Source organism: Echiichthys vipera (genome assembly GCF_963691815.1).
Source record: "Echiichthys vipera genome assembly, chromosome: 8".
NCBI lineage: Eukaryota > Metazoa > Chordata > Actinopteri > Perciformes > Trachinidae > Echiichthys > Echiichthys vipera.
The window spans coordinates 16,700,253-16,759,525 of record NC_139833.1 but is presented as its reverse complement, the minus strand read 5'-3'; the positions used below and the strand labels follow the sequence as shown (position 1 = coordinate 16,759,525).

Here is a 59,273-nt window from a genome sequence, read left to right as displayed (position 1 = left end):
CTGCCGCCCTGAAGTAACAGATTAGCCTGTGTCACCTCTTTACTGCAATTCAATGTGATAGTGGAGTCACAATGGAGTACAAAAGAGGTATAGACTTTTTTCTTTACTGCATATGTGAATATATCAACAGTTTCTCATTCATTTCTTATTTGCGTGACAGCATCATGGACACAGATGACAGATGGGCCAAAAATATTGTATAAACATGGAGAAAGACAGGATGACAGCCAGGCAAACATGCACAGGTACAATACAAAACTGTGCGGAAAACAAATATAGCAGAAGACGTGCTGCAGTGCAGACAGAGATCATAAAAGAGTGAGTGTGAAAAAACTGGAAGGAAAAAAAAAGAGAACAAGAAGGAGGGGAGGCCATGTCATGAGAAAGAGTGGGTGAGCGAGAGACTGAAACAGAATTCAGACAATTGAATAAGGAAGTAGTGATGGTGAGTAAATGGGTGTGGTTGGTTAGCCCGTTAGCCCCATCAGCCTTTGTGACATACAGAGGGAAGCACCGTGGATGTATATCTGGACTCGGGGCTCCTCACAGGATGGATACTAAGGTAAGCATAATAGCCTGCATGGAAGACTAAATATCAGAGGGCTGAGGGGGCCATTCTGGTGAGGTGGACCGAAAGGAGATTGATGGAGGATGACAGACAAACGGATGAACAGACAGACGGGGAGTGAGTGAGAGTGCTAGATGTGACAAACAGGCAGGCAGGTCAGGCTAGGGGAAGGGAAAGACGCCTGTACAGCCCAGGGGAAACAGGCCTCATCTTGACATATGCTCTGGAGTGAAATGAAGATTGGCATGACCTGCTAATCTGAGCTGTCACAGCTCATGACGGCCACGGACGCTCACCTGTCACACTGTTCCAAGCCCCTGGAGGACGAGCTGCCACCAGGATAGGTCAAAGATCGAGATTAATTTTCTGGTAGGGGGTTGGCTACAAACCGAGCCACCGGCCTAGACTTCCATCCGTCACTCTACCTACCTCTCCTCTGCCTGCTTGGCAGCTGTTGTTCTCAGCATTGCTATAAAATGATGCAAGGCAGACAGCTTTTTTTTTTTGCCCACTTCTGTTTTTCTGTAGCATTTTGTGGGGGGGGTAATATGTTGTGAGGGGGAGGAAAGGGTACATGTTTTTCCACTTATTCAGACAATGCTGCTCACCAGTGCAGGATTTCCATTATGTAAAAAAGAGTTGTTTTGACACATCCTCCAATGCCATTATTTTAATTGGTGACAGCAGCAAACTTAGGAAATGCGATGAAGTTTGATCAATAGTGCTGCAAAGTTCAACACAGAAACACACGTGGGAGGATCGCAGACACAATGTGCTGCCTCGATCACTCATGACAAATGAATAAAAAAATAATGGAGGTTATGGTATGTGTATCTTATAAAGTTTGACATTTAGAATAAGAATCGGTTGTTTATTTGTCATGCTGCGTGAGAAGTGTGGGAGATGTTGCCTGTGTTCTTTAGGAGGAAGGAGAAGTGGCCTTGTGTTGCTAAAACCTCAAAGACAGAAACTTCCTGTCTGAGAGATTGGCGCTGTACAAAATGTATCGTTTAGTGTATGTTCACCGCGTGTTCATTCCCTGGTTAAACACCGTCTTTTAATGAACACACATTGTTGTGTATCTGCTCCAGTCCTCCGCAACTGATCCAGGGTCTGCATTTGTATGATCTATCTTGATTTATGGAGTCAGATGTAATATCATAGGGGCATATTCGATAAAGTGGTACTGTAAACACAGTTTGTGATAAAACTGCACAAGTTTAAGTATAATTTAAGACAACAGTTGAGATTCACCTTGGTTCATACTTCATCTCCTCTCCATTTTTTTCTTTCAGATTTTTTTGACTTCCTTGACTCTCTTCCTGTTTGTCATGTTAAAAGGTAAGTGAATTGAGTTTATAGTCTATTGAAGCATTCACATGCTCCTTGGATTCGGGATGACGTTCTTCCAACTTCGGTGTGTTCAGCTTTAGTCGTAATGTAGAAACAACATGAATACTAGAAAACAGTGCGTTTTAATTTATTGCCCAGATCCTTTAAAGTTATACTCCATAGGATTTCCTTCTATTTTATTGCCTTTTAAGTTAATATCTATCAAATAGTGAGTTTAAACATCGGTGACTGATCATATGACCCACTAATGTAAGTACTTCTACTTGCCTTTTTTGCTGAGTATTCCAATATCCGTGTCTGTGGAGACATTTGGGGCTAGATGTAAACAAGCCGCCATGTTAGTGACACTGCTGACAGCGGTTGGTCTGCTGGCCCAGATCGTCACCGAACGGTTATGTTGCGTTCAGTTGAAATCGGAAAGTCCAACTTTTGAGTCAGTCTTGTAGTAAGGGTAGAAGTGTAATAGGAACATGTGTGTGTGTATGGATTTAGGATAACATATAGGGGATGGACCGGAAGTAGAGAGGTGAATGTGTTTCAATAAAGTTTACAAAAAAATAAATAAATACAACTGTATAGATACATAGTGACCTTGAACGTGACAAGATGGAGGCTCTGAAAGAACAGGCTCGTCTGCAATTAAATCTTACCGCCACAGAGGCCGCTAGAAACAATGTATCTCAAATGTTATGGAGTAACTTTAAACAATACATAGCTGTTTCCAGTATTTATTTCTAGTATGAAGCTGTTATATCATCCTAGACTTGTTGTTGCACCAGTACATTCCCTAAAACCACTAAAATATTGCTTCACCTGACTTGTTGTCAGGGTTAATGATAATAAGTTACTTATCTAACTAGATCACTCTACGTGGACTGCAACTAACAGTTACAATCTATTACTATTTTACAAATTGCACATGAGCAAAAAAATGGTACGGAATACAAGATTATTACTAAAACATTTCTTACCATCAACTCAACATTTAACTTTGTCCAACATGTTTCTGTGTAGTAGTAGTGTGACGTCAACTCGGCAAGTCCTGTACCAAAACTTTCCATGTTGTTGTTCCGACTTAAGGGGGTGTTCACATGCATTTCCCCCTGTCTGGAACAAAATTTTCAGATTATTCTGCCACCACCCGAATGCAGCATACTGTATGTATCTTTTGTTAAACAGTAGCTGCTTTGGTACAAATCACAACAATGGATTAATGCTATGCTAAAATGTATAGGGTTAAGTGTAGCTTTATAGTAGTATGGGTAAGAAAGTGTCATAGAGTCAGAAACAGACTCACTAATGTCAGTTATCTATCTGAAGTTTTCCAAAATAGGTTACTAGTCATACCAGATGAGGTGAAGCCCCTGGGTGTATTGAACTGGGCAAGGGTGTGTGTTATTGCTCATGAATTCAACAGACTGTATGCATAAGAGGAGAATGTGTCATTTCTTCTTTCAGTCGTGTCACTTTAAGCTGCAGCTTACTAATGAGCAACTTAAAGGGATACACCAGCGACGTATATGACCTCCATAAAATTGGGGGACTTGTAAGACTGATTTCGAAAAAGAATTGATGCAGCAGAGGCAGATATATTTTTGATTGTCTGTCCCTCCTAAAAGACCTGTAGAGCATACCTGCTGGGTAAATTTTCATTTGCATGATGTCATCAGGGTAATTTTCTCAGAGTACTCCTGGTTATGAGTAAACTCACCATCATGTGTAAAATAGGTGAAGTCCCCCTATAAACGCTAAAGAATTCACACAAAGTCCTGTCACTCTTATTCAACTGTAAGATAATGTAATAACTTCTAATAATACTGAGTATATGTTATAATGTAATGTGTGCTTGTAAGACTGAAGGTCCATCTCGATCCCAGATAAGGGATAAGCTCACACTAAATATCTTGGAACTGTAGACAACTGAAATTTAAAAGATTTACCACACACACAATTAACACACACAGGGCCTCATGCAAGAAGCCATATCCAAACTAATTTCTGTTTATATGGTATGAGATTTTCCACGCCAACAGCTGCTTCTTGTAATTGTTGTGCACATGACAATAAATGACTTAATTATCATATAATTACAATTTTGATTATTATATAGCATAGAATATTATATTGATAGATCATTTATTTTATTTTGATGTATTAATATATATTTTTGATTTTCCTGCTCTATTTTTTTTACTATTATTATTTTAGCCTTCTACAATGCCATATGCTAATAAACAATTACGATTAAGTGGGATTCATCCTTCAGCACGGCTAAGAGCAGATTTAGGTTACATTTGGTGAATCTGGAGCTGACCTCTCTTATTAGTTCTCCTAAAAGAAAATTAAGAGAACATTTAAGAGACATTTAAAAGAATGCTGCTGCATGAGTCCCAATAATATATCTGGCACATTAAAACTTAGGGACAGAAATAAATTGTAACACCCTTCGTCAAGTTCCCTGCATATGGGTTCATTAAAGTAGCTGGAATCACAGCATTAGTTGAAGAAAGTAGCGGTTTAGTCGAGCTTCAGCACTAATTGGAAGGTGCTGAGTAAGTAAACAGACAACGGCCTCACTGTACCGCAGTCTTGCACAACAATCCAGCTCTGTTGTAGCCAGAGGTTCTGTGAGAGCTACTTCTTTGTAACTGTGCCGCACTGCTCCACTCACAAGACTATTACTGTGACATACTCTCAGTGCATCTGCAGGCCTTTCTCCCCTGCATGGCCATTCTCAAAGTCTAGCCTCTGCGAGGAATACATCACAGCATTGTTTGAGAAAGTCACTGGGGTAAACAACACAGCTCTTTGTTCTTCCTGTTAAGTTTACTGTATCGAGGCCTTGCTGTGAGGCTTCATCTCTCTTGTGTTTTTGGTGATTAAAATGTGTCTTCTTTTCTCCGCAGTGTCAAGGGCTCAGACTCCCACAACCGCGGATCAAATGCAGTCTGTGAGCAACAAAATGGCAAACTCTACAACAATGCCTGCTCTTCCCACTCCCAATGGTGTGGTACTTGTGGTTATCTTGAGAAATGCCACTTTGTAGCCTATCTATCTGTCTGTATATCTGTCTGTTTTTCTCATTGTCCTTACATTATTTTATGATAAAATGTCAGCTTTTTTTTAATCATGTAATTAATTTGCTTTCTAAATGTAACAGGAAGAAGAGTCACCAGAGATGCTGACTTCTCCTCGGAAACTTCCCCTGTTGAACAAACCACAATCCAGCACATAATCATCAGAAACTCAGGGAATGTCAACACCACCGCACCAGAAATGAAGTCTTCAACAGGTAGTCTGGTGTGGTGTTAGTGCTGTATATGAGACAACCGTTATTTCAGTTCAACCTGATGTGATTTTTGTGTTTCTGTCCCTTTAGCCTCCAATGAGGGAACTACAAAACTGCAAACAAGGTCAACCCCTCCTCCAGGTAACAATCTGTACCCTAACTGGTTTGAACACCCAGTCTTTGGAGCCATTGAGTTTAAGCTGTTGGAGCACTCCAGTAGGCTATAACATCCCCTCACACCAGTAGCAAAGGCTTACACTAAGCTTTTCTTCCCCATAAACTAATTATGAGGTAATTAGAACATGTTTAAATTCCCTGTCCTTGTTGAGATATGAAGAGTATTTCTGCTGCATTTTACAGCACAGAGGAAAGGGAGAGAACTAGTGAGAGCGACAGATATACTTTAAAAAGTGTCTGCCTAAATTTCCTTAGAGAGCCATTCCACTGAAATATTCAGAAATTCAATTAAAAACGGAGTTAAACACAGGAATGAACGTAGAATTTAATAAGAAGTCATTATGTATGGACTCGTATGGCAAAGATAAGAGTCAATATGTTCCAGAGAAAATATGGTCCGATATGGATTCATGCAATTGCATTATGAACCTGTGTATTTTACTTATTAGACCTATATATATATATATATTAAATACATAGGGGAAAAAGAGATCCATCTTTTTTTTTTAAGTCAAGGAAACTAATGTTTTTACTGTCTTTTTTTTCACAGTGACGTCCTCCAAATCCATAATTGAGAAAACGACCAAAAACGGGGCCCATGATGCTGTTGCCTGGGGTAACAAAAAATGTTACTACTCCGTAGTTAAATGAAATGTCACGGGCGTTGAAGTTTTATTGTTATCTCATGGCAGACTGACAGTATCACAATTCCCTGCCTTCCAAACAAAACCCATAGCGGATTGATAGAATAAAGTACCTCACTTCCCCTCTTGCCAACACATTAATGCTCGATTCTACCTTAGAAGAGATAAGATTTGTGTCCTCGTGCTGTGCTGGCTTACCATAGACAGGGGTTTGATACACCATCAGCAGCATGTCAGCGGGGCCAGTAGATCAGTCATGCTATCTGACTGTTTCCCCAGTGATTCTCTCTCTCTCTCCCTCTCTCTCTTCAATTCAATACTTCCCTCTCTGCTTTTACTTCTTACAGATCCAAAGTGGGACAAAGATTTCAACTATGGTAAGAAGCTACATTTGGCTGTGTTTTTTATACCTGTTGTTTCTGTGGTTGAGTTTTTTTAATTGTTTTTTATGTGTCCAGATTATGAGTCCCTGCGTTATATTGGACTGTCCATTGCAGGAGTACTTTTCATCTTGGGCATCATGGTCATTGGCTGTAAGTATGACTCTAAAGTCTGTTACTACTCCGACATTACCACTGTAATTATATTCAACTGCAACAGTCAGTAAGCAGGGTCAGGGGTGGTGTGCGGGGGAGATCTTCAGCAATGTTCTGGGGTCCTCAGAGTCCCTATCGAAGGGCCCCTAAATAATTGTTTGATAATTTTTTTGAACGTTTTTTCCCCACCCAAATTAAAATATGTCTCCTGATAATATGTTTGACTAGCCTATTATTAATGTACATTTTTAAAGATAAAAAATAATAAAATAAAAAATATACACTGTTGCCCATACACTTTAAATTATTTTGTGTTCACATTCCTCTTTCAATTGTATTTATATGTGGTTTACTTTTCACTGTGATATGTTATGGAAGTGATTTATCAATATAGTTTTGAGAAGATATCCACTTTATCTATCAAGAATAAATCACACTGTCACATTCATTTCATGAGAATAGGTAAAAAAGTATTTTATTCCAACTTTAAGGGCAACAATTTGTAAGTGTGTGTGTGTGTGTGTGTGTATAAACATGTCAGTAATTATTATTTTAATAGCTTAATTTTGTATGCACCATTAAACAGTTATGTGTATAGGCTTTAGGCTGCCCTACATCTTATTGTAGGCCGAGTTTAATATGCAGCTAAATTGTATTCATGTAGTGTACTAGGGGTCCCTGCTCCATCTTCCTTTCAACTAAGGGGTCCTTGTCCTAAAATTGATGAAGATCCCTGTTCTAAACTGTAAAGGCTATTGTCACTGTTTCATGGGATGTCGCAACTATAGGGCATGTCTGCAAAAGGTAGTAACTCACCCAAAACATTTTAATCATGCTACAGTAGTTATTCTGTCCGTAAATTGGCCAATGCCACCAAAATAAAGTTATTTTGTCCTTGTGTGAGCTGTACGGGTCAAAATGTTTAGATAATGATGGGCAGGTAGCCTCTGCCATGAATGTATGGATGAATTTACCAAGTAGTATAAAAAGCTCCTTGAGTGGTCAGAAGATTACAAGGGCAAAATACAAGTCCATTTTCCAGTTTCCATTTATCATGTATTTCTCACCATGGCAGTCAACCCTGGAAATGTTTTTTAGATACGAAGATTCCAGTTTTGTCTAGCTGAATGCTTTTGTGTATCGCACATGAGCTTTGTAGATTCCAATTTCAACAGTAGATAAAAGTTTACTGGGAAAATCAGATACTGCACAATACCATAGTACATAGAAAAAGAATATGTACATTAGTATAAATACACTAAAGGTATCTGTGTTGCAATGTGTCATATGTACTGTAAACACAAAATTCAACTTTGATCTTTCAAGTAAAGTCATGTGCAGTGAAGAGAAAATGTGCCACATCCTGCAGCAGTGAAAAACTGCAGTAGTTCGGTAAAAGGCAATAAGTTGTACCTCCTCACAGTACGTAGTTCAAATCTGTTTGGTTGGTTGAATGTGATTCCTAGTTCATTACTGTCACTTGACAGATAATTTGCCAGGCAAGCAGACATCACAAACATTTCACGTTATAGATATATCATGGAATATGCATGTATATTTGATAGTTGAATGAATAATTTTGTATGTGATGACTCAAATGATGAAAGAATGTTTAGAAGTTTTGAAGAGTTTGATCATTTCACTGAGAATCAGCACATCACTTTTGATCAGAAATCCATGTGCAAATTGTTGATAACTGTACCTTTTTTTTTGCACACAAGCCAAAACAATTTGCTCGAATTAATTAATTAATTACGAACATATTGTTCAGAGATTTAAACTTGTTCTTTTGAAAAAAAATATCCTCAATCAAGAACTGAGCCAAAGCATCCCTCTTGACCCCCCTAACTAGACTGTCTTTCAGAGGCTGTAGTGGGCTTCGTTTTTAAAGCTCTAGTGAAGATACAGGTATCAAATAGAAATTACCAACCTTATAAATCCATTGAAACTATGTTGGGTAGCTTGAGTCTGTGAGAGGGCTAAATAAGAAAGTTAGACTATGTTTTTGTGAGGGGAAAAACAAACATTTTCAAAAGGGTTCATTGACTTCAACTGCCCTTCTCTGCTTCTGCTTATCTCTTACTAGGTGGCAGGGTCTGTCGACTGCCCAGCTGTCGCAAGAAGTCATCTAAGTAAGAACCTACAGCTTTTTATTACATTAATTCTTGTGAATTTTCAAACGTTGCGTTTTTTCAGTGTTTGAGGGTTGGATGGTTAGAAGCACAAGTGCTGAATAATTTAAGGCAATAAAATCTGACAGGCAAAAGTGATGTTTGACTTAATTACAGTGCATAAAGGATAGCCGTGCCTATATCACGCTGTTGGGAAACTGCAGTTGAATGAGTTAAGTAATTTATATCTAAGGCTACTGTGAGTTTGATATATGACAAACAATCTGTCAGTTCTGACGAATAATAGCTCAACAGAATGCTGACTAAAATCTCTTTGGTGATTAATAAATCAAAAAGATTATGAATAAGCTATTTGTTGGGCGGAACCATAACAGACCAAGTGCAACAACTGCAAAGAATATTGCTTATTTTCCTTACTGTGGATTATTTGTGTTTGATAAATACAATTGATTTCTTAAGTAGTGCTGGATACTTTAAATGTTCCGTGTTTATTTTCCAGATCATATCGAGTGGTCCAAGGATAAGAGAGCATGTGTACACTGATAAAAGTACAGAGCTGCCAGAAAGGAACCAGGTGTCCACTAGGAGAAAAAAACTCCCAAAACCTGGCAGCATGTGTGTGAATGTGGGCTCACTGCCTGCATGCTGCTTGGTAACAATATCATAGAAAAACACTGAATGAAGGAAACGTAAATCATGCTGACAAGTGGGAAAAAGTGTAACCATCACCTGCATAATCTTTGTCAAATGTCCTTTCTATACTTGGCAAAAATTCCCCAATTAAAGTAAAGTGAATATTTATCTGAAATAATGAAGAGCTGATTCATATTATAATCACGGCCATGAAGCAGTCTGCTCTCTAAGGGCCTTTTTATCTTATACTGTTAACACAGCTTTAAGCAGTGTCTCACAGCCAGGGTTATTATTAGGTTGTGAAGAATAACCCCACATTTGAAAATCTCACACTTGTGTTCCGCCATGATCTGAAACTGAGGCTGGCTCACTTCATCTTCTTGATAAATACTGTATGCTTTTCACACTTTCAAGCTCAACAAAAACATGATGTTTAGTAAGGGGTGTCTAAGCCTCTTAGGGGCTCTATGCTTGTGAGTAAAGCCCTAGATTAAACAAGATCCACTGGTGCATTATCTTTGTATCCATATGGCATCAAAATGATGCAGACAACAAACTGGGAGACAGCACATGTTATAACAGATTTAATGTCAAAATCAACAGAGTTCAGCATACCTACATATCCCCAAAGCAATTTTAGTCAAAAGCAACTGGACTTTTCACCTCTCATCCAAGAGGCTTCATCAGTTCATGTACGCAACTGACCAGTCTGGGACTGGTCCATTTATCTGGTGTGAGATCCAGGTATTTAACCTCTCACAAGGCCGATGATGTCACTGGAACCCTTTGTGCTCCAAGTGCCAACGACCGTCGTTAGAGTGACAGTAGTTGGTGGGAAGTAGGTTTCGACTTTGTTAGTTAGACAGTGGTTGGAGTCACAGGAGGCCATTTGGGAACAGTTGTTCTTACATGAACTGATGAAGCCTCTTGGATGAGAGGTGAAACGTCTTCCTAGACAAATAACCAAGTCCAGTTGCTTTTGACTGAAATTGCTTTGGGGATAACGATGACCTGGACAAATGAGAACATTCCCAGGCTCATACCTACATAATATACAGCAGTATTCACTGTCCTAATTGCTACTAGAATGAAATCAAGGGGAGCAGATGTGCAAACAGAATTGATTCATGATATTCAATCACTGACTGCAATTGTTTTCTTGCAAGATAAATGCATTATATACTTTGTAAATGATATGATGAAAATCCAATGTGAATGCCCTTGGCACAAATAATACAGTATATGATTATGTGGCTACACCAGTACATATGAACATGTTAATTAAACATTAAGTCCAAATTTAAACTTTCTTTTGTTACAAAATGACACAGAAATATATTTATTTTACATAAAATGTTTTTTGGCCAAAAAACCTGACTCTCACCCGCCAACACACAATTTATAAATGAACAGAAGAGAGAAGGAATCACCCCTTAACAAAATGTATATAAAAAGACCATTTAGCCAGATAAAATATTTTTCCATTAAGAGGTACAATGCAAATAGGTCAATAAATCTGTAAATACATACAATATATTATATATTAAAAAGCTAGAATAATTGCATATGGTCAGACAATGCCTTTAGTACAGTGGCCCTGCAGAGAGATCATCACACTGCAACTTTAGAAAACACTATATGCTATAAATGCTGTGGTGTGTGGCTTTGGTTTATGCTACATGCACATTTAGAAGGAAAAAAGCAATACAAGGTAAGAATACAACCAAATTCAGAAAGAGACTGAAAAAACAATGATATATAGGAATGCTGCAAGTCACACAGAACTTGCATGGATTTCCAGCAAGTTTCTGTATTTGGTTCCATTGTGTATTTGGTTTTCTGTATTTGCACCAAGCTGCTTGTGTTGTCACATTGATGTAGACATAGATATTTTCTCCATTTGTATGCGTTTAGTCTATTTGTGTTTTCTTAAAAGTCGAATGACTCATTTTCAAAATTCATAAAGACTATGCCTATGATCTAAGACCAAAAATATTAGTGAGCATGAACAACTCTCCCAAATCCAAAAACTGCAGTGCTAAAACTCAAATTTGTGATGTCATTAAATATGAAGTGTGGAGCTGCTCCATAGACATTGAATTGAAAAAGATGTTATATGACCCTGAGCGCACCCAGGGGAATGTTCTGAGTATATGGGTACATTTTCTGTTCAGGACTGACAACACTACAATAGAATAAAACTCATTTGGGTATTAAAATAGGGAAACAAACATTGTGTTGATTCACAAAATCAGTCTTCCATTCATTGCCTATATAGCAGCTCCTGACTTGATGACAAGATGATGATACAAGTTGTAGACTTACTTTTCTGATTTCTGGCTTTGAGAGAGAGTTGCTCATATTCCCAAATATTAATTGAACTTTCCTAGGCCGTGGAAAAAGTATATTAGCATTCTTAAATTGGGCGTTGTGTCCTTTTAAGCTGTGGAGCATTGAGCTTTTAGGGACACCGTACACCTCTGGCCTGCACCGAAAAAGAATCAGCCAGTTTGACAAAGAAAAAACAACATACATCCACAGAAAGAAAGAAACAAGCTCAACATCTACATTTGTTACATTTACATGGGTAGTGTCACAGCAGAGAGGCGTTACGGGAAGAAATCATTGAGTAAAGTTTGGTCACATTAGAAGCAGGCTGGACCAAATATTTCTATTTGGGCTTTTGCACAAGTGTATTTGCTTTCTTCGTTTTGAAAAACCCTGCTCAAACATGTTTCACCGTGGTTTGTTTGTCCTGCAAAAATAGTGACTATGAGTAAATATGACTACAAAGACATAAAAAACTGAAATGTTCTCTACTGCAATTTTTGTCCAATTGTCCTCCCTTTGAAATGCTGACAGATACTGAAAGCTAATTGGGCAAAGCTACGTGTTTGAGAAATAACACATACTGTACACACAGTGCTCAAAACTGTAAAACAAATGCGAAAACAATCACATCTGCCAATTTTTGTGTTCAATAAACTGGGATGCATCATTTTTAAGACAACGCTTCAGCACAGACCTATAGTCGCCGTATATCCTGAAAAGGACGTGATTGCACAATTGTTTTTGCTCTCAAGTCTGGCTGGACTGGAGCCAAGCCCCGTCCTGTCCCCAGTGGCGAGATTAGTTGCAAGATTTAGTGGAAGGGCAAAGTGAGATCCTGCTTTAACAAATCCAGTGTTTAACCCTATTTAGCCATTCCCATTGCCACAAATGAAATACTGTCATGTCGAACAGGAGCATGTCCCATTCCCCTTTAACCCTTTCCACAGAAAGTTCCCTTTTCTATATTGGAACAAATGAGGCAACCAGTGCCTTGAGTTCTTGGATTGAAAGCTTTTTTTCACAGGGCATGATTGATTTCCATTTAAATAAAAACAGAGAAGTCATCATGCTCCCTATGAATGAAACAAAGGCATTGTTGGTATTTTCCCCAATCATCCCCAGCACTATTAAATTCTAGAGATTTTATCCTCATACCAGGCTTCTTCCTACCAGTGTGAGACATTAATCTAACTCTCTACAGCATTCAGAGAGCTACTGTTTTTACAATCAGGACTAAAGTGAAAGCCCTTCAAAAAGAACCAGAGTGGGAGAGAAAGAAAACATCATTCATGACGGCCGATTAATTTGATGCCTTGCAAGGAGATGTTCACACTGGCCATTTCCCCTTGTTTTTTCTTCTTTTTTTTTTTACTGAGGTTGAGGAAAGGGGGACAGGTTTTTATCTCCCAACTGCACTGCCTCCTGTCATTCCTAATGGGCCAAGAACAGAAGGTGTCAGACAAGTGAATAGGAGAATGAAGCGAGCACTGGGCTGGCTTAGTATGGATTAGAAAGGTTCGTCTCACTCATCGACCATTTCACACACACAGGTCTGTTCCACATGAAATCAAACGCAAATACAGTTTCACTGCATAGCTGGTGGTAATAATTTCTTTTCAGGTAGTAAAAAAAAAAGGGCGCTCTGGCTGTGCTAAATTATGCCTTTTAACAAAAGAAGCTTTAAGCCATGCTCACTGGCTTTGATTTTGATTCCTCAAATAGAATCCAATTAGAAGGTTTGAATGTGTTCCAAATGTCCCGGGCTAAATTGCGTGTATGTGGGGTATAAATGGCTGGGACAAAGACAAATGTCTAACATTAAAAAAACCAAACACATATTGCATAAGTAATGAAAGGAGTTTGTGTAGGAGCGGAGGCTGATGTGCTTCTAACTGTCCTGAGCAGGAGATGACATAGCCAGGTGCATTGCTCCCCTTGTCTTGTGTTGTTTGTTATAGGACTGCTACTCCACCAGGAACTAGACGGCCCCTTTCTGGTCCTGCTCTGTAGGCACGGAGTAGATCCTGAAGAGAGAGAGAGGGAGTCAGAGGTAGAGAATACAGGGAAATGTTTTTTTTTTTTTTTTTTTTTTTGGGGGGGGTATTTTTAGCTTATTTTTTCCGTTTGTTAGCAGAAAGAGACAAGAAACATCCCTGCATGTCAGAATTTAGGAAACGACACGTCTGCCTCATGTTGCAGGGATCTGACAGGTGCATGGTGTCTGCACCACATCAAAACACAGCTCAACCCCAGGTGGAACTTATAAACCTGGTGAGGCACTGTTGATCCAACAAGCCAGAGGTTGCTGTGTGATTAAGCTTCTTTTCAGCAGTGCGATCAGTCAGCGCCAAACACTGCCAGAGCTGACTGCAGCCCCGGGGAGGCAGCCAGTAATCCTGCAGAGGAATTTAACCCTTACAGATTGTCTTGAGTGTCTGCTCCACAAAGGCAGTTCACCTTCTGCTTGGAGATCCCTAGGGACTAACTTGAACTCCACAACCTCTTCAACCCCACCTGGAAATGATGCATTACTGCACCCCGGAACAAATGAACTGATTAGTCTGCAGAAAGCCTTCGTAGAGTCAACAGCGGTTAAATGAGTAAGGTGTAAAAAGGAGGCAAAAAAGTGAAGAGAGAGCGTCTCTCTGCATAACTGGTTTAGGTTGTTCTGTTGAGTGCTTTTGGCAGATTGTTGTCATGACGCCAGGATCATGTTTACTTGATTGTTTTATTTCTGAGCAGTCAACTCGGGCCTCAGTTCATGAGGTAAGCTTTAGGACAGGCTAGGGCCTGTTCTATTTGGTCATACAGACCGAGCAGCGCTGTCTTAAGGCTATTGTTTGATGGTTAACATGGGAAGGGTTGGAGGTGGGGATGCAGGACCTGAGGCTGTGACACTAATTGTTCTACAAGTCCAGACAGGCTCAGATGGGTGGATGCTGGTTACGTTAGGTGTTTTTCTCTGGTGTTGATGCTCACGAGTTGGATGAAGTAGGGTTCATTGGCGAGGCAGCAGAAAGACTGTTACCCACCAGACTGGTTCTGTCACCTGCAGGCTGACTTAGCGTAAAGTGGAACATGCATCTCTCAAATATCAACTTTGAGAGTGGAGAAATTTGACCTTACCCTTGCTGCCGATTGTGTGCGTGGCGTCTTACTAAGATTATGGCTGTAAAAAAGAAAAATGGAAAAAGGTCACGGTTGCGCAAGAGAAAAGTTCATATTTGCTTAGGAATTAACAGCTTTACAAGGCACACAGGGACTACAGATATCCCGGCCAAGCACCAATAGACTTTACAGGGGTGCAACTGTGGGAATGAAACAGGCACTATTCCACATTTCACTACATTATGTCTCAGCCAAAAAACAGAATACTTACTGACTAATGCAGCAACTGAAAGAGTCAACGCAACCACAGCTACAATGATGACAATCAGGGTGAACTGATCTAAAATGAGAAAAAACAGAAAGTTGGCCATAAGTATATCAAAAAAGCAGTGTTAAGTAAGCTAAGCTTATATGTTTATTTTAATACTTCATTTACTGTATATTGTTAATTATACTTCATATACTTCTCGCACCTGGCGTTCCTTTTACACCTGTAGTTTTATCTGCAGCTGTGTCTAGAGGATCTGAACTCTCTGTAAGTGACAAAGAGAAGACAAGAATATGAGTTCTGCTGATTTCAGGTAGAGTACATTTCAACCACCCACATAACACTTCATTAAACAGTACTTCTACTGTGTACAAAAGGCAACAATCGACCAAAAGTTATATGGAATTAAGTAAGTGTACATGAGCTTGTGCCTACAGAGGAATCACAGCTCTTTGCAGAAAGGCTGCATCTCAAAGAGCCAGGCTGCCCTGTTCTAAACACATCTGTAATTCTATCAAATGTCCATCAAAGCGAAGATGAGGAGTGACGGAGAGAGGCGCAGAGAGAGAATGAGAATGCCAATGTTGATTAGCTGACCAGCAGGATGGCAGATATGTCGACGTGATCATTGGACTTTGGGCAGAATCCACAGGGTCCGTCTAGGGAGCTAATTGATTCCATTCAGAGCTTAATGGTTAGGAGGAGGGAAAGCCAACAGGGGCCACAGCCCCATATATTTTACTGGACTAGAGCACCCTATGCACAATGCTGAGTTCATAACCTGCACATACTCTCCTCTGGACAGTTGCCGTTACAGTGTTTGTGGGTGTGATGCAGTAGAAACTAGAAAATCCTACTGCCCTCCAATCCAATCTTGGAAAATGAGGCAATAAACTCACTTTTCTGCTGATAATAATCCTCATCGTCGTCATCCAGACCTGTGAAGTGAGGAAAAAGCAGATGCTTGTACAAACAGTACAGAAGTTCATATTTCTCAGTGTGAACACTTTCAAATAATAACAGTTATTCTACTGTACAATAGTCCGGATATAGACAGCCCCTTTAATCTTTTCGCAACGCTATTGATTGAGGGTTTTATGAGGTCGGTTTAGGACCAAAAGGTCTGAGAGCAAAAAAAAAAAAGAAAACTATAAAACAAGAATCAATAATGTACACAGAAAACCAAAACCCAACTGAATTGTAGGCAATAACAAAGCTGAAAACAAGAAACCACATCCACAAACAAGTAGGGCTGGGTATGGTTTTGAAAATAATGATACAAGTACCAATACCACTGACTTTAAGTAATTCATAGCCATTTTTCTACTCAATACCATTGTGAATGAAAGCATTCAGTTGCATAAAATGCCACCACCACTCCTCCCCATCCAAATTATTTTTACACAAATACATTTTAAAAGTGTTAAAATTATATTATATATATATTAATATATTCATTAAATAATTGTACCAAACTTTATAATGAACTATTATTTGGGCTCGACTTCACTACAGACCGTATGCGTTGTAGCTGCTGTGGTAGTGGGCCAATTGCACGTTGTAATGAATCGAGTAATGTTTGCGTTGATCGGCTGTGACCAAAACCATACAAATAGTCCTTTTTTCTAATTGAAAATGAGGAAGAAAAACCTGTAGTCTTGCCCAGCACGCTGCTTTGTGAATCTACATTATGTTTTTAAATGATTCAGTCACGCCATCAAACTCTTGACATCTGTTAATTATTTCATACATGCCCTAAACAACACATTAATTTTACCAAAAGTCAAAACAAGGACGAAATATAACATTCAAAACAAATTAACAAAGTATGTTCTTTGCTGTTGAGTATTGATGTGATCAGTTGATTTATCTACATCAAAATGTATCTATATGTGTACTACGTGAACCTTTCTCTTTATTACTTGTTGGAAAGCACTATGACAACTGACAAAGTGCTGCCTTTTTTTCTTTATTGTACAAATAAAAGATGCATTACATACCTCCATCAGCTGATCCTTCACTCTCTTCTGAAACAGCTGCAAAAAAATAAATATATATTTTTACAGTAGAGTTTTTAAAGATTAATATTCATCACAATCCAGAATGCTGATAATTCAGAGGACTTTAGAGCACAAAAAGTATTTTGGGCTAGAGTAAGTTTACTTGTATTATTCGGTGGAGTCTATCTGCTGGTCTTTTACAACACTTGGAATATTGCTGCTAATTTCACTGTGCATGAATTCTGATGTTACACAGTAGCAACTTTTCTTTCAGGTAGGTGTATAATTCAAAAGGTGAGTACATGAATTAATCTGCACAGACACATACGTAGGTAGGTGTGGAAAACATGCCGGCACAGAGATGCACAGACCCTGATTAGATGTGTATCACCTGTGAGCGTCACAGAGATATGAACATACCAGTAGCAGCTGGCAGCAGCAGGAGCAGAGACAGGAACAGCAATCGCATCATCTTCAAATGCTGCAGGGGGGGAAAGAAACCGAGTTAAAAATATCTGCTATTAATATTCAGCCATTGATGTGCGCGGAATCTTGGTGTTTTGGTTTAGAGATGGGGTGAGATGGAAAGCAGCAATGCTGTCTATTATTGGGGCTTGTGTGGCACTTTGAGTTTCAGGATCACACACTGCTAGTCAGTGGAAAAATACAGTTTCCAAACCAACAAGTCCTTGTGCAATTTTAACTGGTTTAAAGTCTGCATGCAAATCTAGATTGCAATCTGAGGTGGGCGGGTGTTTAGTGGGTCAGTGAATGACAACCTCATTTACCATAGTGCTCAGCAGAAAAGCTGCCCTGAGAATTCTGTCACAGTCAGCTGTCAACAAGTGTCTATTCTACATTTTCCCCTCCCTATGCAAAGCCCAGGTAGGTGTTGAGCGACAGAAAAAAAGAGAGTCAAATGACATTCACTGACAAAACAAAAATGAGTAAATCTTCTTGTTTATTGTGTCCTGCTAAGCACTCTACCACGCTAACTGGGAAATATCTTGTCATAGAAATTAAGTGATTCACTAACACTGGCTGCGATTTGTTTTTTGTGTATTGTTAAAGTTGTTGTACTCGAAATACTGATATAGACAAGACACTCACATGCACATGCGGCCTGACCAGCTATCAAAACAGAGAAACTAGTTTCTACTATTACAAAACACACAGGGAGAGTGACTTCATGCTCTGCCATCACTCCACTATATCTTTGCATAGCATTTTTTGTCGTTGCTGCTATATGAATGCTTTGTATGTTGAGTGCAGCTCCTTCAAAAAGAAATCTCACAACTTCCTCATGGCACAGGTCCTAAAACAAACCCTACCTCCGCTCCCCATCGCAACCACATAGATGTGAAACACAGATGTTCTTGGCCTGCCAAACAAAGCACCAGCTGTATCAAACACAATATGAATGGTGATATTTATAAAAATGGGGAAAACATGGGGATGACTTCTTGTCCAGTTGTAGTCCCGGATGAAGCCGCATTGGTCAGATTTAGCCATCGAGGTCAGCATGGGATCAGGAACCAATGGTCATACAATATTTGATACTAAGTGAACTCTCCCATTGACCTTTGAGCCATATGTTGCCTCTTCATTGTTAGCCATGCCCATTGTGTCCTTGCTTCCTTCATAGTTAATGACTATGTGGAAAGAACTGAAGTGACCCGTATTGTTAAGGTACAGGGCTCTGAGGGACAACACACAGCCACCCTACACTGTATTTACTTACTGTTTCCTACTCATTACTACAATTTCAGGAAGTGGATTATGCTCATCATATGGCAGGTAGATTCTAGTTACCATATTTGATGAATGGAAGTGAAAAGCAAAGAGGCAAGGGCACTAAGACTGAAGACAAGTCAAAATCAGTTAAATCTTTCCATACGGTTTTATCAAAGACCTAGGCATCAGGATTCTGGCCATAAAGTGTAATCTCATCTATTAATGCTGCCATAGTTGGTTTCTAGAAACTTTCATTTGAGACAAATATCCACCCCGTAGGGCTGCATTAAATGCTCACATTAGAAGCAGAGTACAGTCCAGTCCACAACAGGATTACCTTCATGCTAAATTAGCATAACAGCATTAAGAACTATTCTGGTTGACTGTATGAAAAAGATGTTAATCACAAGCTGAGGCTGATTGGAGAGGGAGTGTAGTGTGGGCTGTTCTGGCCTCTTGAATAGCTGCAGTAAATCTCAAAATGCAAACAACCTAAGAAGCTGAAAATAAAATCCGCTTCTGTATCCAATTTGCTTTTCAGAGTCACTTTGGGTAAAATAATAAGCTGATCCAATTTGGAAATATTTATCAATCCAGTCCACTGGCTCTATATCAAAATGGCTCCTGAAGCCTGTATTATTTTTCAAATTGGGTAATATATTCTTGTACATCTGAATGCTGATTGAATTTTCTCTTTAATACCAGACCCAATTTGCAACATATAATAACCAGTGGTTTATTTATAAAGCAGACACACCAGCTGACTGGAGATACAATGATCATAGAAGGGAAATGAAGAAATCATAAAAATGGAGTGCATTGCTGCAAGAAAAGGCATAGACTGTAATTTTGCTGCAGGGTGATCTTGTCTTGTTTTTGTTCCATTTTAGCAGTTACAGTTCTCCACTGACAGGATTAACCCTCAACCTCATACCTGTCTGGCCAGCCCAGCCCACAAAACAACTAAATCTTGTTTACCAGGTTTAATTTTGAATGATGTAGACTTTCCACCCTTTCCAGCCCACCCAGTACAATCCATATCAACAAAACACACACACACACACACACAAACAGTGGTACACTACATGAACATAAATTGAACTACTTGCAGACACAGAGACTATCTCTTTCTTATCTGTTCGCACTGATAACAGCCCTCTGCTCAACCACCGTGCATCACTGACAAGACACCAGCGATAACAAACCCTAAGATATTAGAATTATTGTAGCCGAGAGAGTTTGTAGGTAAACAATTACAAGTAAAATAATATGAGAGAAGATAGCAAAGAAAAACTTTGATTATTGTGACGATGTGTCAACGTTAAAATAGACTTACTCTTAAAAAAAACAACAATGAGCCCAACAACAAGGAAAATAAGTGAGTAAGAAAGGGACAAAAGCACCCAGATCATTTGTTATTCATTGCCATTCCATTTTTATAAAAGTGGGAGCTTACTCTGCTTCACTGAAGATAGAAAATATTCTTATGGAAATGTTTACTCAAATCTGCCATCTCAACCAGAGTTGTTTATCTAAGTGAGGTTGATTCCCTTTTTTCCTAAAACATAACATACTCTGCTATGCCACTGGACTGTGAACAAAGTAACAAGGAAACTAATAGAATAGAAATAAAGCAAAACTCACAATACCTCAGCCGGTGCCATGAAAAACCAGTGAGCAATCCACCACCGATATACAATGAGTCTGACAATTAAGCTGTTATTTCCGCTACAAGTGGTTTGTGACTTGTTGAGCATCAGGCCACTGAGGCCAAAAGTAAAACACAAGAGGATATGAGAGTGTGTATGACAATGACAGTCATCTTTGACACACATCCTGTATTTGCCTGGCTCTCTCGCTCGCGCTCTCTCTCTCTCTTCCTTTCTCTCTCTCTCTCTCTCTCTCTCTCTCTCTCTCTCTGCATGTGCAAAAATGCAAAACCTGTGAACACACACACAGGGATTAAACACTATTCTAGCAAAGTATTAGTACTTTCCACCTCTAACGTGACTAAAACAGCAATTCAGGGCAACGCGATTCTGGGCACGTACACCTCAGGTTTACTTTTTATCAGATGGAGACAAAGCGTTTTTGTCTTTTGTTTTGTTAACAACACTATCACAAGACCTATTCCAGTCACACTGAGGGTTTTCACAGTCCAATCTCAAACAACGAGCAACACAACATGTGCACCATAGAAAACAACAAAAAAAATCTGCAAAGATGAGATGTAAAGGTTTCAACAAATATGTGGTGCCCCTGCTTCCCCTCTGACACTCCCTGGGCGAGCAGCTTGATTAACAACAGCAGAGAAACATTTTTATTTTGTTTGCAGACTAATATAACAGGTCAAGAAGTTCCCTCATGAGCACACTGAATGCCACCACAAGCTTATAGCTACACACAGTGGGTGAGAGAAAGGGCAATGCAGTGTGCCAGGTGAGTTTTTTTAACACTTACCTTCTGTAAGTCTCCACATTTTAATGGATGAAATTAAGTAATTCTTACATTCACTCACTTTATCAAACAGAAAGTGTTTTTTAACTATTTTTTTCTCCATGAGTTACACAGGTAATAAACAGCTCACAATAATTTGGAGGAGCTTGGTGAGAAACTCTGAAACTGAAATACGCAGGTAAAAGCCATACATAAATAGCCAAACAGGTTACTGAAGACATTTAAAAATGACCAATAACCTACAGACAAAACAGAACATATTTCCTCCGTTCCGCTTGTGTAATTTGAGGATTTAAAATGATAACATACGTGACCTTTATTCTGAAATATGACTTTGCACTCACCACAGTTGTGAATTCAGTCGATAAGATGAGCCACAGCGGGGACGAACTCGTTTACAGGATATGTGCTTCTGTGTGCGGGCCAAGTTCAGGGCAACTTTATTCACATCTACAAGGGGGATTCACAGCCACCTCATAATGCGCTAAACATGCCCTCAATGTTTGCTTCTCGGGCATTTTTTTGGCTTCTGCGGAAAATACCTCCGTGTGTATGTGTGTGTGTGCGTGCGTGCGTGTGTGTGTGCGTGCGTGCGTGTGTGTGTGTGTGTGTGTGTGTGTGTCAGAACAGCTGTCACAACAGTTTCCTGAAAACCGCTAGATGCTTATGACAGCGTATGAATAAATAACACTAATATAAAGCAGCGATAGGTCAAATAAGGTAACAGTAGTCCTTAAAATTGAGTCACTGGTGTTTGTTTTTTTATTTGAACTGGACCAGAAGTTGCAAGAAACAGTACCCTACCTGCATTTTAATGCGACTTATTACGACAAATTCAACGAGTCATGGTAGGCTAGTTAGTGATAATGAAGAGCACCTGGTAATTGCAGCTTAATCAGTCGACAACTGATGACGTACCAAGCACAGGCGTGCTAAAATAGGCCATCTTTCCCATCCTCTCCTCCTTGCTGGCAGCGTGTTTGCTAGCTCATTACTAATGTTTGGTGTTTTTTTTCCCCCTGGCATGCAAATAGTCTAAAATATATCAGCTGTAGGGAAAAACAAAACAAAAGGCCTACAGCTTTAGTTCCCTTTTTGAGTGTGGTAATGCAGTTTGTGCTACTGCTCCAGGTGTGCCTCCTGGGACTTGGTAAGTGGCATGCCTTATAGGCAGTTTGTAGTTGTGCTGCACGATATGAGGAAAGTAACATTGTTGAATATAACGTTAGCCCGATATTACGTGGGATAAAACAAACAGATTTGTAATTGTAGTCATACTCACTTTTGTCTTTTTGCTGCTTTCTCTTCTAAAACCAAACTGCTATGCCACTAGACACAAGTAACAAGGAAGCTAATGATAAAATGGTAATAATATTGTAAAGGATGTTTTAGTAGCAAAGGCTACTAAAATACAACAAATTGCTTCTTGAACGTAAACAACTAAAAGGAAATGTTTTCCAACATTATTTTATTGAACAGTGAACTGAACACAAAGGCACCATTAAAGTTTTTGAAACAGCAAGTAGATACTGTGATGGCCATTAAAAATATATTTATTGTGCAGCCCTAGATTAAGTATAACCTGAGTAGTTTTACCAGTATGTTGGTCCTTTCTCCACTCAGCGATGTCCATTTTTACCTTCATTCTTTCTACATTTGCAGCACAGTTCATTAGGTTATTTCTCTTTTTCCTGCAACACTCAAGTCTAAACAGTTCTGCTGTCTACCTCCTATTTGTCTATGGTTTTGAGTGATGAATGGGGTATGGCTACGTCTCAGCTCTTGGAACAACAAAAGACTAATCTGTGCACTCCTAAAGGGAAATAGGGTTAGCAATTGGAGTCTTGAGAAATCCTTAGTTGTCTTTCCAATGCATTGGAACGTGATTAGACAGCACCATTTTATGTAAAAAAAAAGACCAAACATCAACAATTAGTTTGCCTTTTTCAGTTGACTTTTGCATGAGTTAAAAATATGCCATTGCTTTAGTTTCTTATGAACTTTTGCTACTATTTCCAATGAAAACCTATGCAATAAATGCCTCTGCTTAAAGACAATGTGAAGGGAATAATACAGTAGTTCTATGGAAGTAACCTCATACTCATGTAGAATGAAAACTGAAAGGTGAACTTACATTTAGCTCTTGTTCAGAGTTGTCTCTGCACTGCTGGTATGTTGTTGCTCCCACGCCAAGATCCTTGTTATCATGGAAACTGCTCGAGTGAGTGTACACGCTAATACAGGTGTAACCAGTCAGGAACTAGGAAGTATTTTCATTGGCTGCTGGGCTTGTTGAAATCTGACACCAACAGTCTTATCTCATACAAAAGTAGACGTTTTACTGTGCATACGGGCGGGGGAACTTGCTCTCGGTGAATAATCACTTTTGTGCAAGTGTCTTGTTTACTGTCATACAGTCATCAATTGCTGTCAGATTAGTCATCTTCTGTTTGTGAATGTTGTGTAAATATGTTGACTTTCTATGCACACTTCCTGCAGTTGTGATGTGGGCATATTCAGTTGTTACATATTGAATAAAAAGTACAACTAATTTTTATATTCTCCCCTGCAGGCCTGTCTGTGGCCAGTCCTGGTAGGAAGTTCCTGCTGATGTTTCCCCCTCATAATGACCCAACAACAAATGTTAGCCATCAAGTAACTATCACAGCCAGCGGTATTTGGACCTCAGTCACTGTGAAGGTTCTGGAAAGCAGCTTTGTGCAACACATCTTCCTCTCCGCTAGCGAGTCAAAGATGATTCACCTGCCGTTGTCTGTAGGAATGACCAATGATCGCTCCTCCTACCTTCTCAGTGTGAAGTCTGTATGGCCTGTTACAGTCATTGCCTCATTCTGTACCCAGACTGGTTGTGACCACAGCCTCCTTCATGATGTGTCCTCCTGGGGAACCCATTACTATCCCATTACTCCTGACTTCTCTAACCAGACGGCTGTCAGCCAGATGGTGGTCACCAGTTCAGAGTCAGAGACATCAGTGGATATCTTTCTCTCAGGGGAAGTGCTCTTTGAGGGTAACATGTACCCCATGGGTAGTGTCCTTAAGTTGTATATAGGGGCGCTGCAGAGCGTTTACCTCCAGAGCAACTCCAGCCTCTCTGGCTCAGAGTTAATCTCCAAAGAAGCTGTAGGTGTAGTGGTTGGTTTTACCTGCTCCAAACACACACCTGGGGATTGCTCGTATGGATTTGCTGAGTTAAAACCAGTCACACAGTGGAGTTTTGATTACGTTATCCCTCCCTTGGTAAACACAGAAATGAGTTCCAGTTTCCTGTTGGCAATGGCTACTATAGACTCTGATCTGGACTTCACCGCTGGCACCGAACTAAAGAACATGTCACTCATAGGTGGCATTATGAAAGTCATCCCAGTTGTGACCTCAGGAAGAATCTATGTTACTAGTGACAGTCCTCTTCAGCTTGTTTACTTCAGACCTGGCAATGCACAGCGTCCTTCAATTCTGACAGTACTGGCATCTGTTGATGATATCTGCCAGACTGTACCAATGTTTGATATGGGTGATATGGGTGAGCTGGAAGATAACAGTACTGGCACAGGAGATTTAAAGTCTGGTAGTAAATTATCCCAGAAGCCCAACTTTGCTCAGTTTCCTGACAATGCGGAATTCAGTTTTCTTCACACAGACACAGATGTGGGACACTATCTGAGTACCATGAGCAGACAGCTATATCCAGCAGTGTGTGAGAAAAGTATGTATTGATGCTTTTTGAATGACTTTGCATTGCATGTTGGTGGGGGGTGCTCTCTCTCTCTCTCTGTGTGTGGAGGGTTCAATTTAGGCTTTGCCATTGTAAGGGCTAATAAATGTTGGGTCATTGAGATCAACCGCTCTTTCAAAAGAGGCAGGTGTGAATATAACTGCCATATTTTTTTTCACATGTATTACACTATGGTCAAATTTATTTGAAATTGCAAATGCTGCTTTTGATTTCAATAATTGTAAGTGAAAGCTCATTTAGATCTTTTTTTTGTTACACGTTTAGCATTTGGTCAGTGTGTTGACATGAACTTTACTTATCTTTTTATTTCAGCTGCTGCAGCTTCTTGTGAAGAATTACACTGCCACAAGAGGAAGTGTTCTATCAAATATGGGAAACCACTCTGTTCTTTGGAAACTAAACTATGCTCTGCATGGGGTGACTCTTATTATCGCACATTTGATGGAAGAGATTTTGTCCTACAGGGAAACTGTAACTACACTTTAGTTCAGACAACCTGTCCAGGCTTAAATTCATCTGTTCCACTCCAGATTAATGTAGCCCGAGCATATTTAAACAGTGCTACTGTATCCTCCATTCACACAGTGCAGATAAGCATCCAGGGCTTCAATGTCTCCATAGTTAAAGAAGACAAAAATTATGTTCGGGTGAGTGACTTGAACTTACTTAAGTTAAACATGCACACTTTGTGGCTGTTCATTTACAAAGCCTGTTTTTGCATTTCAACTCATAGATTAATGGACAGAGAAGAAACCTTCCCCTCACCTTGGGAAATGGGTCTGTGAACTTTTATCCAAGCGGCTCCAACGTTGTCTTAGACACTGAGTTTGGCCTGGTTCTGCAGTATGACTGGAAGCACCATCTCCAGGTTGAAGTTGGCCCAGAGCTGTATGGAAACCTGTGTGGTTTGTGTGGAAATGCTAATCAAAGCTTCTCAAATGGTGTCATTGCCTCTAATGGCACTGATGCGACCCATACTGTGGATTTTACACTCCCATGGGTGGTGAATGGGGACACAGCCTCCTGTATTGAGGATTGCGGTGGTGGTGCCTCATGTCCAGTGTGCACTCCAAGCCAAACCAAATCATTTCCTGCCATTAAGGGCAATTCGCTTGGGATTGGGTGCACTCTACTTCAGAGGAGAGGTGGACCTTTTGCAGACTGTCACTCGTATGTTGATCCTGAGCCATTTGTTCGTAGTTGTGTTAACAACCTGTGTGTCAATGAAGCGGCTTCTTCTATGTGCAAGATCTTGACGACCTATGCCAAAATCTGCCAGAGGCACTCGGCCAGAGTCCAAAACTGGAGAACCTTGTCAAAGTGCCGTGAGTTAAGATAGATAGATGGATGTGTATTTATATATATTTTATTTTATTTTTTAAAGTGATAACATGGTTTTCTAAAAAAAAATCATAGTATGTTTCTCCGTTCACAGCTATGGTATGTCCTATGAACAGCCACTATGAGATCTGTGGTTCTGCCTGCCCGGCTACCTGCGGGAATCCAGCGGCCAATAGTAATTGCACTCTGCCCTGTGTGGAATCATGCCAATGCAACAGGGGGCATCTGCTCAGTTCTGGGAAGTGTGTACCACATAGCAAGTGTGGTTGTCTTCATCAAGGTTCTTACTATCTCCCCAAGGAGAACTTCTGGATCGATGAACACTGCCAAGAGAAATGTGTCTGCCAGCCTAGCTCCAAGAGGGTTATGTGTGCTCAGTCTCTTTGTCAGGATGGGAAAGTGTGCAAGGTTCAGAATGGAGTCCTGGGATGTCATATGGATGGGCCTGGGTTGTGCATAGCCAAAGGAGATCCTCATTATACCACCTTTGATGGGCGTAACTTTGACGTGTATGGCAACTGTTCATACTTACTCACTTCTCACTGTCCCAGCTGGGGGGACCTGGAAGACTTTAGTGTAGAGGTCCAGAACCACATGGAAGGTGCTACAAATGTATCCTTTCGGCATGTTAAAATGGTGGTCTATGGTTATTCCATTGAGATGTCAAATGATAGAAATAACAGAGTAATGGTAAGTTCTTTTATTTTCCACAGTACATCTAGACAAATTTAATGTTTTCTCTATTTGCAGTGTTAACATTACTGTACCTGTTTCAGGTAAATGGTCTGCTACTGCGCCTTCCATCTGTATTGAGCCAAGGCAAAGTAAAGCTCTACATGACTGGGCTCTCAAAGTGTATAGAGACTGACTTTGGTGTTGTTGTAGCTTACAGCCCTGACATCCTGACTGTTCAAATGCCAAGGATATATTCTGCTAGCCTCTGTGGCTTGTGTGGGAACTTTAATGGTAATCCAGAAGATGATGTGATGCCTGACGTCGAATCTGATCTTTCCCAAGCCGTTGGACACTGGCAAACCAGCGGTGAACATGAATGTGTGAATATGCCTGTGAAGACCTTAGTTTGCAATCCAAAAGATATGACTCGTTATGAGGGAAAGGGCTTCTGTGCAGGGCTACTGGATGCAGAGGGAGCATTCCAGAGCTGCCACAAAGCTGTTGATCCAGACGTTTTCTTTGATAACTGTGTCCATGACCTCTGTTATAGTAACCAGACTACTCTGTGTCAGATCCTGTCCAGCTATGTTGCTGTATGTCAGGAAATGGGAGCTATAGTGGATGAATGGAGGGCTTCTGACTTTTGTAGTAAGTAAAAATGGTAAAATATTTTTGTGGACAAAACGTGAATATATTGAATGACATTTATTTTCTCTCTTAAATAGATCTCTCCTGCCCACCTAACAGTGAATACCGCCTGTGCTCAAGTCACACATCTCAATGTGTGGAAAGCCCAAATCCTCTTGCAGTGAAATGCAAAGAGGGCTGTTTCTGCAAACCTGGGTTTTTCCACAGTGGTGAGAAATGTGTACCAAACTCTGAGTGTGGCTGCATTTACAATGACATTTACTATGCAATCCAAGAGAACTTCTACCCTGATGAGCACTGCCGGCTACACTGTGTTTGTGTGGGCCAAAACAGAGTGCAATGTACCAACCACACATGTCCAAATAGAACGAAATGTGCCATCCAAGATGGCCACAGGGCATGTCATACATCACAACCTGTTACATGTGAAGTCATGGGTGGCAGACACTTCAGGAGCTATGATGGACACAGCTTTGACTTTAATATGGGAAGCTGCAGATATGTTCTATCCCAGGTTTGTGACGAGAATCAGTCTGAGCACACTGTCATTATCCAGCAAGGACAGCTGGACCTCAGGGTCAATGGAGTGAACATGTCCTTGGAGAAAGAGCATTCAGGAAAAGTAAAGGTAAGCCGTTGCACATTTACAAATGCAAACTGTTTAGTGTACCTTGCTTGTAACTTGCATTGTTACATTTTCCAGATTGATGGTGTTCTGAGAGGGCTTCCTGTCCAGCTGGATCACATGGCAATACTGCATTCTGGCTCACTGACTCGTGTTGTTGTAGACACGGGGCTTGTTGTCACTTATGGAGGGCCTAATCTGATACAAATACGGATTCTTGCCTCCCATAGAAAAATGTGCGGCTTGTGTGGAAATGCAAGTGCTATTGCTCCAGATGACAAAAGGAGCCAGAATGAAAGTGATTTTTCTATCTTTGCATCTTCCTGGTCACTTTCACTACCCGGAACAAACTGCTCTGAAGAATGTGATCTTTGTTCAGCATGCAACTCTACTGAGACTGCTAAATTTGCGTCTGATAACCTCTGTGGCATGCTGCTTGCTCCTGCAGGACCATTTAGTGGGTGTCACTCCACTGTGGACCCAAAGCCCTTCTTTCAGAACTGTGTGAATGACATGTGTATGTCTAATGGAAATGAAGAATTATTTTGCAGTAGTTTGAGGGAGTACACTTTTGCATGCCAGGAGGCAGGAGCTAAGGCTGAACTTTGGAGAGGTGATGAGTGCAGTGAGTATTATTAGTTTTGACTCTTATGTATACATGTCGTGTTTTCAGTCTGTCTTGTTGTCAGTGCATGTAAACCATGCAGGTCTGCTAACGGGCTTCTCATGTACTTATTAGAACTCTGTTAAGCTGTATACAGTGAAGTCGCCAGATTAATGTAAGGTTAGCTGGACTACAAACCCTTTTTTCACTCCCACAGTGCTCTCATGCCCTGAAAACTCTCACTATAATATATGTGTCAGTGCGTGCCCTGAGTCCTGTGGTATTTTATCCGATATCCCCTGCCCGTGGGGCTGCTATGAGGGATGTCAATGTGAGTCTGGATACATGCAGAGTGGAAATGGCTGTGTCAAAGCTGAGGAATGTGGCTGCTTCTACCTTGGGCACTACTATGAGGTGAGTAGCTACACATCATTCAGCTTATACAAACGAGCAAATATGTTTTCCCTTTATTAAAGCAATTCATTTAAAAAAATGTTCTTAATCTAGTGAAACTATGCATTCAGAATGTGATCTGACATGAAAATTTCAGCAGCCGTTTGACTTCTGATTAACTAGTTCACGCTGGTGGGGTGTTATGACAAATTTACATGTGACCCCACTGCAGGTATAAACATGTTGCCACAGATGAGCTAAGCAAGCGACGTTCCCTAGATATGTCCTCACACTGTTAATAACATGACTAATTGATTTCTTGGCAGAATGTACATATGCCTCACCTGTGCTTGTGGCATGACTAATGCCTTTGTATTGTTCCTAGGTTGGTTGTTTGGTAACGCACACTAACAGTGACTCACTGTTTTCTGTAGATCGGGGAGATATCATGGGCTGAGGGATGCTCTGAGCGGTGTAACTGCTCTGCTGCTGCCACCATGTGCTGTGAGCCAGCCTCTTGCCCCAAGGGAGAAGGCTGCACCCTTAACAATACCTGGGGCTGTGCAAAGAAAGGTAGGCTCAGCTGGTTCTGCTGGGTTGGGTGACATTTCCTCACAGGCTTACTGTTGTTCAGTCAGCTGCACCATGCAACTCTCATTGGTCTTGCACTACAAAATATTATGTCTTTTCTGCCAGGGTTGTTTAGCAAACTCATACATGGTACACAGGTTTCTTCTTAGTGTCCTGTTGTTTTACTTTAAAATGAGTTCAAACTGTGGCTCCTTTTTCAATAGCCCATTATGTACTTTTCTCTCCTCTCTGCCTCGGGGCTTTAGCATGATTGCAGTGCTTGTCAATTTTAAATGTGATGTTTTAATTTGTATTTACATGTGATGTCCTCCAAATAAGGCACATTTATTTACTTCCAACGACAGAGTATTTGCACTTAACTCAAAACTTGTCAGATTTGGTTGTTACTATTATTATTTTTTTTAAATGTATTTACATCAGTTACTTTCTAATGGCTGATCTGCAGATACTGTATCTAAAGTTGTATGTGTTTTCTATCTAAACTGCCATTAGTCTGATATTTCCCACCCTTAATTTTTTTTCAGATAATGATTATACAATCTGTGAAAGTGGAGAGACCTGTGGTGTCCAGAGCCAACCTCTGCAAACCCAGTGTTGGGTATTGGGAGGTGCCCACTTCTACACTTTTGATGGAAAGGTGTATGAATTCCTAGGAAACTGTACCTACACTCTGGTCCGTATGTTAAACGACACCAGTGAGATGACATTTTGGGTCGGGGTAGAGAAAGACAGGACGGAAAATGAGACTTCCTCTCTTAAAGCTATTCATGTCAAAGTGGCTAAAGACAATATTACGATCTACAGAGGGGAAAAAGGCTATGCATGGGTAAGTTTGAATTCAAACCATTCTAGCTTTATTGTCAGTTTGGCATCTCATCTTAGAAATAAATGTTAAATGACCAACCATAAGTATTTTATTTTTTCAATATGACCTTTTTAAATATTCATATTTTGCAATGTGTTTTGTGCTCTGTTCACAGATAAATGGAAAGAAAAGGCTACTGCCTTTGACTTTACAATCTGGACTCATGAAGGTTTATCAGAGTGGCATATTTGTTGTTGTGGATACCAGCCTGGGCATCCAAATTAAGTACGACTGCTCTTATGCTGCCACTGTCCTCCTCTCTAATAAAGCAGAAGTCCATGGCATGTGTGGGAATAATAATGGCCTCAAAGAAGATGACCTCAGGACCCCACAAGGTGAGACTGTTGATGCTATCACCTTTGGCTGGAGCTGGAGAGTTCCTCATCAGGAAGCTTGGTGCACAGCAGATTGTGGGAATGCATGCCCACGCTGCTCTGCTGAGCAGCTACTGGAGAAAAATGTCGCCAGCCAATGGATCACCATGTACGAGTACATTTGGTCACCACAAAATCCATTCCACCTGTGCCAGGAAATAAACTACACTGAAATCTTCACAGCAGTTACCCTGTTTGACCTGTGCTCCAATAATGACACTCAGAAAATCCTCTGCCCGATCTTGGAGGCTTATGCTGCTACCTGTCAAAATGCCCAGATCCAGATTGGAGAGTGGAGGAATAGCACCTTCTGTCGTAAGCAAATCTGTTAATTTTTCCAATTTCAAAATGTATTATAACCAACACATGATTAACTGTTACAGATGTGTGTTTTTCCTCCATATTAACAATTCTCCTTCTCCTATCAGCCAATTCCTGTACACTGAATAGCCATTATGTGTCCTGTGGCTCAGCCTGCCCTGCAACCTGTGAGGACCCATTAAGTTCAAGACCCTGCACCCTGGCTTGTGTGGAGACCTGCCAATGTGATCCAGGGTTCGTCCTGGATGGTAACACTTGTGTCCCCTTGTCTCAGTGTGGCTGCATTCACAACGGCTACCATTACCACAGCAACCAGACATTTTGGGCTGACGAGGGATGCACTGAACGGTGCATCTGTGACCCCAATACCCACCAGACGCAGTGCCATATGGATTACTGCGGCCCTGATGAATACTGCGGCCTTCAATATGGAGTCAGAGGCTGCATGCCACACACACAGCAGACATGCATGTATTCCGGTCACCACATAGTCACCTTTGACCAGCATGACTATGATTTTCACGGCACCTGTAGGTACCAGTTACTGGGCATGTGTGGACAGAAACAAGGCCTTGATGGCATTCAGGTTCACATACAGATGGACGGACACCTTGAGTCAGCACTTCATGTCCTGGTCAATGTGAGCGGTGTGCTTGTGGAGCTAAACAGCAAAAACACTGAGAGCATAGAGGTGAGTGCTGTGTATTATCTTTTTTTGTTGTTGGTTTTCCTCTGTTATGTCAGTGTTCAATCTAATAATTAGACCAAACTTTGCACTTTTACTTTGCTGACTTTCATATGTAATGTTGTCCCCCCCCCCACACACACACACACACACACACACACACACACACACACACACAGGTTGATGGTGTCAAGAGGAACATGCCCTATCACTTCAACTACTACACTTACATACCTAGTGCGCTGGCTTTCTCTTTGGGGCTGCACACGTACATCTACACAGACAAGGGCTTTGAATTTAGTCTCAGCAAAGAAGGCATAGTTGGCATTAGGCTCTCAAGTCAATATGCTAATGCTACTTGTGGCCTGTGCGGTAACTTCAACTCTGATCCTGCTGACGACCTCACAGCAAATGGTTCAAAGGACCATCTCAGTCCTGAGCACTTTGGAAAGGCTTGGAGAAGTGGACAGAATCCTTGGTGTGTGGAGGGCTGTCTAGGAGGTAGTTGTCCAAAATGTTCACCTGAGCATCTGGCCCGCTTCTCTGACCCGGAGGCTTGTGGGAAGATTCTGGAAATTAATGGACCATTCAGACACTGTCACAACAAAGTGGACCCCACCAGCTTTTACAAGCGCTGCATCAGTGACCTGTGTCTTCACGGAGGACTCCAGCCTGCACTGTGTCACTCCCTGGCTGAGTATACTGCTGTCTGCCTTTCCCACAAGGCTACAGTTTATGCCTGGAGGAGTCCTGAATTCTGCTGTGAGTGTTAATATGCTCCCAGCTCTGTGGTGAAATTGAATTAATAACTTCTACAATTGTAACTGTGCTGTATCATTGCACGTCAAATGAAATATGGAGAGTGCGCAGATGCTAGAGCAAGCACACATTTCATCATGTTGAGGTTGTTTGTATTGATCACACAACATGAGGAAAGGAGAATGGAGATTATTTGCATACAAATCAGGTATATGCCTGTAGGTGCTTGATGGAAAGGTTGTTGTATAAATTGAAAATGTTAGAATAAGGTACATGTGATGAGACTCATACAGTATTTGTATTGAGGGCACAACCTTCCACATGCTACTGGACCACTAGATGGTACTAATGCATCACTGGTCAACCATAACCTTTACAACATTTCCTGTCTTTCTGGCCTAAGTGACTGTATCTTTGTATCTCTACAGACCCGCCATGTCCCTCCAGTGCCAGCTACAACATGAGTTCTGCCTCCATTCACCTCTGCCTCGGCTTGCAGAATGACACAGTAGAGATGCCTCCAAACATTGGGGAAAACTGCCTCTGTGAAGCAGGCTTGGTTCACAGTGGCAGTCACTGTGTCGATCCAGAAAACTGTGGCTGCTTTCTACATGGAGAATACCTCAGGGCAGGACAGGAGGTGTCTACATGCCAGCAAAGCTGTTTATGCCATGCTGGGGGACACATGACTTGTCATAATGTCTCCTGTGAAAAGGAAGAGGAGTGTAAACTCATCAAGGGTGTTCAAGGTTGCCACCCCAAACCCAAAGTGGCACACTGCTCTGTTGATGGATCCCAATACACCACGTTTGATGGACTGGCATTTGAATTTCATGGTTCATGTAACTACACCCTGGTGAAGACTTGCCTCAATAAACCGGATGCCGAGCCTTTTTTGATAGCTGCACAGGGCAACCATAGTGAGGGCAGACATATCTACTTGAAAGTCAATAAAATGTATTTTAAGATGTCGACAGCTTTCCCTGGAAAAATTCAGGTATTTTGTGTAATTTCACAGCCTTCAACATGATTTATTGTAAGTCTTCTAGAATGCACTGGAAAGTAATTTTCTCCAGCATACACAAGCGGTACTGTATGTTTGTTTTTTTGAAAAAAAAATTTTTTTTTGTTTCACCCAGGTAAATGGAGTTTACAAGAACCTGCCTTTTTCCCAGAGCAATATCACAGTACATGGAAAAAATGGTCTGATAACCATCAAGACCCAACAGGCCGTTGAGCTTACATCAGACCTAAAAAATCATATTCTGGTCAAGATCCCCAACATTTACAACCAGACAACATGTGGCCTTTGTGGAAACTACAATGATAATCCCTCAGATGACCTGCAGCTGCCCAATGGGACCATGATCTCTGATCCTGACATAGTTGGACCCTCATGGAAGATGTTTGATGCGGAATCATCCTGCAGCGACACATGTGACGCTAACTGTCAACTGTGCCTCTCCCCTATGCCTGAGTACACCTCTGACCTGTACTGTGGCTTTCTCACCCATCCCGGGGGACCATTCTCCTCTTGTCACCATTTAGTGTTCCCACAGAAATACTACTCGCTCTGCATGGAAAGCCTTTGTGTTGCAGAGGGTCAACGCTGGGCCTTCTGTGACACACTGAGGGCCTATGAGGCAGCATGTAAGGAGGCAGGAGGGATGGTTGACCCCTGGACAAACACAACAGGCTGTGGTAAGTCTTGGTACATTGTTTAGTGATGTTAAATTTAGCATTAAAATATTTAAATGCAAGATATGACACAAAACTGACTGTCATGCATTTTTATTTTTATAGCTTATCAGTGTCCTCAATTCAGCCACTATAGCCAATGTGCCAATGCTTGTTCCTCACTGTGTCCTGAGATGAACCAGGCAGTGCAGTGCCCTAGAGACTGTGAGGAAGGTTGCCAGTGTAATACTGGACACCTTTATGATGGCCATGCCTGTGTACCAGCAGAGCACTGTGGCTGCGTACAGGATGGGAGGAGGTTTAAGGTAAGAATTAAAAATGTTTTGTGTGCAGTTAAGTAGAAAAGTGTTATTTTTAGTTTGTCATACACACTCACTTGAATTGGACAATTTCAGTTTGCAATATTTAAATTGAATTATTTTTTTTGTTTACAGGCCTCTGAGGGCAAACTGCTCCAAAACTGTACTGTTAATTGCACCTGTGGGCCTCCTCTGGTCTGTGAGCAATACTCATGTCCTGCACTGCACAGTTGTATCATTTCAGATGGAATTATGAGTTGCCGCAAGGATGGTAAGCATTTTAAATTGAAGAAACATATTTTTGGATACTGAAATGCATCTTTTTTCCCATGCTGTAAAACCTCATTTCTTTTTTTTTTTTTAGCAGAGCAAAATACAGATCTGTGTGAGGGGTTATGCAATGGAACGGAGAAATGCTACCTGACCGATGGTGTGCCCGTCTGTGAGAGCCGTCGGGGTCTGTGCTGGTCCTGGGGAGGCCAGCATTACCACACCTTCGATGGGCTCAACTATGACTTTGATGGTACCTGTACTTACCTGTTCGCAGCCAGCAAAGGGGCAGCATGTGGCCTGACACACTTTAGTGTGTCCAAGAACGGCTGTAATGACAACAGAACAACAGAACAGAATGTGGTCACTGTACAAGCTTATGGGTTCATCATCAAGCTCAGTAGCAAAATGAGCAGCATACAGGTAAGTAAATGTTAGTTTCTGAATGGCAAAACTGCTTAGGTTACAATTTTATAACCAATCGGTCTCCTTTTATTCTCAGGTTAATGGTCAGGTGACTTATATTCCCGTTAATCTGTCTCTGGGTAGGATCCAGGTCTCTCACAAGGAAGGCAAAGTTTTATTGACAACTGACTTTATGCATGTAGTCTTCGATGGGAACTCCACTGTCCTTGTTACACTGGACCCACGCTACAGGGGCCAAGTGTATGGGCTGTGTGGCAATTTTAATGGTGACCCTCAAGATGAGTATCCTGCAAAAAAAAAAACTGGTTCCCCCACCATTAATATAGGTGTGGAGCTGGCTCATGCTTACCAGATCTCTGATGGGGACCATAACTGTTGTTCTGGCTGTCAGCAGAGACTTGATACAGTGACCTTGCCTGTAGATCCTGCGTCTGTGGTTGTCTCTGGTGACAGGGGAGCATGTGTGTTGCTCGTGGAGCCGAATGGTCCGTTGGCCCACTGTAATAGTCAAGTCAATCCGGATTCCTTCTATAATGGTTGCGTGCGTAACGGAGGGTCAGAAGTTGCACTCGACCAGGCCATATATTCATATTCCTTAGTTTGTGAAGAAGCAAGTGAGGGCTACCACAGTGGAGTGACGGTTGGTAAGTAGTCATTTTTGAGGCGTGCAGTATAAAGTAAAAAGATCCTGTGACTAATGAATATAATCTTTAAATGACACCCCAATAAATCATTTCAGATGCGCATTGTCCACCAAACAGCCACTACAAGACTTGCGGCTCAGCCTGTCCTCCATCCTGTGAATTTAATGCCACTATATGTAACATGGCCTGTGTTCAGGGCTGCTTCTGTAACCTTGGTTTCATTGAGAGTCAGATTGGCTGCGTGCGGCCACATCAGTGTGGTTGCACAGACTCCAGAGGCCAATACCACAGCCTCAACTCTACTTTCTGGACACCGGACGACTGTGGTCAGCTCTGTACCTGTGGGCCAGCTACTGGAGAGATCCACTGCCTCCCAGCCCATTGTCCCAGAGGAATGGTCTGCAAGGAGATGCAGCACAAGAGGCTGTGTCAGCCTGAAAATCCCCAGAACTGTACCATTGTTACTGGGCTACATTTTACAACCTTTGATGGACATCATTTTGACTTTAGAGACGGTTGTATATATACTTTGGTGCAAACAAAGGGCAACTTAACTGGACTTGCACCATTCAATATCACAATCTCTGATGCAACTTGCAACAAAAGGCTTTTTCATAGCCTTGATTTATCACTCTCAATATATGGTCTGGAGGTTATGGTGAAAAAAGATGACCCAGGAAAGGTTTTGGTGAGTACTTTGCCAGGTCAAATCGACAACTTTCCAAGATGAGCCGCTGTATGTCATTATAAATGTGTGCCGTTTTTCATTCTCAGGTTGATGGACTGTATAGGACCTTGCCATACTCTCACCTGACAGGACATGTAGATGCCTATTGCACACCTTCGTCTGTCATTATTCACACTGATATGGGATTACAGCTGATCGTCTACAACACCGGCACGCTGATGGTTTTCCTCCCCAGCAGTTATGGCTCTTCTGTCTCTGGGCTTTGTGGAAATGCCAACACTGACCCTCATGATGACCAAATGATGCCCAATGAAGAGCTTGCACAGAATAGGCTAGAGTTTGCCCACAGTTGGAGGTCCCCGGGAGCTGAGACCTGTAGGTCAAACTGCTCCTCCAGACTGAAGCATTGTCCTGTTGAGGCACAGAAGCTTTTTGAAGGCAGCGATTTTTGTGAGGTGTTGCTGAATGAGCTAGGGCCATTTGCAGACTGTGCCTCGGTGTTGAGTCCTAAGCTTTACTTCCACAGTTGTGTAACCGATTCGTGCTCTTATGATGGACACTACTCTGCACTCTGCAATTCTATTGCATCTTATGCTGCAGCCTGCCAAGCAGCTCAGCTGCCTGTCTGGCAGTGGAGAAGTGACACATTTTGTGGTAAATATATGGTTCAGTCTGTTTCTTTGTTAGTTAACTTTTATTTTTGGTGTCTAGCATCACTGACTTTTTGGGTTCAAAGCTATGAAACTGCCAAGTCCTTGAGGGCTTATTTGTTGACTTTCAGGCTTTTATAAACCTGTTTTACAAGCCGGCAATCATTTAAACTTTGTAAGGCAAATGCCTACAATTGCCCATGATCAAGAACAATAAAAATGGGAATGACAGAATAGAACAGCCCCACACATACACACGCGCCCACACAGAGTGAATAAGAACCAAGGTTACATGTATACAGCTCATTTAAAGCACTGCAGTTTTTCATATGTCATATGTATCTGGTTTGATCTTACAGCAATACTATTGTCTGTAAATGAAGCACCTTAAATGGCCACAGAAATTATTACTTCTCACAAGGTTTTGTATAGCCCACATTTTAACATCTTACACTCTGACGGTTACACTATGAAAGTCAGTGGATTGAGAGCACGGGGTAAATTGCAAATTGTAGGCAGAAAGTAGTGTGTTGAACGTGTTTTAAGGTGCAGCAATTTTGTCAGCATTTAAAGACTTATGTGCCCTCCCTCTCTCGTCCCCAGGTATGTCATGCCCTAAGAATAGCCACTATGAGCTGTGTGGCCCTCGGTGTCCTGTTGTGTGCCTCGGACTCTCGTCACCAACAAACTGTAGTGGAGGTTGTGAGGAGGGCTGCCAGTGTGACCCCGGCTACATCCTGAGCGATGGCCAGTGTGTGCTGGTGTCTAACTGCGGCTGCACGCATGAGGGACAGTATCATCCTGCTGGCCACTTCTATCCTGAGAAAAGCTGCCAAAAGTGTAACTGCAAAAGAGGTGAAGTGACCTGCATCCCCATGGAAAACTGTTCAGTAAAGGATGGCCTCACCCTGCAGTATGGGGTGTGCCAAGTGTTCGCTGGCTTTGGCTACATCACTTTTGATGGTGCTATTCTGCCTCACCATGGAGCTTGTACATATGTTGTGTCAGCCCTCTCTTCTAAAGCCTTGCACAACTACACTCTGCTACTTAGTTTTAAAAAGGACAGCAATGGCAGCTTCACAATGAGCAGACTAGTGTTTCGTTTGCTTTCACTGGAAGTGTCTGTAGACCCTGAAACACTATGGAAAATACAAGTAAGTTCTACAATCAGTATTTATTCATGTTAAAGATAAGTTCCATAATTTCAGTTTTTTTATATAGCCTTAACTGGTCTCTGTGCTTTCAGGCAAACGGAGTAGAACACATATTGCCTTTTGACAATGGAGATCTTACAGCATACCAGGATGGCAACAGACTGCTTATCACCACACCATCCTCAGTGGGAATAGACTTGTCTTCTACCCAATATCTCAGGTTAACCGTACCGCAAGTATATAACGCCACAGCTTCAGGTCTCTGTGGGAACTTCAATGGGGACAGGTCTGATGACATGGAACTGAGAAATGGCCACCTTACCAAAAGCTTTGCAGAGCTCCTGCACAGCTGGGCATTTGAAGCGCCTGGACAGCATTGCACTGACACTTGTGGGAGCGAATGTAATGAATGCAAGCCATCCCCACATGACAGCATGGTCTGTGATATCCCTCTGATTGATAGTATTGAATTCCACCATTGTAGGAACAGTAGTGTGGAGCTCGACATTTACACACACATGTGCATCAGGGCAGTTTGTAGTGGGGCAGGGCACATGGCACCATGTCTAGCCCTGGAAGCATATTCTGCTGCCTGCAAGGCTAAAGGAATAAAAGTAGGATCGTGGAGAGAAAACACTCCGTGTGGTAAGTGAATCTTTTTGATTGCAGTTTAAATTAAGAGTATATGATCGACTCTGACTGGTTTGTTCCGCTAGCTCTCCAGTGTCCTGACCGCAGCAGCCCCCGGGAGTGTGTTGACTCCAGCTCCAGCTCGTGCCCTGTTCTCCTCCAGCCTGGTTATTTTGCAACTGGCTGTTCAGAAGGCTGCGAGTGTCACAATGGAAAAGTGTTTGATGGGGGAGAGTGTGTACCTTACAGTCAGTGTGGGTGTATTCATCATGATATTTATATCAAGGTAAATATACGAGCTTAATACAGACGGTAAATGTTATGCACATTTGCATGGGAATGTTATCCCTAATTAAACCTCACATGGAGTTTCTCCCTTCCTCATTTTAGATGGATGAGCAATTGTACACTGAGGACTGCACCCAGAGATGCTGGTGTCACCCTTTGGGTGGAGTAATATGTGAGAAGTCAGGCTGTAGTCTGGGGCAGCAGTGTGCCCTGAGGAATGGTTCCTGGGCCTGTCATGACAGACCTGAAGTTTGTGAGCTCAGTGGCAGCCTCCAAGTCTCCACACTGAGCGGGCAGCAGCTGAGCTTGGAACCTCTGTTATCTTACACTCTGATGTCCCTCTGTGACGAAGCAAGTGCGCACTGGTTCAGCTTGATCTCTTACTACGGACCTTGCGATGGCAGTTCTTCCAAACTTGTCACTGTGTTTCAAATCCTCCTGCACGGATCATCATTTACCATACAGGAAGGCACAGTGAAGGTATAACTCCATTGATGATTTCCATAGCCAGTGAAAAACATTTTTGAAAAATGTTTGTCCTAACTAGTTCGCTGTTGCATCCTACAGGTGAATGGACTGTTTGTGTCCCTCCCTTACATCTCGCCATCAGGGGTGTCCCTGTCATCTGGAGTGAACCAGAACAAGTCAGAGGCTGTTGTGATCCTGAGGAGAGATGCTGGGATGGAGTCAGAGCTGGAGATAGAGATTGGTGTTACCATGGTGACAGTCCAGATCCCTCTCTGGTACTCGGGCAAGTTGTGTGGTCTTTGTGGAAACCTTAATGACCTCCACTCACACAGTTCAGTCAGGTCATGGGTACTCTCTGACTTTCCTGGCTGGTAAGTGATGTTCCCCACTACAATAGCACTGTGTGCAAATTGACTACATGTATATATTTTAAAAATGAATCCAATAATTATTTTTTCTCTTTTCACAGTGGCTTCACTGGATGATGTTTTAATGTCGAGTTGTTTTAATGAATGTTTAAATACAAAAATAGTTTAAACAACTTTTTGTGTTCTTTTATTTAATCTGTCTGACTGGCATGCCCTTCCCATACATTTTACATAACACCAGTTGGGCCCATACACCCTTCTTAAATAAGGTAATCTCTGGCTAATGTTGATTAAATTTTAATATAAAAAAATATAAAGGCACGCCTTTTTATCTAAATCCACATGTGTACAGTAACTAAACCAGTTGTACGGTTGCCCTGACCAAATGAGAACTAACCAAATATTTGAGTTTATAATCTTTATTATTCAATGCAAACCTTTGAGTGTCAAGTTATATTTACTTTCCCTCTGTCACAAATGATCATTGCACCCTACACTGTGCAGTTATTCTTGGGTGACACCTAAAACCAACAGAAACCGCCCATTAAGCTGAACTGCTGCCACTCTGCAGGAATGATAGTTTAATTAAGATTTGATCGATCGTCCCATGGGATTATCTACCCATTTTTCATTACTCGGGACGTGTTTGTTTACAAGCAACCGTATCAACATTGGAAGAAAATGTTTTCCATAGAGTAGGGTTTATATAGTATGCTAGCAATGTGATGCACAGTAGGTGACGTGATTGCTGAAGTTTTCCTCAAATTGATAAATGATGTAAAACTAAGTGGCAGGAACGCATTTTGAATGACAAATGAATTAAAGGTACAGAGTAACTGTGTGGGTCGCTGGCAAGAGACAAAATGTGGAAGAAAGTCCTGGAAATCGCATTGTAGGATTTTTAAAGAATGCATTTGTAAACCATGGTTGGAAATAAGCATTTGGTCAATAACAAAAGTTCAATACTTTATGTAACCTTTGTTGGCAATGACGGAGGTCAAACATTTAATGCGGGTCTACACACTATGGCTGGTATTTTGGCCCATTCCTCCATGCAGATCTCCTCTAGAGCAGTGAAGTTTTGGGCCTGTCGCTGGGCACCGCAGACTTTCAACTCCCTCTACAGATTTTCTATGGGGTTGAGGTTAATTGTGAAAATGTGTTATTGGAAAAATTCTGTCATGTGAGACGTCACTATAATACAAATATTTTCATAAAAGGGCTGGGTTTTGAAGAATACAAACTGTACTGTTGGATGTCTGCTCAGAGACTCTTGGGTAACTTTGATGATAAGATGTGATTTTGGTCTTATCACATTCTTGCCTTGCCCACTCAAAATAGATAATCTTATTTGGTTACACCAGAATATACAATACAGCTGAATGTGGGCGAATAATTAAAATGACCTGGATCTGCCTGATGTTACACATCTAAAGTCATTGAAATTTGTACTAACTTAAAAAAAAAAAGTTAAATGTGACAAAACTCTTAACGATAGTTTGATTAGTTTAATGATATATTATCCAAATGTGTTTTCAGTATTTCGTAGATTTTCCATAGAAAAGGAGAAAATAATAGTAATTGTTTCGAAAGAAGTTTGTTCAGGTTAAATACAGTAGTTGGTATTGTCCATATTATTTTTCTTTTACAGCTGTACAAATGATCTAGGAGGTCATGCAGGGACGGTCTTCACATTACTGGAACTAAATGACACGATGTGCATGTTCTCCTGTTGTCAAAAATGCAAAGGATGAATGATTCATCCTTCACATATAGTTGGTATTGGCCCTCACACCTTTGTCGACACAGTGCAGGACCTGAGAGTCTGTGCCAAGTTCTGCCTTAATTTGTTTTAAAGGAAGGGTATTGTTTTTCAAAGTCGTGGCTGTGGAGCTTTCAGTTTTTTGATTGGTTGTGTTTTTGACCATCAGATTATATATAGAAGGATGAAAATGTGAAAAATATGTCATACATGAGGTAAGCACTTTTCATTAGGTTATGCAAGTTGGCTGTTTGAGTAATATTAATGCATTAATTTCACCAAATGTAAATTTATATAACAAAATACATTTCTGTCTTTCAGCCATGGGCACCCTGTTGCTGCTCTGTGCTTTGGGGGCTTTACTCAGCTGTAAGTCTTAGTTTTGAGTTTTCTCATCTCTTTGGTCAACTGTTGCAGGACCCACTCGAATGTTACTCCTTTTCATTTCAATGTTTTGATCTTAGTTGTGTTAAACTGAACAAATAGTAGCAGCAATGTCAATTTAAAACTTGGGAAAATCTTTCTTAGATTTAATATTTATCAAATTCATGGAAACAGTTAAACAATGAAATTATTGGCATGTTTATTAATTATCAGTAGGCTTAATGTTGTAAATTATTTCATTTCATTATTTTAGTGTAATACATAGAATAATTCAGTTATGAATATTTTGTCAATAGTTAATTATTCTGCAAACCATTTATTATAACTTATTACTACAAACTAGTTAATACTAAGTAAAATTAATTTGGCCCTATTAAACCTTTTATTGGTCATCTATAAAAGCGACACTTTTTTCACTAATAGCTATCTAAATATATATATTTTTTAGATGCTCTAAGGTTATTAACCACTAGTAAGGTATTCTAATCATCAGTGCAACTACATCCATATCCAGTTCTGGGATTTGTTTACTGGCAGTTTACAATTTATGAAAAGTTTACAAATCATTAACAAATGCTTAATATAATTTTATTTGACTTGAAGAAAAAGTTATACAGAAAATAAAATTATACAACTAGAAAGCAGAGATATATGATTTTTTTTTGTCTGAAAAGAAGTGGGTAGAAGTATACACTAATTAAATCCAACCCCTCCTCCATTTATTTATATATATATAAAATATGTGATGTGTGCAACAATAAAAAAAAACACAAGAATAACAAATTTGGTAAACAGTTATATTTCCATTGTTTGTCAACAGTTAAATAATTATCAACTTATTTTTAATTATCAGTTTATTAGTGATGGTTATTATAAAATGTTACCAAATTCTTCCCACCATTAACAATTACTAAGTCTGACTAAATGTGGTTTAGCTCAGTCAATCAATCACCAAAACATTCTTCAAACCTTGGTGCAGAATTGTAGCCAAGTGGTCGCTCAATTTAAAGAAATGTATCCAGTTTGTCAACATCAGTTGAGAGCATTGTTGTTGGGCCATTCCCGGAGCTCATTTGAATGAAGCTGAATGTTAAACGGTGAAGAATTCTTGAGAGCAGCACATACAGGATAGCCATCTAAATTAAATGTTGCTTTTGTTGGAATAGTATTTACCTTCAGCTGCTATTGAGTTGGGACTATTATACTGAATGGGTGAAACAGGAGTGTAATCTAAATCCCCTATGCCCTGGCGGAGCCAAGAATATGTTCTTTTCACAGCAAAGGCACAGATATTGATAATATTTCCATTATGCAAAGTGACTTATTTAGTGCCGCTGAGAGCCAGTCAAGTGACTATTCCTCAGTCTAAATCGCTCACAATGGTTATCAAGGAAAAAAAGCCTAGCATCCATTAAAGACTAGCATCCAACTAGATCCCTGCGTTTTCACTTTGAAATGAAGGTATTTTTCAGTCACATTCTCTTTGGTGTCATATTGTTTCTTTGTACTGTATATGTGATCCAAGAGTTCTCAATCCAAGTTTTGTATTGCTAGTCTGTGAATCATTTGATTGCCTTGGCACAAATAGTCTTGTTATTTCCTAAAGCTTTTTTTTTTTTTGACATGTTTTCTCTATACGCAAGATTTGTGAAGCACAGTTTTGTACCTGACTGCTTAATTTTAGGTAACTTGAAAATGAGTCTTCTTCTGACATGTGTTTTTTTGCCTGTTTCCTTGCTCCTCCCTACATGTCAGGTCCCTCCAACGCTGGATCGGCAGGGAAGGAGTTTGCCCTGTCTTTCTTGCAGAATTATGCGCCACACTATGACAGTCCTCGCTTTCAGCTATACATCACTGCTGTTCAGGACAATGCTAAAGTGACAGTGCGAGTTCCTCCTTTAAACTTCAAGGAAGAGAAAAGTCTAAATGCTGGAGAAAGGGTCACCGTCACTCTCCCTACTGGTGTTGAGATGTACGGCAGCAAGAAGTCTACCAACACAGTGCGCATTGAAGCCTCGGCAGATGTGACTGTAACCTCCTTCAACTACAAGCTGTACACTGCAGACACCTCTGTGGTGTACCCCATCACAGAATGGGGTACAGAATATTTCATCTTTACACCGGCTGGGACCCCATACAACTCCTACAAAGAGTTCTCTGTGACAAATGGAAAAGAGAGCAACAAAGTGGAGATTTTCCCACGCGGCCCCATTAAATTCCAGGGTCGTGTCTATAGGAGTGGCCGCCAAATGGTGATAGATCTCCAGCCATATGAAAGTGTCCAGCTCCAGAGTGTATATGAACTTTCTGGCACCAGAGTTGCCTCCCAGCACCCTGTTGCGGTTGTCACCGGTCACACGTGCACCTGGCGCTTTTCTAAATGTAACCATGTATATGAGCAGCTGCTGCCAGTCAGCAGGTGGGGATCCAGCTTCATCGTGCCTCCCCTGACCTTCCAGAAGAGATACGACAGCGTCTTCCTCCAGGCCTCCCAGCCCACTCGAGCCACTGTCCAATACGGCAATCGTGAAGACATTTTGACTATGACCAGGGGGCAGGTGATGGAGATCCGCTACCACAATCCCGAAACACTGTCCATTAAGGCTGATCACGGCATCCAGGTCTTGCTGCTCTTCAACGGCGTTACACGGAGCTGGTTCAACTTCTATGACCCTTTCTTGATGACCATCCTACCCACAGACCGCTTCTGTTCCTCTTATTCACTAGAGGCTCTGGAGGGCTTTGAAAACCAAGCCCTGATTGTGGCGCAGACCAGTGCGATGGCAGAACTGCGTATTGATGGTGCAAACCTGCCACGTAATGTCCAGTGGCAAAAGGTTGTGGGGACAGAATTCTCTTGGGCGGAGATGACCTACAAACAAAACCCTGGCAACAACAAACACACTGTGTCTAGCTCTGGTTCTAGCTTTGCTCTCTACAGTGTAGGAGTCAGCCAGATGAATGGTTATGGTGCCCCAGGACAATGTATACAGCAAGGTATGGTGCACATGCTATATAAAATCATTTTCAAGCAGATATTGTTGATTGATAACATAAATGAACTGTAATGATGTGGGCATTTATAATATATATCATTTATGTTTTTTCCAGGAAGTGGATCTTTGTCCTGCAGCAGTATCACATGCAGTGCCAATGAGTTGTGTGAAGTGAAGGGCGGGTATCCCTCCTGTGTCCCCAAGCCCGTAGAAAAGAAGCCTGGCACCTGCTGGGCCATGGGAGATCCGCACTACCGCACCTTTGATGGGCGACACTATAACTTCATGGGTACCTGCACATATGTCATTGCCAAAAACTGTGGAAAGGACAATCATCTCCCGGCCTTTGAGGTCCTCGCCCAAAATGAGAACAGAGGTAGCCTCAGGGTATCGTACGTCTCCGTGGTCACAGTGAAGGTGTATGGCGTCACCATTACAATAGTTCGATCTGAGACGGGTCGTGTGAGGGTAAGGTTTAATTTTTTTTTGTTGGTTAATAAAAAAAAGGGATTCTTTCAAATATACATATATACCTGTATACTCTTTCACAATCCATTGACTATGGTGCACCTCCACACTTTATACTTGAACGACTCTCTCCCAAATCCCAAAACTCTCATTTGTGATGACATCATGGTTACGAATATTTTTTGATTGTTTCAGATCTCAGAAATAACATGTATGCATTTTGAACATTTGCGTAGTTCCCCCTTAAAATCAATGTATTATGACTGTAATGTCAGCACAACATATTTTCTATTTTCTTCTGTGCAGATTGACAACAGCCTGTGGAGTTTGCCAGTAACCTTGAACAACGACAAACTGACCATGTTTCAGAGTGGTCGCTCTGTGGTCATTGAGACTGATTTTGGCCTGACTGTCCGTTATGACTGGGAACACTATGTTGTGGTCACTTTGTCCGGCAGTTACGCTGGTATGACTTGTGGTCTCTGTGGCAACTTCAATGGCAACCCCAATGACGATTTCACCACACCATCAGGCACCCAGGTGGGTGGGGCTGTGGCCTTTGGGAGCAGCTGGAAGGTGCAAGGGCTGGTGGAAGGTGCTCTGTGCAGAGACGACTGTGTGGGTGGGTGTGAGCGCTGTGAACACAGTCTGATGAAGATGTGGGAGGGTGACTTGTTTTGTGGGCTCATCACACTTATCGTAAATGGGCCTTTCAGAAAATGTCATCCCATCATTGACCCACAAGCATACCTGGAGAACTGTAAATATGATGTATGCATGGGAGGCGGCCTCCGACATTTCCTCTGCAGGGCACTGGAGGCTTACACTGAAGCCTGCCAGCTTGCTGGGATCCAGGTTCAAGATTGGAGGAAAATGGCACATTGCCGTAAGTAATGCTTACTAAATGAATCCTCAAATGAACATACCATTTTTTTGTTTTGCCAAATATTTATCACACTCTATACTCTTTTCCTTAAAGCTGCTAAATGTCAAGCCAACAGCCACTATGAGCTCTGTGGCAATGCCTGCCCTGCCACTTGTTCTGACCCTGCTGCTCCCTCCAAATGCAAACGCCCCTGTGTGCAGACCTGCACCTGTAACGCAGGCTTTGTTTTGAGTGGCGGTCAGTGTGTGCCCACCGCCAAGTGTGGCTGTGTGTATGAGGGACGAAACATTCCTGCCGGGGAGTCATTCTGGGCCGACCAGGGCTGTCGGAGAAAGTGTATATGCGTCGCTGGGAGCAGACGCGTGGAGTGCCAGGATAAAGGCTGCGGCTCAGGGCAGCAGTGCAAGGTGGTGGAGGGCATCAGAAAGTGCCAGGCAGTCTCTCACAGCACCTGCCAGGCCACAGGTGACCCCCATTATGTGACCTTTGACAAGAGGAAGTTTAACTTCCAGGGCACATGTGTGTACAAGCTGGCTGCCCTCTGCTCAAAGGACCCAGAGTTGGTGCCCTTTGAAGTGCTGGTGCAGAATGATCATCGGGGCAGCAAGGTGGTCTCCTACACAAAGTTAGTGGAGATCAAGGTGTACTCCCTCAGCATTGTCATTACAAAGACACACAAGGGCCTTATTATGGTAAGAACTAAACAATGCAATATATCATATTTATTTAATATGTATTCTTATTTAATACAGGCACATAATACACACCAATATGACAATACATAAGCTAGACAAAAATAAAACATAAAAACATATTTATATTCTTTGTTGTACCACATTTCATGTTGTGTTGTGCTACTTTGTTCTGGTTTGTAGTGTTCTTATAATGTACATTTTCACTTCAATATTCATTTTCACTTCAATATTCAGTCTTTGTATATAAAAATATGTGTTATTCTCCAGGTGAATAATGAGCTGCTCAACCTGCCTGTCAAACTGGATGGAGGACAGGTATCTGTGTATAAGAGTGGCTGGTCTGCTGTGGTCACCACAAACTTTGGTCTCAAAGTGTCCTTTAACTGGGAAAGCGCTGTGTATGTGACTCTGCCAAGCAACTACATGGGAGCCGTTTGTGGTCTCTGCGGCAACTACAACGGCAAACCCCAGGATGACCTGATTCCAAAAAATGGCAACAAACCCGTCTCGCCAGCTGATTTTGGTGTCAGCTGGCGAGTGGCAGAGATCCCAGGGTGTGTCAACGGCTGTAAAGGGGTGTGCCCTGATTGTGACATTACCCAGAAGGTTCAATATGAAAAAGGAGACTCCTGTGGTATATTGAGAGACCCCAAAGGGCCTTTCCGTGACTGCCATGCCAAGATTGACCCAGCTGGCTACTTTGAAGACTGTGTTTATGATGTATGCTTGTATAAGGGCAGAAAGTATGTACTGTGTCAGTCTATAACATCATACACAACTGCTTGCCAAGCTGTGGGGGCCAAGGTGTACAGCTGGAGAACCAGTCACTTCTGTGGTGAGACATGCATTAATTTCAATAATTAGGACATCATTTTCTGTACCAGTGTAGAAAATATAACAATAGTGGAAAAATCTTTTTTAGTTTCGTTACTGCCTCTATATGTACTTCAATGTGTATTTCTTCCTTTGCTGGTATTTGTATTGCTTCATAACAGTGGCTATATTTGGACATAAAATGTCTTTTGTAAATGGATAAAACATTCACATTGTCTTTTATGTCCTTTTGTGTACAGCGATTAAATGTAAAGTCCACAGCCACTATGAAGTTTGTGCGCCCGGCTGTCCTGCCTCTTGCCAGAGTTTGATCCCTCCTCAAGGTTGCCAAGCTCAGTGTGAGGAGGGCTGTTCCTGTGATGAGGGATACATCCTCAGTGGAGATCACTGTGTTCCATTTTCACAGTGTGGCTGTGCTTACAATGACCGCTACTACCCCATTGGCAAAGTGTTTTATCCCAATGGGCAGTGTCAGGAAGAGTGCAAGTGCAAACAAGACGGAGAGGTAATGGATACGGAAGTGGACAATTTGAAAAATAATGATTTGACACTTATCCGTGTGAATCTGCAGGATGGAGATTTATTTGTTGGATGTTTAATACACCTCTCCTTTCTAAACTCCTTTTTTTATCAGGTTGAGTGCAAAAAGTTCACATGTGGCCCTAATGAGAAGTGTAAAGTGGAGAACGGTGTTCAAAAATGTCATCCTGTTGGTAAGGGTGTGTGCCATGCCTCTGGCGACCCCCATTATCGCTCCTATGATGGACGGACATTCGATTTCCAGGGCACATGCACCTACACACTCTCCAAGAGCTGTGGGCTGGAAGGCACCCACTTGGTAGCCTTTTCTGTTCAGGTGGAGAACGTGCAGTGGAACCAGATGATGAACAACAAAGTGGTGGCCGTCACCAAGCTGGTTGCTGTGGAAGTCTACGGCTACACTCTCATCATGAGGAACAACATGTTTGGAGTCCTGGTGAGCAACAACACTTGGTCTTCATTTGAACCAAGCCTAGAAATGTATTTGCTTGTAACACAGAGGCAGATGGTTAATAAATGTAAAACTAGCTTGACAAATATACCTTTTAACATTCTTGTCATCTGTAGTTATTTTTCTTTAAATGCGACTTGTGCTTTTTCTTTTAGGTCAATGGAGTGTTTAATTACCTTCCTGTGAATCTTAATGATGGAGCAGTGTTGGTCTATCAAGAAGGCAGGCATTATGTGATTGCAACAGATTTTGGACTGCTTGTCACTTATGACCTGGTCTATCACGTGACAGTCACAGTACCTGGTAATTACCGTGATAAGGTCTGTGGCCTGTGTGGCAACTTCAACGGCAACCAAAAGGATGACTTCCAAATGCCCGACCGTCAGCTCTCCAACAATGTAAATAAGTTTGGAAAATCATGGAAGGTCACCATCCCCAATGTGGTGTGTGAAAATGGCTGTGAAGGGAATAAGTGTCCTATATGTGACCCTGCACGCAAAGCTGTGTTTTCAAAGTCCACTTACTGCGGCATTGTCACAGCACGCAATGGCCCTTTCGCAGACTGCCACAGTAAACTGGACCCACAGCCGTACTTTGCTGATTGTGTGTTTGATGTGTGTGCGTCGAACGGTGACGGGAAGGTGCTGTGTAACAGCGTAGCAGCCTATGCCTTCAACTGTCACATAGTTGGAGTGGACGTCAAAAACTGGAGGACAGCTTCCTTCTGTCGTAAGTGACCAAGAGGATTTCACTTAGCCCTACAAATCAGTCTCTTAAAGGTCCCATATTATGCTCATTTTCAGCTTCATACTTGTATTTTGGGTTTCTACTAGAGCATCTTTACGCGCTTTAATGTAAACAAACAAAACTCATACTGTCCGTCTGAACATACCTGTATTTGCCCTCTGTCTGAAAGGCTCTGTTTTAGCTCCTATCTCTTTAAGTCCCTCTACTGAAAAAGACCAGTCCGTCTTCCACATCTGTGCTCTCTCCCTCTCTGTCACTGCAGCCGGGGAATGATTGTAACGTCACTGTAGCAGCACTTTCTACCTATAGCAACGTGATCTGCTTTATAATCAAAAAAGACATGGAAATCCTTTAATAATGTGTGACCTTTAATCTTGTTTGCCATACTGTATTAATACTGTATTTATTAAATATAAGAACAGGATATTTTCTAAAATAGTTCTGTTTTCCTTATGCTAATCTATTTCAGCCATGAAATGCCCAGCCAACAGTCACTATGAGGTGTGTGCAGATGCCTGCTCTGTATCCTGTTCAGGCCTCTCAGAGATTGTCCAGTGCTCCACTAGCTGTACAGAAGGCTGTGAATGTGATGCTGGCTTCTTATTCAATGGACATGCGTGTGTTCAAGAGGCTCAGTGTGGCTGCTATGACAATGGAAGAACGTACAAGGTACAATTCAAAAACCGCTCTATGCATTCCATATGCAGCAATGTACAAATTATAGCTTTTTAGTGTCAAAGTGGCTTAAGCAGATACCCATAGCATCATTCATGCTGACATAGCAATTAAGTTATCTTTGCTTTTTTCCCCACAGTATTGGGCATGAGTCAGTCTGATCTTAGATATGTGTACTCAGCATTTCTCCTGGTGTGTGTGTGTGTGTGTGTGTGTGTGTGTGTGTGTGTGTGTGTGTGTGTGTGTGTGTGTGTGTGTGTGTGTGTGTGTGTGTGTGTGTGTGTGTGTGTGTGTGTGTGTGTGTGTGTGTGTGTGTGTGTGTGTGTGTGTGTGTGTGTGTGTGTGTGTGTGTGTGTGTGTGTGTGTGTGTGTGTGTGTGTGTGTGTGTGTGTGTGTGTGTGTTCTATGTCCTATGTCCTATGTCCTATGTCCTATGTCCTCAGCCTGGTGAAGTGGTGTATGAGGAAGACTGTAACACAAAGTGCACCTGTAATCCAGAGACGGGTCTCGTCTGTGAAAAGCATTCCTGCCCTAAAAGCACCAAATGCATGGTCAAGAAAGAAATCAGGGCATGCTACAACACAGGCAAGAAACCAATGCTGTGTACTTACATTAAACCGTTTTTACTATTATTAACCATTTTTTGCAATTTGATCATTGATTTCCATTTGTTTGTTTATCTTGTGTAGATCCCTGCAAAGATGCAAAGTGTCGGGTCAAAGAGAGGTGCCAGGTTGAGAAGGGTGAAGCTGTGTGCATCCCTGAGTACACAGGAAAATGCTGGGCCTGGGGTGACCCCCACTACCACACATTTGATGGTTACAACTTTAACTTCCAGGGCACCTGCAAATATGTCATCTCCGAGACCTGCGGGAATCTAGGTGGTCTAGTGCCGTTCTCAGTCACTGAGAGGAATGACAACCGGGGAAACACAGCAGTTTCATACGTCAGGGAGGTAGACGTGTCCGTTTATGGGTACACCATCACCATCCGCAAGAACCAAGTTGGTCGAGTCTCGGTAAGATTTCAGTTTCTTGTCTGATGGGTTTGACATGTAGTGTTTCATTGTCTTCATTATATATATTGGTCTTATTGGTCCATTCCTTTCAGGTGGACGGGGTTCTGTTGAATCTCCCTGTACAGTTGGAAGTTGATGGTGAGGGTGAGGTGAAAGTGCTTCAGCGTGGTCACACTGCAGTGGTGGAGACAAACTTTGGCCTGTTAGTCTCCTACGACTGGAACTGGGAGCTGATCATCAAGCTGCCTAGCAGCTACTACGGCAGTGTCTGTGGTCTGTGTGGCAACTTCAACGGTAACAATCGTGATGAGCTCCAGAATCCAGCCGGCAAGGCTGTCTCCTCAGTGATAGAGTGGGGCAAGAGCTGGCAAACGCCTGACCAGGACAAGGACCATCCGTGCTGGGACACATGTAAGGAAAACTGCCCTACCTGTGGCGATAACCAGCGTAAGCTCTATGAGACTGAGGCTTTCTGTGGGGGCCTTGTAGCCAAGACCAATAACGTGTTCAAGAAATGTCATGAAAAATTGGACCCCTTGACCTTCATGAACAGCTGTGTGTATGATATGTGTTACAATAAGGGAGACAAAAAGATGCTGTGCCAGGCATTGGCCTCCTACAGTCAGCAGTGTCGTGACGAAGGAATAATAATCAAAAACTGGAGGGAAAAGTTTGGCTGTCGTGAGTATTAACGAGAATCTCATTTTGCTCGTCTTAATCAAAGATCTCAATCAAATTTAAGTTTTTGTTTTTTTGATTAACGCCTTTAAATTTAATTTCCACCCAGCAATGAGCTGTCAGCGCCACAGCCACTATGAAGACTGCGCTAGCCCGTGCCAGCCATCCTGCCCATTCCCTGAGAAAAAGAAGACCTGCAGCGGTGCCTGTGTGGAGACCTGTGTGTGTGATAAGGGTTACGTCCTCAGCGCCGGTGTCTGCGTGCCAGCTAAAACATGCGGTTGCTCCTATCAGGGCCGTTACTACAAGCCAGGCCAGCACTTTTGGGATGACGAGACTTGCGGTCGCCTGTGTGAGTGTGACTCGACCCTGGGCATGGTGACGTGCCACGAAGCTTCATGCTCCGCCAAGGAGACGTGCACCATGGTAGATGGAGAGCGTGCCTGCCGACCCATCGGTCATGCCACATGCACAGCCTCGGGTGACCCTCACTACCGTAGTTTTGATGGCCGCAGGTATGACTTCCAGGGCACGTGTGTATATCAGCTGGTGGCACTGTGCTCGCAGCAGCCTGGGCTTGTGCCATTCAAGGTGACTGTGCAGAATGACCACCGGGGAAGCAAGAGTGTGTCCTACACAAGAACAGTTACATTTTCCATATATGACATTACTCTTACCATCAGCAGAGAATACCCCTACAAGGTCCTGGTAAGTGGAGATGTGGATAATGTGAAGTATGTGGGTATTTGTATGTGGATTTTTGAAGAGCAAAGAAATAGGACACAGGATGTAGTTACAGTACTAAAAATAAAAACAGGCCAGATACTCCATGATAATACCCTCTGTCATTGTGCTAATTCTGATATCCCCATGCTCTTCTGCATTTATATTTAATTGCATATTAAAATTTTGATCCAGGCAGACTTAATTAAACAAAGATTTAACTGCACTTTAGAATGGATTAGCAAGGACTGCAGAATTATTAAATCTATAATCTCCTAAAAATATTTCTCCCTCGCTTTCCGCTCTTCAGCTCAATGGGCGGCTTGCTTCGTTACCACTGGATTACAATAATGAGCTGCTCGTGTTTCTCAGTGGCTGGACAGCTGTAGTGGAAACAGTTGCTGGTATCACCGTGACCTTTGACTGGCGGAGCACAGTGAGCATTACTCTGCCCAGCAACTACCAGAGCGCAGTGTGCGGCCTGTGCGGCAACTACAATGGAAAAGCTCAGGATGACCTGACCATGCGGAACGGCCAGACCGCTAAAGATGGAGCCAAGCTGGGGGAGAGCTGGCAGGTGGCCGTTGTACCAGGCTGCTCATCAGTCTGCCAGGGGGCATGGTGCCAGGCCTGTTCAGACTCCCAGAGGAAAGAGTACCGAGCCCAGAAGTACTGTGGTATTATCGCTGACAAGGCAGGGCCTTTCAAAGACTGCCACAAACGTGTGGACCCTGCACCTTACCTGGAGGACTGTGTGTATGATGCTTGTCATTATCATGGTCACCATGGATCAGTCTGTGATGCTGTTGGAGTCTATGTCTCTGCCTGCCAGAGTCAAGGAATCACGATCCGCTCCTGGAGAACAGATAACTTCTGTCGTGAGTTTGAGATTATATGTTGGTACATTTTTGTTCTCATATTTCAAATCTCTTTTTTAAAAATAACTCTTTACCTTCTTCCTCTCTCCTCCTTATCATCCTATCCCACAGCAATGGTGTGTCCAGCTAACAGCCATTATACCCTGTGTGCCACAAGCTGCCCAGCCACCTGTGCCAGCTTAACCTCCCTCGCCACCTGCCGCAGGCCCTGTACAGAGGCCTGCGAGTGTGACCAAGGCTACCTGCTGAGTGGAGATACCTGTGTGCCTGTGAGAGACTGTGGCTGCTCCTACGACGGCAGCTACTACAGGAAAGGAGACATCTTCTACCCTGAAACCGAATGTGTGGAGCAATGCATCTGTGGAGAGAATGGTGCAGTGTCTTGCCAAAAGGCCAAGTGCCGTGAAGGGGAGACCTGTAAGCTTGTAAACGGAGTGAAAGGCTGCCACCCCGAGGGGCAAGGCAAGTGTGTGGCTTCTGGCGACCCTCATTACATTTCCTTTGATGGACGGAGGTTTGATTTCCAGGGTACCTGTGTCTATGTGTTGGCCAAGGTTTGCAATGATGACAATGGCCAGCTGACACCATTCAGCGTAACTCAGGGGAATGAGAAGTATGGAAATGGAAAAGTGGCTGTTACAAAGTCTGTTGCAGTGGCAGTCTATGGTTATGTAATTTACATCCAGCAAAAAGTGCCATGGAAAGTCCTTGTGAGTTCAACATCTTAATCCAAAACACACATGGGGTTACATTTGTGCATGTCTCTTTATTTCCTCACCATGATTCTGTTCTCCTTCCTCCTCTGTCCAGGTGGATGATGAACTTCTAAACCTCCCCCTCTCCCTGGACAACGGGCGTCTCAGAGTCACCCAGGAAGGTCGCAACATAATTGTCCGCACAGACTTTGGACTGACAGTCCTGTATGACACTGTTTATTATGTTGAGGTGATCGTGCCCTCTACATACAAGGGGAAAATGTGCGGTCTTTGCGGCAACTACAACAAGAACGGTGGTGATGACTTCAAACTTCCCAATGGCAGAAAAACAAACAGCGTCGATGACTTTGGGAAGGCGTGGGTGGTGGACCTGCCTGGCAATGTGTGTGGGGGCTGTGGGGGCCAGTGTTCAGTATGTGAGCAGGCCAAGGCCACCATATACGGAAAAAGTGACTCCTGTGGCATCATGAGTGCACCTAATGGGCCTTTCAAAGCCTGCCACAGTAAAATTGACCCAGTAGCATATGTGTCTAACTGTGTGTTTGATGTTTGTGCTGTGGGTGGCAACAAAGATACTCTATGTAACAGTGTCCAAGCCTACGCTTTGGCTTGTCAGAGCGAAGGAATAACAATCCAGCCATGGAGGAGCAGCTCCTTCTGCCGTAAGTTACAAAACAGTATTTTAGCTAAATCATTTTCCGTAGTTTTGATGATTTTATATTTCAGATGTTCATACAAAGTCTTACACATCTTCTTTTCTTTTAGCTGCTTCCTGCCCTGCAAACAGTCACTATGAGGTGTGTGCCGACACCTGTGGTGGGACCTGTGCCAGCTTTATTTACCCATTTACCTGTTCTGAAAGCTGTTTTGAAGGATGCCAATGTGATGCCGGCTTTGTGTTCGATGGCATCCAGTGCGTTTCCTTGGACAACTGTGGATGTGTGCACGATGGAAGATATCTGACGGTAAAACTGTACTAAGATTTGACTTTGTTTTCATACTAAATGTGCTACAACTGAGAGCAGGTCATATAAAAATAAAATGACATACTATTCACTGACCTGGAAGATAACGTCATACACAATGTATGTTTCCAGGTGGGCCAAGAAGTAGTGGACAAAGCCTGCAAGTCCAAATGTGTGTGCCAGGCCTCTGGGCTTGTGAAGTGTGAGAAGCTGTCCTGTGCCAGTGGGGATATTTGCAGTGTAAGAGATGGCATCAGAGGTTGCCACGTCAAACAGGGCCGCTGCGGCATCAGCCAAGTCGGCCACCTCACCTCCTTTGATGGCATGTCTGGAGCGATAGGAGCTCAAGGGGCATTTGAAGTGGCATCTCTGTGCGATGAGACCGCCGAGCTATGGTTTCGTGTGGTTGTGGACGTCAGGGTCTGCAGCAGAGGTGCATCTCCCACGGTCGCCACCGTGTATGTGTACTTCAAGGAAACCATCGTCACTGTGAACAGCCAACACGTGACCTGGGTGAGAAGAGCTTGGAAGGATGATAGTTAAATGTTTAACCATGAAAGTAGTCGTTTTGATGTGGAAAGTTTTTTTATTTATCTAAATTTGGTTTCCCCCCTAATTTATGTCATATAGGTAAATGGCAGGAAAGTGGCTCTTCCCAGCAAAGGGACGAGAGACATATCTGTCCAAATCTCAGACAGGACTGTGGTCATCGAGAGGACATCTGCTGTGCGGGTCACCTACTCAATTTCACAGGAGGTCATCGTCATTATTGACAGCAGCCTGTCCGGTAAAATGTGCGGCGCCTGCGGCAACTACAATGACAACTCCAAAGACGATATGAGGACAGCAGATGGGAAAATCACCACGGATGTGTCTGTGGTTGTTGGCTCCTGGAGCGCTGGGGACTTTTCTAGATGGTGAGTATTTGTACTCATAGTATGCCTTAGGGGGCTAGACAATTCATAGCATTTTATTTTCAATTAGGATTTTCTTCCAACGACTATGACAACAAAAGAATCAGGATAAACCAAATGATGTGCACATTCACTTTTAAAATGATGCTTTCGTTTTTACTTGTTATAAAGCTGCTTTCCTTTATAGTGGTGCGCTTTCTCCCGTTTTCCCTGAGTTGACTGGAATATGTTGAAATAAGTTTAACAAAATGACGAATATAGGTTTAGGAGTTTTTTAGTAGGTTGTGGCAGTGCACTACAGTATATTTGATCTCATTTATTTTGGTACTTTTTGCTTTATTCAATTTATTTAAAGGTATATATACTATGTATTTAATCTATTTTTCTTTTTTTACCTTTTTTTTGTTGGAGCATAACGTTTCCAAAGCCGATGAGCAATCGTGTTAAAGAATAGTCTCTGTATTGACCAAAAGAATTGTGATAATGGTTTTGGCCATAATCAAGCAGCCCTTCTGTAACATTTCTTCTCTGCAAATGCAATACCCAAAGTTTCATTGCTACATTTACTGCTACGATGATGAGCTTCTTCACTGCATGCTCTTGTCACATTGTTCCCCAGCTCCCGATGTTAACTTTAATTGTTTTAAACACAAACAACTTTGCCTCCTCGTCTACGCTTTTAACCTTCAATTCTAGTTAGAGTGGAAGTTCTAATCGCGAACTCAATCTTGCCCTTTATTACGCAAACTGCAAACTTAATTTGACCACTGAAACAATCAAGTACAGATCAGCGAGAGATGGGACGGTGCTTTGACCATCCAACCGCTTATTCTCTTAACAGCAAGAACTAAACAAGGACTCCGCAGAGTCCTTTTAAAGGAATGCGAGTGTGGTTTTTAATTGCATTTGGTTCAATTTAATTAAGAAATGCCAGAGAAACCCCTATGGTAATTACTGATTAAAAAGCAGGTGAGGCTGACAGGCATGGCCATCAAAAGCTACCAAGCTTGCAATCCAATCACTGCTTGTCATCCAAGGACACTTAAGACTCATCTGGGTGCAATATTAATTTGAGCCCTCATCTTTAGTTCTGTGTTCTAGCCTAAAGTCAACCCCTTAGTGAATTGAGTTTTGTGTATGTGCCCCCCTCCCCCTTCTCTCTTCATTCAACATAGTTGTCTTTTGAGGGCATTTTCTCATCACTAGACCCTGAACAACACAAGAAAATGGCCCTAAGAATCGGCGCTGCTGCCAAGTGTTTGCATACGCCTTGCATATGCCTTAGGAAATACAATTTTTCAGACGTGTTGCTTGTAATCTCTGTTGTGCCTGAGTGAACTTTACTTTGCTCCAGTGCCCTCTGACTGCAATTTTTCTTTTTCATTTCAGTGGCCTGTAGAGACGATGTGTCTTCAGTGTTAGAAAGCATCTGGTATACAGGTAAAAAAAAATAAAAAAAATTAAATGAGGTTGTTTTCTCTCAGCACCATGAACTGTGTCCATGTGATGAAACAGCTGTACAATGTAGCTCATATGTTTATTTCCCCTCCCATTAAACAGAAAGAAGAATGTAAGAAGTCTTACTCATCATACTTCAATACTTCATCTTGATTCATGAAATGGTTTTGGTTGTTTACTGGCCGTCTGGTCCTCTGTTGTTAAATTCAGCACATTCTTGAGCAACACCTCCATCTAGTGGAAGAGGAAGTTATAGCATCTGTTTTCCATTGAACATCCTATAGTAACTTATACCTGTCTTTTTATACTGTACTTTACTAGTTTTAAATGATGTTTTACTGGTCTTACTGTTCCATCCAATAAATACTGTTTTCATGGCACTCAGTGAGGTGTTTGTGATTCCACATAATTTAACTTATATAAGATCTTGAGCACTGTCTAGCCAGTCTAAATTAAAAATACATTACTCTTATGGGAGAAGACAATGTGTGTGCAGCTTCTACTGCATCCAACTAAGCTGGTGACATGAGAACTCCTGTGTAAACTTGATGTTTTAATAAAAAATAATTCATCTGCAGTAAAGGTCCTTGGTGTAGGAGTGAAAAGGAGCGTAGCCTAGTGCAAAATCCTGCAAACGTCTTCATCCAACTAACCACAACAGTAGATAACGCTACCAGATTGAGACAGAACCTGCTGCCACAGTCCACCCTACTACTGTTTGCTACTAGTGGAGAGGGGGGGAATTTGGCAGTTTGGTGTGGGAGAGACCTTGGAGAGACAGTTTTTCGTATAGCTGAGAAAACTTTATCTCACTGAAAGACTGCACTGGCCATGAAAGCTCGCTAGTGTTTATGCTTTCACTTCACTGCACTGAGCCTCTCTCCAAAGCCAGTAAATCACACCACAGTGCATCAAGCATGCTGCTTATATTTGGCTGTGGAGGGAGGGGTCTGGGGGGGGGGATGAGCATGATTTACAGTTCATTCAAATCAAATCAAATCAAACTTTATTTATATGGCGCTTTTCATACAGAA

General features: G+C 41.9%; 4 protein-coding genes across 4 annotated transcripts; 3 read left to right on the top strand and 1 right to left on the bottom strand.

Annotated features, from left to right (window-relative positions):
* Positions 1-449: 449 nt before the first annotated feature.
* fxyd5 (FXYD domain containing ion transport regulator 5) lies at positions 450-9,770 on the top strand. The gene is made up of 10 exons (XM_083918405.1): positions 450-562; positions 1,864-1,909; positions 4,828-4,926; positions 5,082-5,213; positions 5,301-5,351; positions 5,938-6,003; positions 6,379-6,408; positions 6,490-6,564; positions 8,654-8,699; positions 9,199-9,770. The coding sequence occupies exons 1-10, from the start codon at positions 551-553 to the stop codon at positions 9,221-9,223; spliced, it is 582 nt and encodes a 193-aa protein (XP_083774531.1). The 5' UTR covers positions 450-550; the 3' UTR covers positions 9,224-9,770.
* Positions 9,771-9,901: 131 nt separating this feature from the next.
* On the bottom strand, positions 9,902-23,442 carry LOC310950544 (uncharacterized protein). Its single transcript, XM_083918406.1, has 8 exons — positions 23,365-23,442; positions 17,460-17,520; positions 17,040-17,075; positions 15,939-15,977; positions 15,245-15,304; positions 15,043-15,111; positions 14,790-14,832; positions 9,902-13,687 (listed from the first exon to the last, which is right to left on the bottom strand). Exons 2-8 carry the CDS (start codon positions 17,509-17,511, stop codon positions 13,642-13,644), a joined length of 345 nt encoding a protein of 114 aa, XP_083774532.1. The 5' UTR covers positions 17,512-17,520; positions 23,365-23,442; the 3' UTR covers positions 9,902-13,641.
* A 244-nt stretch (positions 23,443-23,686) lies between these two features.
* Positions 23,687-40,568, top strand: LOC310950181 (IgGFc-binding protein-like; the record flags this gene model as incomplete). The annotated part of the gene is made up of 28 exons (XM_083917843.1): positions 23,687-23,693; positions 23,803-24,957; positions 25,300-25,634; positions 25,721-26,312; positions 26,423-27,018; positions 27,105-27,651; positions 27,729-28,273; positions 28,355-28,901; positions 29,098-29,294; positions 29,708-29,846; positions 30,389-30,690; positions 30,845-31,418; positions 31,532-32,115; positions 32,289-32,871; positions 33,297-33,865; positions 34,008-34,569; positions 34,672-34,871; positions 35,001-35,136; positions 35,230-35,558; positions 35,638-36,205; positions 36,301-36,893; positions 36,980-37,547; positions 38,147-38,697; positions 38,790-39,342; positions 39,414-39,613; positions 39,718-40,095; positions 40,183-40,454; positions 40,553-40,568. The coding sequence occupies 28 exons, from the start codon at positions 23,687-23,689 to the stop codon at positions 40,566-40,568; spliced, it is 12,198 nt and encodes a 4,065-aa protein (XP_083773969.1).
* A 3,777-nt stretch (positions 40,569-44,345) lies between these two features.
* Positions 44,346-58,180, top strand: fcgbp (Fc gamma binding protein; the record flags this gene model as incomplete). Its single annotated transcript, XM_083917842.1, has 20 exons — positions 44,346-45,594; positions 45,709-46,061; positions 46,368-46,947; positions 47,041-47,639; positions 47,910-48,477; positions 48,716-48,981; positions 49,111-49,452; positions 49,623-50,196; positions 50,684-50,883; positions 51,333-51,474; positions 51,579-51,907; positions 52,000-52,588; positions 52,695-53,293; positions 53,619-54,186; positions 54,298-54,896; positions 54,997-55,564; positions 55,668-55,867; positions 56,000-56,380; positions 56,498-56,784; positions 58,171-58,180. 20 exons carry the CDS (start codon positions 44,346-44,348, stop codon positions 58,178-58,180), a joined length of 9,003 nt encoding a protein of 3,000 aa, XP_083773968.1.
* Positions 58,181-59,273: the final 1,093 nt, after the last annotated feature.

Excerpts from the sequence above, each read along its gene's own strand:
- fxyd5 (XM_083918405.1), top strand. Across the intron at positions 1,910-4,827 it reads CCTGTTTGTCATGTTAAAAG|TGTCAAGGGCTCAGACTCCC; the intron begins GTAAGTGAATTG and ends TTTTCTCCGCAG. Across the intron at positions 6,004-6,378 it reads CCATGATGCTGTTGCCTGGG|ATCCAAAGTGGGACAAAGAT; the intron begins GTAACAAAAAAT and ends TACTTCTTACAG.
- LOC310950544 (XM_083918406.1), bottom strand. The coding sequence starts at position 17,511 with ATGATGCGATTGCTGTTCCTGTCTCTGCTCCTGCTGCTGCCAGCTGCT. Across the intron at positions 17,076-17,459 it reads GCTGCTGCCAGCTGCTACTG|CTGTTTCAGAAGAGAGTGAA; the intron begins GTATGTTCATAT and ends ATTTTTTTGCAG. Across the intron at positions 13,688-14,789 it reads GCACACAATCGGCAGCAAGG|GATCTACTCCGTGCCTACAG; the intron begins GTAAGGTCAAAT and ends CTCTCTCTTCAG.